Genomic DNA, 72,089 nt, shown 5'->3' on the forward strand with positions numbered 1-72,089 from the left:
TGCATGATTTAAGAGACGGGGGTGATTTACAGGGGGTAGGGGATAGGGAAATGCTGCCATGTGGATGGTGAGACAGACCTGCACTGGCTAAGTGCCCTGCATGGCAGCTCCTCACAGGATCCTGAAGAGGCTGCTCAGGGCCTTTGCCACAGAAGTGTGGCAGGATCTGCACATGGGGTGCGCCATAGGCTCTGGGAGGGGCTGGTGAACCATTCATGAGCAGCCCAAGAAATAAAGGGCTGTCCAGATGTGTGAGTCCTGCTGGGACACTGATGTGCCCGAGTAGGAAAGCAGGGAAGTATCACAGTGGAAGGGGTGGAAGAGATAGAGGGGCAGTGCAGCTGGTGTGAGCTGGGAAGCTGGGCCAGGTGATGTGGCAGGCAGTATCCCAGCCCTTCATTCCGCTCTTCTCTGGCTACGACTTTGTAAGTGGTTCTGCATGAAACCCAGATAAAATTACATAGAGTGACAGCGGTGTTTTCCATTGGAAATGCTTCTGTGTTTTCATTCTAACTGGGGTCCTTGCTCTGTAATTGCTTGTAAACACTATCAGTTATAAGAGCCAGTAGATGGCTTTTACTGACTCCTGATAAATAGAGAAGACTCTGACTAGACACCATTTACAATTATTTTTTTCTGTTTGGAGCACATAGATTACAGCCTACTTTAAACAGAGGGTCCAGATGAAGCCTCATAACAGAGGCTTGTGAACCTCTCACACTGAGCTTGGCACTGGCAGTGTGCAATTGATGAAGGTGCAGTGCCCACCCAAAATGTATGTGCTATAAAGGTGCACAAGAGCACAAGGCGCGGGCTCCTGCCAGTCAGTGTCCATCCACTTCACGGTGCACAGGGCTGCTGGGGGACCTCTGTCTTCCTCTGTACAGGTGCCAGCGTGGCTTTGCAGAGCATTGCCTGTGCTAGATGTACTCTGGTTTCGACAGGACCTGCATCTCCTGCCCCCCATCGCTCCTTTCCCGGAAGGTTCCCCCCAGCCTCTGAGTTCTTCTTTCCCTACAAAAAATGAAGAATGGTCAGAATTAAAGGAGTCAAAACCAGTTAAGGAGTTTAGGGACTGTGTTTATGTGTTCCCTCCCTTCTTAGGGGTAATCAGAGTGACAGTAAAGGAGCAATACTCAGAAGGGGGGCAGAGGCTGTTGCTGAAGAAGCAGTAGATGAGGGGGTTGACAGCGCTGTTCAAGGCTGGCAGGTTCTGAATAATCACAGACGCGTAGAAGCGCTCTTTGGTCTCAGGGAGTATGTTGAAGTTGTCCAGGATATCAAAAAGAAAGTAAGGGCTCCAACAGAGAATAAATGCTGCAGAAGAGACAGAGAAAGGAACAGCTTGACATTGGATAGTTTGGCAATTTAGGGAAGTAATTACACACTCATGGAGTGACTGTCATAACACATAAATATTTGTTTATGCAAAAAAAAAAACCCCAAAAAACCAAAAACCAACCTTTCCCCATTCAGGATCTTATTTAAGAGAATAGTTATTAGATTGTGCTTTTATTTGTCTTTATTTTTATTTTAATGCCTATAAAATATATTACTTGTGTTTCTCTAAGTGTTTAGAGTGCTCCCTCTAGACATATTGAGACACTTCTGAGCACTACACAACACATAAAGGGTAAATAGGTAGCCAGTTAAAGCATCATCAGTTATAGTGAAGTGCTCTTTTAATGGTCCCCGGAGTGAGCAGCCAATCTAAATGAACACACAGCCAAAGTACTGCCCCGTGACAGTGCTGCCTGTCACAGCCACCTATTAAAAAAGGGTTCTCAGACACCCAGGAGCAAGGAACGACACTCTTTCACTTCACATCATGGCAAACCATCATGTCATTTGGCATGCTGTCTGGAGGTGGTGTGTGCATAGAATGTGCAGGAAGATTCTCCTAATTTCCTGTACTGTCATTTGAGAGATGAATTTGAGGAAGGGAAGAGAGGAGTGTACTGCTCCTAGCCTCTGCTTTTGTTCAGAGGTGGTAGGGGAAAAAATGGTTAGCCACAGATCTAGCTTTATTTGCAGGCATAGGGAATTAATCTGTACCTCCAAATTTCTATGCCATCTCTTCTCACACAGGCTTTTAATTCAGGATTTGCACAGAAATGCTGGGACAGGCAGTTCACTCAACTCAGCTAAAAGTACCTGGGTTGCAAACATACAGGTGATTGTGAAATCAGACACATGATCACATCCTGACCCAGATGACATAGCAGAGTAACCCCATGCCTGTTTTCTTGTCACATCAGAATTTCATTGCTAGCAGTTAACTGAGTGCTCAATAAAAGTGCAAGGAAGAGATAAGCTCCCCTCCTGTTTCCTAGACTAACCAAACAATTATATGCAAAATAGCAATACACAGTATCAGAGTGTGCATCATAGCACTCACTGTGCAGAACTTTAGGTGGCTTTAAAGAAATCTATGGATGTTAGATGTCAATCTGTTTGCACATCAAGAGATGCTGGGTGCCTAATATTATCATGGCCTGCTGAACTACTTGAACATCCATGTGAGCTCTCAGCATGATGGCCTTGCAATAGTAGCTATGTCTGAGAAAAGCTTTCTCTGATTGCCACACACAAAGGTTCAGACAAGGAGAAGATGTTCTCAGGTTTATGAAAAGTATGAATCACACTGGCCTCTCTCATGACTGTAGATGCTGCCACTAGACAGTGAGCTAAGCTACTCAAGTGGCTGCTACCACAATATTCTCCAATCTGAATTCTGCACAGTGTTGAAAAGAGAAGCAGTCTCTTCTTGAGTGTCAAGGGATGACTGTCAGCCCTTGGGAGTAAAGAGCTTTGGTGCCTTTCCTGCATGTCTCTGGCAGCTAATCACAAGCTCTGTGTGATGCTGTTTTTATTTATTGAGATAGAATATCAGCCTCCTAATTGCATCAGAATAATGTCATTTCCCTGGGGGACGGAGAACACCTGCACTAAGTCATCTGCTGCCCACTTGGGAAAGGAGAGCTCATTCTTTCCACCTTGGCAGGCAACACATCTGTGACATCAAATACAATTGCTGCATATCTCACCTCTTCTCTCCCTAGCAGCTCACATGCCATTCAGTGTCTCTAAGCCTAAAAGCTCGGTTGCCAAATCTTTTGGCAGTCTGGATAGGAAAGAAATTACCTCTCCCTTTGTTCCTTTTAGACATTATCTCCTTACTTTCTTCATGCACATGAGGGACTGTGCATCTAATTTAATTTCAGGCTTATGTCAGATACCTAAAATAGAAATGTATCAGCCAGGAGAGACGGGAAGGACAGGATCAGAAGGCAAGTCAGGTGTCTGAGTCAAGCTCCTTCTCCAAGCCATCTACTTCGTCTTCTGATGACAGAGGTTGCAGAGGAAAAACAGCTTCCTAATGTCAGCATCCTCACTAGCTACCTGCTGAGGGGCTTTTCACTTACCAAGGATAATCACAATGCTGTACTTGATCGCTTTCACCTTCGCCCTGGATATGAACCCACGACTGGTGTAGCCACTGGAGGCTTTGCCACCTGGGGAAAGAACAGTTCAGGTAGTGAAAAGAATAGGACTGGTGTGTGGATGTGTCAGTGTACACCTTGACAGTCAGGACAGGAATATACAATCCCATCTTTCCCTGGTGTCAGTAAGAACGTCGGTAGCTCCTGAAATTTGGACACTTGCAAGTATGCTCATGTTGGTCAATCAAAACCTGAGCCAACCAAAATAAAAATGGAAAGAGTAAGTAGAGTAGGTCTTCCCAAAGCATTGAGGCATGTGTAGTCTTGGGATGAAATACTCAGATCATTTTATAGCTTTCTGTGGCCAGGAATTTCTGATCTTGAGCAAAATTGAGACTTGCGAGGACATGTGAAGACGCAGAAAAAAGTGCTCCAGAGTATATGCTAGAAAAAACTATTATGGAAATGGACAAAGTTATAGGAATAGAAATTCTAACTTCTAGAATAAGTAGTTTTTACTTTTTATTCATTTTCTCACAGATGTTTCCTATTATGTCTCTAAAGAGAATTTAGTGTCAAAAGAAAGAGGGTAAATAATGTAGAAATGGGTTATGAATGAAAAAAACATTGAAAACCCATTCCCAGTGCAACAATGGGGGCCCAATGTGACAGTGCATGTCCAAGCACTCCCAGATTTGTGAGGATCAGCTGGAATTGGACCACAAAGCTGGAGTCACAGGTATGTTGAGACTCACCAGGACAGCTGGATATGATGACAGCTTGAGCTTTGCTCTTCATCCAGATGGTTCGAATCACAATTGAGTATATGACACTGCAGAAGGGGAAGAGTTGCTGGTATTAGGCACAATAAATTTAAAAGACATCCTGGTCATTTGTGCTCTAGGAATACACTTTTCTATGTGTAAGGAGTTCAAAGAGATGGTGGGACTGCATAGGAATAATGATAGCAAATGACGACAACAACAACAACGATGACAACAACAACAACAACAACAACAACAACAACAATAATAATAATAATAATAATAATAATTAGGATATAATTCTCCCACAGTATTTTTCAGAAGGAGATCTGAAGGCTTTTCACCATGCAAATCCTTGTGGTTGTCCTGGCTTTGTAGATGCCAAATCTGAAGCACAGACGAATGCAGTGATTAGGCCAAAAATCTTTCAGACAAGAGCTCATTGGAGATTTTGAGCCAGCCAATGCCAAATCCATCTGAGTATCAGCCCTAGAACACTAGCTCTGATGAGAGAAGCAAGGGAGGAACCTGGTTTTGCTGTATGTACACTTTGATTTTGCTGTTACTTTTTGGGCATGAAGCTGGTGAATAAAATTTCTCCCTGGGGAATTTAATAAGGGCAAGATCCATGACAAATGGAAATAAATACAGTGGTGGTCAATGTTGGGTCTCAGGGTTCTGTGGTGGAAATCAAGGATAGAAGAGTCAGATAAATGGGAGAAGTTAGATGATTCAAAAGCAGATCCACCACAATTTTCATATTTAGAGAGATTTATATACTTTCAACATGAAAGATGAACAGTGCTCTGGTACATAATGACCTTGGATAGTTATGGACTTTCCCTATGCAATATCCAGTCTGGACTTGTGTTGGTTCATTATAGAATAGATAAAAATACTTCCTTCAAGATGAATAGCTGTTTAAACCCACATCCCTGAAGACGTTAATTGTCATAAACCGTAGTGGTCCTTGTGTGAAAAAGGTGCAAAGAAGGACAAAATTTCAGGGTGTTTATAGAGGCAAAAATGTGTCTTACTGTTATGTGACTTCTTTTTGTTATCGGAAGAGGCATTATTAGTCCTTTCAGACTGATATGCAAGTCTTCGCTACAGCACTTTCGATTGCTAAGTGTGCTTGCAAAGGCAGAATTTGTGTTCTAAAAACTATGAAGGTTTGGAGGAAGTTTTTGGAAGTTTTTGGAAGTCTCTTTTTGTGGAATTTTGAGCCACCTGGTTTCCAGGCTCAGTAGGTGAGAGCTGTAAATTCAAAGTGCAGTCTGGGCTGTGCAGTGGAGCAGTAGCGTCCTTGCCCACTGAGAGGTTTGCTCACTTCTGCTGTGGACTACAACTTGCTCTCCTTAATCCCTTCAAAAGTCCAGCTGATTTGAACATTTTCCTTTTATCTCCTAGCTTTTCAAAAGCCTGTTTATTTAACAGCTCATACACTTGAGGATTTCTTTGTACTTTTTACAGACAATGGTGGAAAATTCATGAACCATTTCTCCTTTGATTGTTCCAATGAATCAGAATGTATTATAATGATAATTGTTATAATCTCAAAAATTTTACCAGCTCGCTCTTAAAAGTCCTGTTTCTATTTTCTTCCTAGCCTGCTGTCTCTAGTCTGACCTCTTTATTTGCAGTTGAGACAATGTCCTCTCTGATGCAGATTTTCCTTTGTCCAGCAGGACACATTCAGAGTTTCTTAAGCATCAGGACAAAGGAGTCTAACTCTGTAGTCAAAATATTCAGACTCCCTACTTTCAGCCAAATGCCATAAGGGTTGAGTTATGAAGCCAGTCTTCTCACTTGCTTTCCTTTTGATCCCAGAACTCCTGCCCTCTTGGCTGCAGAGTCTGGTCGGGGCATGTCTTTTGCCAGATACAGCTACAGCATCTGTCTTCTCTGGCATTTCACACGTGAGGTTACACGTTGATTCATTTGAATCCATAGGTTTTAGAACTCCAGAGGAAAGCTGAATCCTTGTTTTCATGCAGTAACTTATAAAATGCTGCCAACACAGTCGATCTGAGTGGGTGTTTTTGCCTCTGTTCATCTTTCTTTTCTCTGTAGCTGAAGCCACTGGAGCCCTTCTTATCAGGAGTGGACCAGAGGTGGTGCAAAGCTGCCCAGGGTGGGTGTCAGGAAAGACAAGTTACTTGTCATGCTAGGTAAACTTCTAAGCAACTCTTGTGCCAGCCACAGTTATTCATTTACAGTTTGATCTCTCTGGGACTCTAGGTCATAGTACTGCCTAACCCTTTTTTATTTTATTTTTTTTTTCACCCCCAGCAATGCTAGCATGGAGCTGAGAAAATGGACTTTCCAGAAATGTGTTACTTAAAGCATAGGATCATAACAGAACTGTATGTGTGTTTCAAAGCCACAGAAGTAAAAAGAGGGCTCTTATGGAAGAGAAGTATTGTTCTTATGAGGGAAAAGCAGCTGTTTTTCAGAATACATTTGTACCTCCTTTCTTTCTTGTAAAAGGTAGATGGATGACGATGCAGAGGTTGGTCAAATCTCAAAGAAATTCTCACTTGAAAAAGTAAAGATGACCAAAGAGTAGCAGGGAACAGAGGACAAACTGGTATTCAGAGGAGTGTTTGGAAATGGTCTGCAGCATTCCAACCATATCCTAATCTCTGTTCCCTTCCTCTGGATGTTGAACTGCTCAGCCTTCACTGGCAAGATGTAAATGCACAAGGTACACCTTGTCACAAATCTCTTTTTCCAACCCATGTAACACGCCTGCATACTGCTTGCCCTTATCTCTACTTGAAGAGCACATGGAGATGGGATGTGCAGCTGTTGAGCTCCAGGTGTTGTCAGGTTTCTCTGTGTCTGTAAGTGCACAGTGCACTGGTCTTCCAGCCTAGGTTGTAGGTGAGACATTAATGAAAGAGTACTGAGATGGAAAAGTCAAACCTGGATGGAACATTCATCCAAGCCATTCTGAAAAGTAGCTGCTCAGGCTTTGAAGACCACAGGACAGAAAGGACATGCTGTTGATCTGAAAATGTGACGACTTTTCTAACCCTGATAAAATGTGTATCTCTTGATGTGGCAGGAAAATACAAAAATATGCTTCACAATATGGATGCATCTCAGAAATTAAATTCTTCACATCTCCAAAAACAATTTAGCTTGATCCAAATTATAAAGGTTTAAGAGGCATGTTCATCATAGCCTGCTGTTAGTTAATGGTGTTGTTTAGTATGCTCCATTGTTAATTACAACATTTTTTAACCATGTAAATGTGTAACTTATGGTTAGTCATACAGATGCAACTGTGAATAATCACACTCCATCTGTATTTTTAATTCCTAGATCACTTTTTTTTTTTTTTTTTTTTTTTAATCTTCTGGTAAAGCTATGTACTGATATAATAATCATAAGCATTATTGATCTGCCCACTCTTTAAATACAGATTTTTTTGGTTTTTTTCTTAAGTAAATAATTGCACTATGACAATGTCCTACACAGCCTTGGTATTTTCTAGTAAAATGAGCCTTTATCATGGCCAAAGAGCACTTAAGCTCCCTGTTATAATTACTTCTATTTATCATCCAGTATTGCCTATTGTTCCTTATACATTATTTGTGCACAGTGATGCAGTCGCTTTGTTTTATGGCAGCTAATTTGCAGCACTATTTGTCTAAAGAGAAAAGCAACCTCATCGAACAAACCATTGCAGGCACATGTAATGGGTGAATGAAGAGTTGGGCAGATATTGGAACGCATGGGCAAGATCTAGGGTTGTTATTTAAAAATGGAAATTGCAGGCAAAGAAATGGCCTCACCGAATCAAGTTCAAAAAATGACCTTTGGTATTTTTAATAATGACATTTCCAGTCCCTTTATTTGATTTAATTCAGAGAAATACCTTTTATTTAATCTATTTTTTATTTCATAGCAATACCTTGGATTTAATTCCATATTTTTCCTTTTAGCTGAAATTGGTGGTTTTTTTCCCCCTTTCTAATTATTTTTCAGCTGCTCCAAAGCAAATGTTCTCTTTGGAGTTTAGATTTTAAACAGCAGATGGATATCTTTTTTCTCTGTTCTTCAAGAGGAGCTTTAACATTTATATTTTTTTTTTAACAATACTTCGCAATTATATTAGGTAAATCTCTATGTATTGTATTTATAATATTAAAATATAAAAACACATATTAGTAATCATGAATAACAGCTGAAAAACCTCTGAACATCTGTATACTCAATTGCCAGGACATAATTACCCTGTGGCACAGAGAAGCAATGCAGAATAGAAATACAGTAGCTCTTCTGTCTCCCCATCACAGATTCTGAGGGGGCCAGGTGCAAATATTTGCAGGAGAGCAGCGTGTAATCTTGATTTGACCCATACTTAACCTCTGCTTAACAGTGCCCCAGAGGCTTTCAACAATCACAGCAGACACCATTTGAGCCTAGCTCGGTGTATTTTGGAATAGGAGAAAAGGTTTTGCTTATAGCTGATGACACTTGTCCCAGAAGAGAAGAGAACTAATTACTGCAGGTTCCATAATTAGGGGGTTTTATGGTTTTTTGTTTGTTTGTTTGTTTTTGTTTGTTTGGGATTTTTTTGTTTGTTTTGGGGGTTTTTTGGTTTTTTTTTTTTTGGGGGGGGTGGGTTTGGGGTTTTTTTGGAGTTTCATAGGTGTAGTGGATTATGTAACCTAGAAATGTGTATTCTATTTCATCTATTGAAGGCTCGTTTTTTGGGAGATGTTTTTTCTTTCTCTTGTTCCTCCAAGGGGGAAGGAGAAGGATGCCTCCTGATTATGGCCCAGCCATTAAAACCAGGTGGAGCAGTGTTTCTTATCTCTTTCACCACCCCTCCATCCTCCAGGGGACATCTTCTGATAATGGGCCATTAGGGCCCACCAATGACATGACACATTCCATCATCCCATTGTGAGATGCTCCACGCAGTGGGGGAGGAGACAACTGTTCCCAGCTAGATAAAAACTGGGACTGAAGGAAACAAGGGATCCTGTTTTTCCACTGGATGCCCAGAGGAAGACTGGACTCATCTCGCCGCCACTGACATTCTACAGGACCATCTCTACTCCACAGAACCACATCTGTTACTTCAGCAGCTCTTGTTTGGATTGCTTCCAACACCCTGACCACCAGGGTGCCAGGTCATATCCCCAGCTCTGTCAGGGCTTTTTCCAGGATCTTTGTTTGCTTCCTTGTTTGTATTTTTTGTACTACTACATTTGTATTTTCCTTTTTATTTTTAATATTCCTAGTAAAGAACTGTTGCTCCTATTTCACATATCTTTGCCTGAAAGCCCCTAATTGCAAAATTATAATAATTCCAAAGGAGGACAATAGGTTAATAACATCAACTGCAGAAGAAATAGTAGAACAATGTAAATAAGAGGGAACAGGCCAATTTTTTAAGCACTGTATAGAAATACCTGAGTCTTCCTGTACGACACTGAGACAGTGGGGATGAGAGAAGTTTTATTATGGAAAGAAAAATATTCTCTACTTTTTTTTAGCTCTCAAATATATCCACACATGTGAGTTAAAAATACCAATCATAGCTTTTCATTTTCTTTTCATTATTCAGGTCTTGTTCACTGGTATTATAATCAGATGAAAAAAAAAAAAAAACTTGCTGAAAAACCACAAGCTCTTTGATAACTGATTGCTGATTCTCTAGTTGTGAAGAAGTGGTAGGAATAGACCTCAGAAGTATTAAAATCTTTCAGGCTGTTGCAGTTTTCTTCATAAATGATCTTTCTACATATACATTTTTTAAAAATGCAGGGGCTGAGGGGGAGAGAGTGCTGTGTTTTTCTGGTTCATGTTTTGCCTTGGAATCTGTAGGGTTTTCACTGCCCATCTGGGGCTTTAGCTTGTCAGTGGAAGGGTTTTCCATGGTGAGCACAAGGTTATCAGCTAAATAATTAATTCCATGGGCTGCAGTGTTATGAATAACACAACTCCTGTGAGTTAGTTGAAGGTTGTCAGGAACACGTGAAATCAGCTCCACTGAGAGAGCTGAGGGCTGGATGAGAGAAGCTTAAAAGATGATGGTGTCTGGACTGTAACAAATGAAAACAGCTCAGTCAAAGCAGCATATCTAGTGTGGAATTAAGTCCTGCACCTGAAAAGTAAGATTTTATCCTTTGTATGCATTTCAGATGAACAGCACCTGAAAAAGTGCTGTCATCAGTGAACTGCTTTGCTCTAGAGGTTAGGTTTTCAGCAGATTCAGGCAGCAGAACTAATTAAGAATTAACTCCGCCAGCCAGTGTCCCACATTGCATCAGACACCTGCCATGCAGCTAAATCAGAGTGCTTCAGCAGAGAAAATAAAGTAGCTGTGCAAACAATATGAATTATTGCAGAAAATGTTTTATTTTTTTCCCTGTGTGCATCCTGCCTCACTTCCTCACTAAGTGTGGTGTATGCCTTTCCTTCTGGCTTATATGTATTCATGGTTTCTTCTACTGATCCTTGACTTTTCAGCTGCACATTTATGGATCTTCTCTCAACTTTTATGTTGTGGCCTTTTTTAAATAACATCTTCAGATAAAGGTCATTAAAAAAAATAAATCACAAAATGCCTTCCTACACTTATTAAATAACACCTTTCATTTTATAAATAATCTCTAGACAGGGGAACACACAACTGGAATGTACGTGATCTCTCTCACCCTTATGAAATAGCATCTCATTTATCATCAAACCTCCTGTGCATCTGAAAGTATTGGGTGGAACAAAACTTTTGGAGAGAAACCGAGTCCCTGGAGATATTAACAGCCATTCCTGCTGTTCTTGAGCCACAAACTGCTTATCAGAGTATTTGTATGCTGCAGCCACATCAGGTGGATTAGCTTTAAACTCCTACACTGCCAACGATTTTTAAAGAAATGGATGTCACACCTTCAGGCTCTGTTGCCAGATGTTTTACAGATACACCAGCTGGGAAGTTGCAACTTTCACTTTTATGCTTGAGATTTAAAGTGTTCTAAAAATAACCATTTCCTTCCAAATTGCATGGCATTTTTTCGTAATGTCTCTGCTGACCTTGCCCTGATGCTAATCCTCTTTTTCTGTGGTTTTAGACAATTCTCTCTGTTCTGAAGAAAATAGTATCACTGACAACTAGAAATGAATGAGCACAAAATAAATCCTTCCCTGCACCACTCCCCTTCCTTCTTTCCAGTGCCAGATACCACTTTGGACCTGTCAAAAATCTGACTTCTGCTGGCAAGGACACAGGAGCGTTTATGTTAATAAACACTGAAACCAGGAATGTTTCTGGGCAGGTGGTGGACACTGCACTGCCCCTGGCTCCAAAACCGGTGGTTTTAGTTCCTATCCTGCCATAAATTTCTTGTGTGAATGTTGCTTAAGGTCAAAGCCACAAAAAATTTTAGTATGTTTTATTCAGATGTCAGGGCAATCTCATGAAGTGCCAGTTTCACTGCCTTTCTCTTTCCCCTTGTGTCCTCATCACCTTCTTGCTCCTGGGGATTTACAGTAAAGCAAGTCACAGAGCTGATCTGGTTTGAATATCTTTCTTTGGTAGGGAGGAGGGGAGAATAATGTCAACAGCTCTGAAATATTTATTGCTCTGTAGCTTGCCTTTTCTTGCCAAACAAGAATAGATGGCGTGTAAAAGGAGTGGCTTGTCTGTAACAGAAACCATGCAAATCTGTGTGTTTGAGTGTGAAAGAGATGTTTCACACACCTATGGAATGACTGGTAATAGGGCAGGCTGTTGGGCTTTTTTCCTGAAACACTTAAGCTCCTGGCTAGAATTTCCCAAGTGCTACCTATTTGAGAAAGTTCGTAAAACAATCCCTTTCTCTGTAAGAGCCAGCCTCAAAAATTTCTAGTGCCATTTCTTTGCACTGTTAAATTGTTTTTTCTCGGTGGGATGTATGTTTATTGTTTTTACTGCTACTGCTGGGCTGCAGATCTACCCACATTTTTATTTACATATTCCCAAAAATATTTTTTTGTATATTGAAAACTAAGCTGACTTTCAGAGACAGGAAAACATGCAGACAAATGATCCCACGTAGGAAGTATAACTTGGGAGCAGTTTTTCCTCTCATCACCTTGTCCTTTCTTTAAGAAGAATTTTCTTGATTTTTTTTTAGTTATATCTATGCAATCTGGCACAAAAAAATGAAAGGTTTAGCAAACTGACATGTTATGAGCAAAGTGTAAAAATCATCCCTTCTCTCTAAGGAGCAACACTGGTCCATTTTGAATCCATATCAAAAAGTCAGCTAGATGAGTTCAAGAGCCACATGGTTTTGATTCTATCAGGGATAATTTTGTTGCCAGTAAAAGCTACAGAACTTAATCTCTGTGATAAAACAGTAATCAAATTCAAGGCATTTATTTAGGTTATGTAATCAGTCCTGTCATCGTCTAGAAGAGATTGGCCTCTGCCCACCGCACTGCCACCCAGGGCACTAACGAGCAGGAAGGTAAGGGGGACTCATGGCTCACCACTTGTTGGAAAAGCAGATGGACCAAGAGATAAATCCAAAGGACACTGCAAAACTAGTTCTTCCCTCAGAGTCCAAGCAGCCTGTCACCAAATTAAGGGGGAGGAAAGGAGTCCCAGCAAGTCTTTCTTGCTGCTGACGAGAGGAGATGGACACCAAGAAATATGATTTTAACCCTACTGGTGAAAGAAAGAAAAATAAGGGCTCTGAGAACTGTCACTGCCACTGGCAGCATTTTGAGGCAGCTAGGAAGCCTCACTCCTGTTCCACTTGTGATTTTGGCTGCTCTTTTGCCTTGGTGGTTCCTCATGGCTAGTTAACTTCTGTTTAATGGCAGCCAATGGCAGTGCTCTAGAGGGAAGCTGATCACAAAGCTCAGTCTGCAATATTGATTGACCTCAGTTTAATACAGTTTCTGCAGCTTGTCTTTGTGATTTGAGGCAAATCTGTCTCAAATATCTGCAGCTCAGGTTTCCTATTACAAAGCCAGAAAAATTACATTTGTTCATATTTTAGGAGTAGTTGAAAACTTCAATGCTTGGAGATTTCTTTCCAGTCCTGGTGAAGGAATACTTGTGGAGTACTGTGAAGCTTAAGAGCACTTCAAGTTAATTTTAGTTTAATTAGTGTTAAGTGCAGTTTCCTGTCCTTCTATTAAAATTATCTTTTCTAATAACGGACAAATACTCATACTAGGTTTATAAAGATATCTTTCAAGCTTGAAGCTGTGGAGATAAGTGGACACACTTAGAGATTCATTTCTTTCCTCAGAGAAAATGTTTCTGGCTATTAATACCACGGAGAGAACACCCCGGGCAAGTACAACAACCCATGTATTATGTGCTAAAAACCAAAGCAGCTATGCAGCAGATATGGAAATGAAATCATAATGAATGGGTAGAAATTAAAGTATTAAGCTGATTGCACACTTGACAGCTTTCACCACACACCTGCTGACTGGGGTTTTCAGACTTACCTGATAATGATCAGAGGAATGAAATACACCAGGAAAGCCACAACTGTCATGTAGGGGATCCAGTAGGAGTCATCAGGCCAGAGAGCCCAGCACTGCACTTCCCCATTGGAGAGCTGTCGTTTCCCAAAAATAATCAGAGTTGGTATGGAAAACAGGAAAGAGAGGCTCCAGGCCACTCCAATAAGTACTTTCGCCTGCCTTTCTGTGTAACAGAGTCAAACAGACAGGGTCAGTGGGGTTGTTGGTGCGAGTGAACCCTTGCAGCGCTATTGACAGAAAGGCAGAGAGGAGGAGGAAATTCTGTGAATAAAGGGAATTTTAGGCTGCAGCGGGCTGATGCTGAAAAGACTTCAAAGGAGAAAAAGGATTTAATCTCTTTCTCATGATAAATTGTCATATCATTATGGGCTTGTATTTTGTAAGTTTTATTTAAGGATGCCTAGGGCCTTTTGGATCTGAAACACTATGAGAAAGGGACTGGTCAGGGTCAGCAAGTCAGAAGCATGAAATGCAAATGGTACCTCTATGCCACCGAGAGAACACCATTAATGCGTGTAAAGGACCTCAGGCTTCCCCTACTGCATATTTAGTGATGCACCTTGAAGTGAGAAAGATTGCAAAAGACTTCCTATGAGGAAAAAGAAAATGCCTCAGTTCAGGATCAGAACAAGACTGCACAACGAGCTGCCTTTAACTCCATCTGCAACTTTACTGTCCTGAAGAAACACAGGCCTGAAGAGCCTGGGCATCTCCTGCGCTTCTCTGTATAATGGTGGGGATCAAATTTAGCTGCTGTTGATTAACCCAAGCCATGCCAGGAGTAGACTGCTAACCATGAGACAGAAAATGGCACTCAAGTGCCCAGCCCTGTTTTATCTGATACAAAATACAGGAACAGAGAGATCCTGCTGGACTTCATGGCGGAGAACAGGAGCTAAAGGACCCCAAAACCTCCATCAGATTTGTATTACTGCAGCCTCTTGATTTCTGGCCACTGCCTAGTGAGGAAAAACAACAGAGAAATTAGATGATGTCTGGTGGCATCCACAAGATTTTGTAAATATCAATGGGTTGGAGCAAAAAAGACCCAAAGCTTCAATTTTCAAAAGCCTGCATCTTCTGGCTAAACTCCAGTTAGCTCTAGCTGAAAAGTGTTGGGGGAAAGGATTGATCTGTGGAGTACCCATGATTATCAGTGACACTTATTCCTCCTCAGCCAGATTGCAAGAGGGACAGATGGGGACAGATTTTTTTTTTTTTTTTTTTTTAAATCTGGGGAGCTTTAGTGCTCAAATACTTTATTGTCCTAAAAAATATCCGAGGTTGTGCGTGAAATAGAAAATCACTTTAAATTATGCATATCAAGAAGAATGTCTTTCCTCCTTGAAGCTCAAAGAGCAATACTAAAGCATGTGGGCGAAACATTCAAAAAGTAATTTTATGCTTTATAAAACATCAGTTGCAAATACTCAGTTATCCTGCTCATTTTTAAATGCTACCCACGTTCAGGAAAGTATGGTCTTGCTAATCTAGGGCTTAAGGGAACTCTGATGACATCTGCATAAGTGAGAGGGTTAGATTAAGGCTATAAATATTGTACAGGCAAAAGAGAACTGTGAAGTTTCCCAAAGCATAACAGAATAAACTTAGCAAAAGAAATATTGAGAATAAATTTTGCAAAATATTTCCTGCCAGAAAGGACGTTTCAAATATAAGCTAACTACTTAAACTACAATCCCACAAGCCTCAGTGGGGCCCATCTGTGATTTTCTAACTAAAAAAGATTAGAACTGGAAAATAAACCTTTTTTTTTTTTTTTTTGCTCTGTATATTGAACAGAACTGAGCAATTTCGGTTGGGCAAGAGCAGTATTTCTTCGTGTTTCATAATACTTTTCCTGCAATGTTAATTTATTTTTATTTTTAAATGCCCCTTGCATTTGGTAGAATATGGCCTTGCTAGTCTCAAGGGCTTTCCAGGGCACTGATAGGTAAGCAGATTTTTGTTTTATTAGAATAATGTTAATTTTCTGCCTTACCAGGAGGGGGGTTTATGCTATGTTTTTAATAGTTGCTCTAGTATGCTCTAAATGCCAGCAAATCACATAACTAGAGCTGTATCAGGTATAAATGAAATCAAACAAATAACTTTTCAAATACAATATTCTGTGACAATGGGTTTGAGTACATCTCTCTGCTTCCCACCTCTTGGAAGGTACTTCCTGCCATCAAGAATGTCAACGCTGTGCAATCCTTTGATAAGTTGAATGCCACCTTAAAATTAGGTTTTAAAATCAGAGAGAGCAGAGCTGTTCCAGAATTTCAGTGGTAGCACTGTTTTCAGCCCAAAGCCACCCAAGGATCAGCTGACACCTTTTTGTTTTGTCATCTACTTAAGCAGTTCGTTTTTCTCCTGTTGTTTAGTTTGCATGTTTCTTGCATATACCTTTCCAACATGATGGAGTATTCACAAAACGTTTTCTGCTATAACTTCTCCGTTTCTTTTCTTTTTGATCCTTATTTTACGTTTTTTTCTTAATGCCCTTTTTGTTGTAGAAATAGATGTCTCACAATAAAATCTTTAGGGCTAAAAGGCATATTTCTTTCCCATACTGCACTTTCTCTGGTCATTTATGTATTTGCAAAGTATAAAATATTCATCTGTTGAAGTTTGTTTTCTTAAAAACCACACGAAGAACAGGCTAGTAGCTAAACCAAAATTTAAAAAAATAGTTTGACATTTTTGAACTGGAATGTTTGATTTTTTTTTTTTTTTTTTTCCCAAAATGATGTTTCAAGGTTACATGGAAACACAATTTTTCAAATCAGTAAGAAAGGACTCCTTTGTTTCTTGATTGAAGGATTTTGGGGGGATGAGTGTTTCATTTTGCAAAGAAATTTGCCACAGGTTGACTCAGCACTGTTCATGAAGTTCCTCCGTGTCATCACCAATGACAAAGATTTGTAAATCTCTTTGCTCTCTATTTGTAGAATAGCTAAGAGGGCATTTCAAAAGCGTCCCACACAGCACCTCTGCAAGGAATAGCTGGGTACAAAAGGTGATTATTTTATGTATATTCCAGAAAGTTTTTATGATAAATATACCTCTCTAGAGCCTTCTTTTGTATTTACAGCTGCCTTCTTTTTTCCTTTAAACATGATCTTTGCTTGTGCATCAGTGTGTAGCCAGACCTTGCAAGAGGTGGATGGGCTTTGTCAGTGTTCTCTCTGCTTGTGACTTTTTCCCCTGACCAGAACTGCACCCAGTTGATGATTTTGCTACCCTCGACTGGGGCCAACATCCTCTCTTCTCCAGTTAAAAAAACACCAAAAAACCCCAAAAACTTTATGGCATAGGTATAGGAAATGGGATTTAAAAAAGGCTTTTATGAAGATTCTAAGTGATTTTTCGTGGGTTCTTTTTCAACTTCAAAGTGCTTTTCAAAGTTTATCTATCAAATTCTTTACTATACCCAGGTGGTTATTTAACAAGCACTGCTTTTCCTCTGCCATGCATGAAGAAGAAATGCCAGCAGGTCTGTCCCACAGCTCATCCTGCTCAGCCAGCAGGTTTATGATCCCCCGCCCTGCCTGGTTTAGGAGCCCTCCTGAAGGAGCTGTAGAGCAATGCCACCCCTCCCAAAGCCTGCTGGGAATACCTTGATATCCATCTCCCTGCTCTGAAAGAGTTGATCTGCACGCTGGGGAATATAAAGCTAAATTTCACACAAGTATTTGAAGCATTCAGACCTTAACATCTGCCAAAGCTGCACCACTGTCTCAGCTGTGATTGACTCACAGGTTTTTAAGGCCAGGAAGGACCATTAATCTGAGCCCCTGAATAGAGCTGTCTGGCAAAAGCCATCATTACTCCAAAACAAGAATGATATTTGCATCTGATTAAAGCATATCCTCCAGACCTCATGGTTCTTGTAACTGTTCTTCTTCCTCAACACCTGCTATCTCTGTTCCTTCACTCAGTGCAACACTTTTAATGCCCCACTTTGGCTCTGTGGGAAAGAAATAATTTTGTTTAAACTGTACCGCTAAGAGGCCAGGATATATCTGAGTGCTGTAAAAAAACCTGAAACCAAACAAACAGAGGAAATTATAAGAAACAATAGATATCCAAACTTATATGCTGTCTCTTTTGAAGACACATCAAACTATTGTATGAATTCTCAGTACCACACCCTCCATCCAAGTTATATTTTAATGTGAATAAATAGATGTAAAGACATTGCAGCTCCTACAGTCAGTATAGTGGAAAATGGGATAGCTTTTGTCCATTAAAAACTTCTGAAAATGCTGGAATATAATGAAAACCACTATACTTTTTAAAATGTCATTTCATTCTTTGCTAACACAATACTTATAAAAATTGCTGAGGGCTAAATGGAGTTTAATACATCTTGAAACCACAGCTACTTCGTCATTTGGAAATTGTTACAGAGTTCACATGTAGCTAGAGCAGGAATGAATAATTCATAGCAACAAGGTTAAGAATTTTGAAAACTAAAAAATTATCCAATAATGTCTGTAGCAATAACAAGGTGCTGAAGTTCTCCTACCTCCTTGCAAGAACTTCATGGGGTAAACTATGGCATGATACCGGTCTATGCTTAGTGACACAAGGACGTAAGTTGAGGCATAGAGAAGCACCACCTAGGGCAGAAAGTATAATGAGACAACAGTTGAGACACTTCTATTGCAGAAGGTGATGTCAATGAGAACTCTGAACTAGGAATACTTTAAAATGTATTAATTTTTAAAATAAATAAATAAATAAATAAATATTAAAAAATAACATCCCTCCCCCACCTTGTATATTCACCCAGGTATTTTTCCTTTATTCCTGTCCACAAAATTTAAAATATTTAATATGCTTTAACTAACATGTTTCGCCTTCAAATGATTATTTTCAACACTTAACACTTTTGCTGATAGAAAAGATTCCACACAGTGCTTTTGCCAGAGATTATGGCTATGGGGCAAAAAGGACGAGGGTTTTTATACCTGGAAGTAGCGAACAACCCTGCAAACGATATCAGGGGCCATAAAATCTCCAGTGTAGCGCCAAATGATGTCAGTCATTATGTTGATGAGTCCTGTGAATGAATCTGCAAAGAGAATAAGTGAAGAAGCATTGAAAGAAGCAAATACATGACTTCGGGTGAACCCCAGAGGCAGGTAGGACCTTTGGGATCTATCAGCTCCCCAGTCCTAGGGGCAGTCAAGCCATGACCACTTAGCCCAGTATGCTAGAGGAGCTGAGGAAGCCTCAGAAAACACCTCATAATTAGTGTTTAAGTGTGTCAGCTTGATTACAGCTGTGACAAATACTGAACCACTTAACGTCTTTTATTCTTTATCTGTTACTTCGCTCTAAAAACTCTCCTGCAAAATCACCTGGAGTGGCAACGAAATGCTGCTAAAGTTGGTGGAAATTTTGTCAGGAGTTAATTTGCAAACTTAATTAATTAATGACTAACCATGCTTTGTCAGCTTAACATTAACCTACTTATGTCTGTACTTTTATATTTGCCAAATTAAATACACTTCAGGCTATCTTTTCTTTTTTCTTCCTTTTTTTTCTCCTGCAAGAAAACCTAAAGAGTTATTCCAGACTTCGTTCTGTTTCTTATTGAACAAGTGAGTGCTCACAGAGATGCACATTTTACAAACCAATCACAAGAGCTGGTATTCCTGCATTACATACGGGTGACAATAAGGTTTGTCTTTAAAACCAACTTCTCTCACTTGGGCAAGATAAATATTTTCAGTGCAAACGATGGAAGAAAATGTGTACCAGTCCAATGTGCTGCCACTTCAAGTACTGTGTCATGTTGCTCTTCTTGCACAAATTACCACAAAGGGAGAAAATAGGTTAGGAAAACTTTTCGTCCAATTTTTCAGGAGAAAACCACTCAACATGAAGAAAAAAACTTAAATCTATATTTAAAAAAAAAAAAAAAAAAAAAAAGTGCTGAGGTAAAATGTTTCATTTTGCTACCACCATTTTCTGTTACCCTGGTTTTTCTGAGCCTTTTGATTTTCTTAAATGGAGTCAGATCTTTTTAGTTATTTTACAATATTAAGAGCAGTTTTCTACCTTTTCCCACAGATGTAACATAAACAAATCCTTTGTTTTTCATTCTCTGTCCTTTGTTTGCATATTTCTAACCTGAAAACCATTGTAACTGACAATTGGTCTGGCCACTGAGGTTGAGGGGTGGAAACCCCAAAAAGCCAATCTTCTGCTAGACCCACAAATGTATAAAAAGTAAGAAATAAACAAAGGGGCTCTCTTCTCTCCGCTCTCTCAGCTGGGAGCTGGTTCGGAAGGACCTCTGCCTTGCGAAAATCTCTTGTCTGTGTGTGACTGCTTTGTGTGTCTCGGTGACAATTTTCCACATTCAAAAAACATCTTTAAATTTTAGTGTGATAGAGATCTTTTAACCCCCATATCAGAAGACTTTGATTTGAAATTTATGCCTTTGGAAACAAGGTATTTCAATGATTTCAAATATTTTTTTTGAGAAATGAACTGTTTGGGACAGTATTTCCAAGCAAATAGGCATATGTCTTGCAAAACAGGGTTATTCTAACCCCTTTGAAATTACAGAAATTCCAGATATTTCTAGCTGGAAATTGAGATTTCAGCTTAGTGCTTCAGAAAAAGCAACTTGTTTGGTTTCACTAGAAAATCTGGGTTATTTTTTCTGTATCACTAATCCTTTATCTCCTCATTTTCTTCTTTCATTTATCTTCTTCTTCAAGGCTCTGTTCAAAATTAAAGTAGTGTAACTACATTGCCTCCCTCCTTATGACTACTGTTCAATTAATACTGGTTCACTCTTTATTCTCTCAGCATTTCCCAGCCCCATTTTCTCTCTCTTCTCTCTTCCCCTGCCTCCAGAGAGAGGCTGGATCAGAGACAATCTCCAGAAGGAAGTCTGTGGTTTGAAACATCATGTTAAATGTTGTTCATTGATTAGGCTGATGAGGTAAGGAATGATTGTTCCTCTGATGAGTATAGTGGCTTTAAGACTTCACTGAAAAGACTGTAGGTATATAATAAAGGTGGCTTTTGAAAAAAACACAGAGTATAAGTGTTTCAAAACGTGAAATGCATCCTCCAGCAGCGGTTCCAACCTATCCCTTTCTCTTTCCTTTCTCCTGCATTATTGATTCATATTCTCTCTCTTTCTACAGTAATGAAATATATATTGGCTCAAAGTATTACACATCAATAGAGCTTCACCTCAGCGTATCCCCTGGCTTTTGATGGTCTGAGCATCTGCCAAGCAGGTGCTAAATCAGAGCTCAGCTTTCCTCGGAGGGGCAGGGCACCGAGGCTCTGATGAGGAAAGGGAGAGAGAAGGGACAACACCTCACCTATCTCCTCATTTCCCTCTTCTCACGGCCATCTTCCTATCCCTTTTCAATGCACCAGGAGAGCGCTTTATAGGTGCAGCCTGCAGCTGTGGGGGGAGATGGGGCAGCATCCAGGAGTTTTCCTTCAGGTAAGCAATTTGGCAGTCCCAGACAACACACTTTCCGCTTACGCTCACTCCAGATTTTTAGTTTGCATCAGGTGTGTGGTTTTAATCTGTGTATGGGCCCCACTTCACTGGCTCATGTGATGGAGTTCCACAGGGGAATGAGCCTTTGTTCAGCTGATGCTCAGCCCAAAAGTACTCTCCAGTTGCTCTCCTTGCATCCCACACCACGCATCTACCAGCCAGAGCTCAGGTTGAGGGACCATGGCAAAGTTTATGCAGCAGCAGCAGATCCCTCTCCAGAAACACAGAATGTGGATATCAGCTCTGTCTTTTTCATGTTACAAGTCTCTACCCACTGTATGTCATTACCTACAAATTTATCTATAGCCTTAAGTACTTCAGGAGCTTTAAAGACAACTCAGGATTGTCTTTCCCTAGAGAGCAGTTGAGTGAGGTTTTTCAGGTGACTGCAGAGGCTTTTAAATGAGGCTTAAACTTCACAGCTTTTTTTGCACTGGCAGCCTCAGCTCATCTCTCCCAGCAGTATGTTTTAAGAGCTCCCTGTGCTGAATTTCAGAATTGCTGTGGAGGGCTCAGATTCAGCCTCCAAGCACGTGCCCCTGAATATAACACACACATGCACACCAAAGCCAATGATCCCAGCTGCACATGGGGCCAAATATAGCCAGATTTCTCGATGCCCTTCAGTTATAGAAACATTTTCCCACTCAATGCCCTCATGCCCTCCTCAGGTTTCGTCTCTTGTCTTTTCAGTCCTAAAAGTACCAGACTAGTTCTTCTCAGAGGATCCTTCAGTCTTCTGCTGCCTGCTCCAGAAGGTGTTTCTTATCCCATCTCTGCTAAGGACCAGGCTCTCTCAGTATGACCACACAAAGTCTGCAAGGATTAGTCCTGTGGACTTTACACAGGCTCACCAAGTTAATAATGTGCTTTGTGCCAGTGATAGCATGAAGGGAAAATGCAGCAAACCTACAAATTATGACAAAGGATTGCTATACACTCTCCAGAGACACAAGTACCTAGTGCAAGCCTTTATTAGTGATTTAGATACTAAATGTGCTGCTCATTAATCTGTTATCTTATGCTCATCACACCTTCAATAACTAGACTTTATATTTTTCACACCTTCACATTTTTGCTTATAAGCCTCTTTTTACACAGAGCCTCTATGTGCCAGCACTATAAACCTGGTAGAGAGATAATGAATTGCCAGCAGACCTTTTGCCACTGGTAGGTGAATCCTCCTCACCCTTGTATCATATCAGATGCAATTATATCCATGACCACAGCATCTTGAAATCCTCATTTGCCATGTAATTTGAATTGCTGTAGTAGAGGTCAGTGAGTGGAAGTCAGCTGGTTTCAGCAGTGGGATGTCAGCAGATCACACATTCCCTGGCTGCTTTTGGCAAGCTTACACCTCAAACCGTGTCACCGTCATCCTAAGTGACGGATGTCAGGTACAGAAAGCTGGCATAGCCAATACATTGCTCTGAACCTCAGTGTCCTCATTACTTTGAGTATCCTCACCACTCCTTACAAAGAGTGGCTCATGTTAGATACTTGTGTTCTTTCACTGACAAGGGTTCCTGGGCCAAACCAAGATAATTTCTGAAAACTGTCCTAAACAACCTTCACTCACAGCTGTGTGCAAGCTTGTCAATTGCCACTGCCTTCTTCATAGTCTTCGAAATTTTTTTATTAAGCAGTGGTGTGTTTAGTGTTCTAGGCAACAGTCAGGTTATAGGCCCATTTAATTACTCAGAAAAATAGGCAGAAATTCAATTAATGAAATATATTCTCTTTTGATACAAAGTAAAGATGCCAGCAAGTGATAATTTGTGACTTTTAAGCCAAAGGTATATTTAAAGAAGTATACAGATGAAACAATTCCTTGTTGAAGAGAGGATCTGGCACTAGTGCAATAGGAATGGAAGAAGTTTGCTCTTGAGGGGGAGTGGATTTTCTATAAACAAATGTAAAAGAAAAATCCTATGAAATTTCAAGAATAAGAAAAAGTAGAGGGAGGTAGGGAGTAAAGATGGCTTTGCCTGGGCGGAGGGAGAGAAGAATATCTTTGTGGGGTTTGTGCAACTGGACAAGTCTGCAAACCTTTATCTGCCTCCTCCCTGCCGCCAGTGCGGCCACAGCCAGTCCTCGAAGGCAGAACAAGTGTCTGCCTTTTACAAACCTGTCAGCATTTCAAAATGCAGCATTTTTAAACAGCAGTTATCCAAAAGGCCAAGAAAATGCCTGAGAAGGAGGAGCACCCTGTTCCCAGAGGAGACTGAAACATGCTGAATATAGAGCTATGGCATCTGTTGTTGGGAAATATGTCAGGTACTGAAATAACCTGTGAAAATCCTGGGCCCTAAAGGCCAACATAACCCAGGTTTCCATCACATTCAGCAAAATGCCTTTGGATTATTTTACAGGCATGACTGAGTGCAGGCATTGCCTCTGCACTTTTGAGCCCAGGAATCACTTGGTTCAGGAGGTGGTTGCAGTAGCTTGGGTGATTGGTGCTGCATCATGTGACTGATCTCAGAAATGTAAAAAGAAATCACTGCCCTTGGAGGAACAAATCTGAATGTCAGCTTGCTGTTGGTGTAAGTGAAAGAAATTTTTGTCGAAAAGTCCTCCACAGAGAAAGAAGTACATTATAGAAAGAAAATGGAGGTAATTAGCAATCTGACATGGGAATAGATAGGTTGCAACTGTCTCAGATAGTAAGTTCACAGAAATTCATTGACTTGACGGTGTTGCCAAAGGGATGTACCTGTGCAAACTTCAGGATATTTCTTTCATTACAACTAAGGAGGTTCAGATAAAAATCTGCACTAGCAAGTCTACAAAAAAATATCTCTATCATTTTATTATTAGTACTGACACCACTCTTCCCTCAAGACCCTCTACCCTGAACATGAAAGTCTTTTCTGTCAGAAGTAGAAAGCAGAGTGCTGGTAAACTGTGATGGGTTAAAAAGCTCCCCAAGTCATCTCAGCTACAGCATCATTTTCCCCTGATGAGAGTAGTTCTATTAAGTTGGATGCGGTGATCCATGACTTCTTGGTGAAGCTGTGCCTCTTACCGAAATACCCTCTCTCTTTTCATGTCACTTACAGAGTGATTCCATTTTAATGAGGTATATTTTGTTCTGCTCTGTAGACAGCGCCAAAGCTGCACAAGGCAACACAACATTTTGTGAGGCAAGACAAAGGGTGCAAGTTCCTGTTCAGGGCTGAGCACTTCATATGGCTCATTTTTTTTGGACCTCATGATGTACATTCCCATCACCTACCACTCCCTAAGGAGTGCATCCTCTGGAAGCATCAGAAGCAGCAGTTCACTAACACCTGCCTGCAATGGAGTGATAGACCCTTAAAAACAAAAGTGGCATCACTGCCCCATGACAAAAATAAGGTCCTGTCCATGATTTTTGAACTGATGAGGCAGCCACTGCTCTCTGACCTTGCTGCTCTGTATTATGCTTGATGTGCTGTCAGCTAATCAGAATCAGTGCTGTGAACTTGCCTTGCAAGTCAGCAAAACCCATATCTGATATGTCTACAGGCTGGTGGGTGCAAGCAATTTATTAGGTGTTCTTAGGGTTGCTAAAGGTTGGTTTTAGTACAGGCAGAGGGCAGAGAGAGCAGGAGAAGCTGCCCTACCTCCTGCAGACAAGCCTGCAGGCTATTTTCTCCCACTCTTCCCACAGTCTGTGCTTTCCACTGGAAACTCACGGGTGGCTTTGCATGTATTCACTGCATTGGAAATAATTTTGTAACCACATTTCCTAAAAAATATACCCAGCCCTCTGCTCTCATTCAGAAGCTGATAGTGAAATAGGTTGTGTCCCTGCTCTGGGTACCTGTAGGACAAGATATTTATACTTAGAAGATGCCCTTTCAAATTATGACATTTTATCTCTATAAATGCTGAGCCATGAGAGCCTGGTGTGTGGCCTCTCCATGCAGTCATGGTGCAGCGTGGGGTTGCGTGTGGAGCAGGGTGGGTGCAGGGGGCCTCACTACAAGAGTTGCCCTCATGTTTTGACAACTTATTCCTCCTCTTCACAACTCCTCCAGGCGCATTTACCTGAGTTTATTGTTGTTTGCAGCCCCTTGTTCCAGCACTGCAGAGCATCTGGATACCCTGCTGGAGACGGGGCCAGTAGGGAGGATGGTTATGAGCTGCCATGAAGCTGCCAATCCTGGTTTTAACTATTTCAGAAGTGCTGATATGAAGCAGATATGATTGTGCTTATGCAGTGTAAGGATCCCAGCTCTCCCAGCAAAGGGACAGAAAGTGTCCCTTTGGGATGCACTAAGATTTGTGGGGAATCAGCAAGGACACCCAGAAGCTCTTTGTTCCGTTGTGGTGCCTGCATTGGAGCACACATTTTGCATTGCAGCAGGAGCAGTTTTGCCACAGGTACCAACAATGTGTACTGTGCTGCTCTTGGGCATTTTCTCCTTCAAGCCTGGCAGCCTGGAACAGAACACCAAATGTACTGTATGAAGCAAAACCCACTTGAAAATTGTTGAGAGAAAACCTGCTGAATTGACCTGTTACAGCTATGTGGATTTTCTTGTGGCAGAAGCGGTGCTTTCTTTCTATTTCTGGATCATACAAAGTGACAGAAAATTTTGTTGAATTGTGTGAGCATCTAATTTATTTGTTGCATTTCTTATATTTGTGCTCTGAGATCCACTTCCTCATGAGATGAGGCAGGCCCTGTTAGGCTAGATGTTGTAAAGGATGGATGCAGTGAAGCTCCAGCCTCACTCCATAGCTCATCCAGGTTAAAAGATAAAAGGCTGACAATATCATATACTGCACAACACCAACCCCTTCTGAAAGAGCACTTAAAAGAGAGCTGGAGATCAGGTGTCTAGGAATTAAAATTCAACATGCCCTGCCATTGTGAAAGGTACTGAGGTTTTGTGTAATTTGCCTTTATTACTATATCTCTTCCTTATTTCCTACTGCACCGTTGCTGTGGGAATACAGCTGGAAGGGGCTGGACTGATCCAGCAGTTCTGCTAAGAAGGAGCATGGCGCCCACCAAAACAAGGCAGGATAATGGGAACAGCAGCAGCACAATAAATACAGTGGAGGGGTGGGCGAAAAGGAGATCTTGGTCACCACATGAGCAATGGTCTCGTTATTCAGAAAAACTGGTACCTCCCACAAAGTTGAAGAAATGACTGGAGAATTGTTTTTTTGTAAAACCAGGATGTATTGTGAACCAATCAGGACAGAAAAGGCAAGTAATTTTCAGATGTCCCCTTCTTCAGACCTCTGCAGATACTATGGTTTGGGATTGGTAGTTGCCCTTAGGGGGAATTATGCAGGGGCAGATGAAGTCAATGATAATTCTGAACCCTAGGACAAAGTTTCCTTATCCCATCTTATGTTACCTGCACATAGATGCCACTGTCTACTAGATGAAATATTATTTTGCTGCATACAGTTGTTCAGTGGTTCATTCATTGTAAAGAGAATGAGTCTCAGACAAATGCAGAAGACACACTTCCGTGGACCAATTTGTCTTACTTAAACACAGAAAAACAAGGATATGCCTCCTCAAAAGACAAAGGAATCACACTGCTTGTAATTCATTGCTGCTGTATATATTTCAAGTTGTGCCTGTACTTGAAGGGTTTTCCAAAAAAAAAAATTCTTAGATAACCAGTATCAAAAATGTCACATTTAATTATTTCCTTCCCCAAAACCTTGTATACAGGTGCTTCTGCTATTTCTTCTGAATACTCTATACTGATCCTTTTGCCAACTCCTTGCCTCAAGTATTTGAAGGACTGCAGGTTCATATCTTGGTCACAACAGAAACTGCATGGTTATTCTCATCTAAAAATGTGGACTATCCTAGGAGTATTTTCTGTTGGTGTAGTTCAGGTACCCAGGTCACTGTAGCCATGGATTACCCATATTTCTTCCAACATAGCCTTAGTTGGCTCAGATATTGTTGATGCAGATACTTTAGTCTAAGTAGGAGTGGTAAGGGTAAAGCCCTCTTTCTTCCCTCACAGTAAACTGTAAATCAGACTCCCATGGTGCTCAAGCAGTGACATTGCATGCTGCAGCTCAATTTTTGTTGGAGCTTAGGCTTTCCATTAATTCCTTAAGTTTTAGCTTTCTTGTTTTTCAGATTCTGTGCTGCCTGGGTGTGTAGTTCTGAGCCTCATATTAAGTGTTAGTCAGCTCTCTTCACAGACTAGGTGGACAAAACAAATCCTTTTCCTGCTGAAGACCAAGGACGAGTACAACTTTCAGGCCCAAAAGCATAAACAATGGTGGACTGAAGGGAGAAGCAAGAAAGATGAGCCCTCACAACCTGGAGCTGCAATTGGACAATTAAACCCCAATGTGCAAATAGACCAAAACTTATAAATGTGTAAGACCTCGTGACTGGTTGTCCATTTTTGTGACCATTTTAAGTCCACCTCGGGTGTAGCCCTGGTCAGGCTCTTGTCCTGCCCAAGGTGTCCTGCCTTTAAAGGCTTTTCAATAAATATCTACTTTATTCTCTAGCTCTGTTCAGTCTCTGTTTCAGGTCAGCCTTCCCAAGGCATCAGCATTACAGAACAGTAGAATAATGTTCATTCTCATTTTTGTATCTTTGTCCCCCCGGTGTTTGCTCATAGCATGAACAAAAGCACACTGGTAAGTTTTTTTTCCCACGTAAAATCATCATGTAGAAAAGGTAGATCAGGCAAACACACACTGAGCTGTTTTCCATTAAATATGCTACAGTGCCAAAACAGGCTGCAAATTCATTACATGTGATCTGGATCTCAGTCCTGTAATTGAGCTGAACATGGCCAAAATGGACTTCCCAGTATTTGGTCTTAACAGAGCAACTAAGTGTCTGTAGTGCCACATGATCTCTTTGACCTGAATTCCATAAATCCTGTTAATCATTTGTAAACATTTGGTCACCAGCTAGGCAATAGAGTTAAATTGACTCTCCAGAGAAAACCTGTAAAACACATGAATGCGGGTTGAACATATTGGCAGGTGATGAAAAATGACGTGAAAATGTTAGATGTGTTGTCCGACAGCCCTTTGCAAAGATGGGTAAAGGGAAATGTGCCAGTGTTATTGTTAGCGACACAAAGACAATCTCAGTAAATAATTATCACTGCTTTAATATGCAAAAGTGGAATAGAAAACCCCTGATCTTCTTAATCTAACTTTAGTGCATGCAAAGGCTATTTCCAGAATAATTTCTGTTTGATTGCAACTAGATGTGCTGCAGTACAGATGACAGACTAAAAGGTGCTAATGATGTATATGTACTTTTCATGTCAAGAGTTTAAAGTCATGTCTTTTAATGGGAGCTAATGCGATCCCGAGCGATGGATCCAAGTAAAGCGTAGTCTTTACAGCTGTGCTGATGGCAGCACCACATTTGTGCATTCCTGTTTCTCAGCATTTACTATGGGTACGTGAAGAAGACAGGTAGCAAACTCCACACACCTACCTATATTTAGCAACAGAAGTCAAGCTCTCATGTAGAGTAACTGTAAAATAAATGTCCTCTGTCAAGTGACAATCCTGCCTGGATACCCATCAGGGAATCAAACAGGAATCCATACAATTTAGAGGCAATGTTTTCCAAGTAATTCAAAAAGAAATCCATTTCCCCCCTTAATGCTGAAATGTTGGACTCAAAGGATTATACAATTTAACTGCCAAGCACCTTTTATTAAAAACAAAACCGAAAACAAACATAATACAACTGTCATTAGGATTTGAATGTCTGAAACAGGCTGAAGATAGGAAAACCATAATCAGTCCTTCAGGACCACATAACAATTCTGTAGCTGTCAAAACAAGAATTAAGTCTTCCTATAAATTGACACAAATTGGCACAGCGAAAGCTGACTGCTGCTGATGTAGAAAATGCATGGTTCATTTCATTGACTGTCAAGTGTATCTACAAAACAGATTCAGGGCCACCACTGGGCCAAAGGAAAGGCAATCAAAATAACCTTCCTAAGGTTATCAAAATAGCCTTCCTAAACCATCCTCAAGTCTGGTTTTGCTCTGGAGCTCCATAGAAAACCCTGAGTTCACCTCCTGCCCTTCATGTTTCCTTGTGCCTCACTACATGCAACAAGAATAAAACCCCACCTGTTCTTGCACGCTGCCTTGTTCGAAAAATGTGGCATTTTGAGGAAAGTAATTTATGAAAAGATGCATTAAAACAGACCATTGTTTTTCCAGCCAGACTTAGAGATGCTGCTGCTCTGTTTTCCCAAACTATGTTACTGTTCTGCATAAAGGCTGTGCCTATGCCTGCCACGTACCACATCAGGACTGCGGCACTGCATGGAGCTGGTGCATCAGATGCTGTCAGTGTGGCCAAGTCAGACCTCTCTGACAATGCTGGATGCAGACACTCCTTCCCTGGGCTTCCAAAGGGTTCAACCTGAGACCGATATGAGGGCGCAGAAAAGCTCTGAGACCTACACACAGCTTTGCTATAATGGAGTCAAAGATCCCCACCAATGTAAAAAAGTATTTGGATTGTATCTAAATTTTAGTTTAAGGGCTAAGCCAGCCAGCCAGAAGCTGTGTCTTGAAACTTCAGCATGTTAAAATCATAAAAGACATTAGCTTTTTTCAAAATGTCTGTCTTCTTCTCCTGACCAAAAATGCATGAGCATCTTTGAGATTAATAACCAGATATTGGGATTTTCCCTGCAAGAAATTCACTGAGATTGATTCACTATAAAGAGTGTAAACAACTACTCTAATTTGAAAGCTAAAATCAATTGACTTGTGCCTTTTCCACATCCTGTCAGTCAACATTCTAGCAAAATAATTTTGAAATTGGAATGTCTTCCCAAATGATAAATGAATATGAACTTTTGTGTTTATTTACAATTCGCACCAAAAATGTAAATGTGGGAAAAAATATAAAGATCCAAGAATGTTTATCTACATCTGAAGCAATGAATGGTCAAGAAAGGGATGTGAGTATTTTTACAAACATCTTAGAATCATAGCATTATTTAGGTTTGCAACGATCTTTGTGAGGAATAAATAGCATAATCAACAGACTTCATAAATTCAGCAATATGAAGAATTTATAACCACTATCATTTCAAGAACATTTTCTGCAAGGCACAGAAAATGTATTGTGGAAATATTGTTAGCTGAAAGCAATGCTAACCCACCAAAGCACTCATAGTGGGAATATATTTGGTATACTAATGAGTGAGTGTTTAAGGATGTGGAAATAGAGTTGAAAATGCAAAACTCTATCTTGCAGGAGTCCATTCATTTGTGACATTTCAGAATGATCAAATTAGTCTTGTGTGAGAGCAAAATATTTTGTTTGTGATAGCATCTGCACACAAAGAGGTCCAATAGAATATCTCAAAACCATTCCCTTTCACAGATCCTTTCAAATTCACATTGACATTATAAACTGTGTAAGCAGGACACAGAGGTATTTAAAAGCATACCTCCAAGGGGCATGGTTTTGGAAGCATGGCTTTGTTTTTCCAACTATTTTGTTGAATCGATTTTTTCCAGTCTATTTGTATTAGCTGGGTAGAGGATTCACAGAAATGCAATTGTGTATTGTAATTTGACTTTGATCACAGTAATTTTCTTTCTTGTGTCTTCCAAGCAGTCTTCTAGAAACTACAGCAGTAATGGTATGCAGCAGTGGATATTGAACTGCTTGCAAGCCACTCAGGCAGCTCATAAAAACATTATTAAAAGGCAAATGCCCTTTGTGCTCATAACTTCTAAACTACACAAGCTGAAGTGCCTTAATATTTCTAATGGATTGTAATAAATTGAGATGTGCTCTCTTGGAGTTGGTGTGGTGGCTTTCCAGCTGACAGCTTGTGCTCCCCTGCCACTCACCCTGGTTTGGTTTGACTCTGACCCTCCCTCTAGTGCAAGAAGTCAGGGGTCTGAGCGTGGTTTGCTAAGAAGCTCAGTGACTGACAGGTGGAACACACATTCTTCCTGGAGTAATCTCATCTCCTGTGGAAGGAACCTTGTCAGAGCATCCTGAACCATTTGTCTTCTACTAATGGGTGTTCTCCGAAACCATGGAGGCTCTGGAAATGCCCAGTCCTGCAAAGGTGCTTTGGCTCACCTACTAATGTGAATCTGCCCCCAAGGTGAGAGTTCTAGGCGACCTGTGAAGGCCACAGAGGGCAAGAGTGATTTCTGTCTCCACGTGCTTTGTGTGTTTTAACGGGTAGAATAAAGAAACCATTTTAAAGATAATCTTGATGCTCACTGAGAAAGTGGCATAGTGCTTTATTTTCTGGTTGCATTAAACAGCAATCTTCCCATCTCCTAAGATCGTCCCTTGGCCAGCAACATCCATGAATGTTATGTTCAGACATATGAGTTTTCTCCTTTACCTGAAAAATAGGGAGCACATCTGAGGGTGTGCTTTCTCTCAAAATCAGAACCTGTGCCGGTCACCTGGAGCTTTCCCCAGAAAGAGAAGAGCAACAAGACTTGCTGTAGAGTTCAACAGCTGAATAAGTACTGCTAATCCTTATAGTGTGCTGGGGAATTCTTCTACCATTTTTTATTTTCTGTAAGTGTTGGTGTTATTATCGTCATCTTTTTTTCCTATCTTGTCTAGTTCTTTTGTAAACTAAGCATCAACTTTATGCTGTCTACAGGGTTCAGGTTTTGTGGCCTCAAGAAATATTTCTGCAAATTGCAGTTTAAAAGGATGCAGGATCTGTTGGAATATCTAAGACTTTCACACAGACAATAAGGCACCATTCTAGTCAGTATCAAATTGTCAACATATTTTTTCAGTTGGCCTCAAGATCTTTATCCCAAATAACAATTTCTGTATTGACTCACAATTTCCACTAAAACGGAAATTACTGTCCCTTCTGGTGTATTTTGGTGTATTAGAGACTCCCCTTTAATAGTGAATAAACTGTACTGCCTTAATTTCCACTGCTCCCCTCCCCATCCTCCAGTTCCATCTCTGAATGTAGATATTTGATTTGGATAACTTTGGTCTAGATAGGAGTGTGAATGCTCTTCCCAAAAATAGCACTTGAAAGTTACTTTTAGAGGTAGAGTTTATGCCTCTACCATAACCAAAAGAAGTTAGTAGGCAGAGGGCTGAAATTCAATTTTAAGTATACAAGTTATTTCATGCTCCATGCCTTTGGACATGGTATGCACTTACAGTAAGGTAACTTCAGAGTGCAAAACATGATTTTAATGCCATTACTGACAAAAACCCCATAGCTGAGGCAATATATACATGCTTTTCCCTGCCCCAGACACAGTGCAAAACAATTCCGTGCTGATTTCCATCAACCATTTATTTTCTCATCTATTCTTTCTAATGCCTCAGCGGATGGCCAATACTGAACCTTGTCTCACTTGTTCTACAATCAGGACCCAGTAAGCTGAGGTTCTACATGCTTATGTACTCAAAAACTTCTGGTGTAACAAGCATTTGGCAGACATGTAACTCCCTTTGAGAAATACCTGTGGGGTGCAAAAAGTGCCCTATTTTGAACAAAGCCAGTTGGTTTATTTACTGCATAGAAGGCAAACTGGGAATTCCGGAGGCATTGGATGAGTCCCATGTTGTGGTGTCCCATGGAACCTGGCAAACTCTAATTATCAGCATACCTGTGCAGGGAGACTTAGGTCTTCACTTACAGCCGGATTGCAAAGGCACAGGATACATTACTGATTTGTTTGTCTAAGAAGCTTCAGTGTTTGAGAGAGAAGATTTTATAGCATATTATGAGAAGACACTCCAGAGAAACTAGGTTGATATGCAACTGATGTGGTTGTCACTTATTAATATTAGACTAGACACCTTAGCAAAGCAAGGATTTCAGGTGGGTAGTTTTGTGACTGTGCTGTCTTTTGTGCATTAAAATTTCATTAGAGTTTCTGTCTTAGAGCAATCAGATTTGCCACTAATAACTCTTTGACACAAAGAAACTTATTTGATATTTGAGTATCACAACACTGTAAAACCTTATCTGAGCACATCATCAGAGATTGCAAATGCATGGATTCCACGAGTGGATTGGTGTTATAGCAGAGTCTTCATGGGTTCTGTACACTGTGAGGATACTTCAAAGGGATCTAGCAAGATCACTACTTAGAACGTGTCAAACTTGCTGTGTGCCTGCATGTATTTCTGACAGTGATGAGCAGGAATCAAAATTTACATTGATTCTCTGAATGAAAGATGGAAGAAATGTTCATGGAAGAAATGTTCATGGTATACTCCTTTCAAAAAGATGAACAAAACACTGAAAGACCCTTACTTTACCAGGGTTATGTACAAAGCTGTCCTCAGGAGTGGTGACACTGAATTCCATGCTAAGGATGAGGGAAAAAGCCACTCTGCTTTTCAGCCCTTTTAGAGGGAATCTGCTACCGACTTCCATGAGCAAACAGCTGTGACCTTGCAGTTCTTAAGAAAAGGATTTAAGTAAGAGAGAATGTCCCCTTGATTACCAAAAGTTTTGAATGTTTCATTAAAACAAAGATGATTAAACAGCAAATGGCATTTCTTGTGTTTCAGTTGGCTTATCAGATATTGCTGGAGAGACAGTTTCATAATGAGTATTGAAATTACCGTATTTAATATACCTTAAATCTTTTATCTTACTAGTACTTACTAGTAATACAGCAGTAACTCCAGCATTCCCATAACACACTAGAAAGCCAGTCCCTATCTCTGCAGCATGGAAAAGCCATTTTCTAAGAGGGGTCTCCATCCTTTCCATGCATGGCATCAGCTCCTGATTTTGTCCCTGCCTATGGGAGCTGAAAATGAAAATGTGTAGAAATATTTTTTCCATTCAAGACTAGAAAATGTCCATCAAAAAAACCAACACCAACTCAAAATGTATGTGGGTTTTTGGCTATGGTTTTGTTTTGTTTTTTAGGAAACAAATAAACATCTCTTTTTTGTCATGTATCTTCAAGTTCCCACAATTTCAAAGCAAACTGTTTCCTCATGCAAACAACCCCTTATTCTCCTCTTCTAGTGTGCAGGCTTCTGGTATATTTGAATAATGTTTTGTCTATTGTTCTCTTTTGCTAGTTTACAATGAAAGTAAAAATATCTTGCAAGAAAAAAATCCTTCTGTTTGTTATCAGTAACCCTAAGAAACTAGCATAATCAATCAACAACTTCTGCTTTGCAGCGCTGTTATCCCTCTTCCTTAAGAACTAACAAAAAGTTTCACTCATAAATGAAGTATTTGGAGATTTTTCCAGATGTAATTTTCACCCTATTTTGACTGATCACGTTCTTGTTAAGTGGGTCTTCACTCTCCTTTCTTCTTGCTACTGCATTTTAACAGAATAGGAGCGGAGAAACATGTGACTTACCTGCAAGTCACTTTTGGATTTCAAGGCTACAGTGTGGGCTGGTGGGTGGGTGTGGATGTGTGTGTATTACATGTGTGCAGAAACAGAATCAGATCCACACTGCATCCTTCAGTAATTTCAAGTGGTTCTTTCCACCAATGCAGTGGGGCACAGCACTTTTATGCACTGAACTAAAAAATCCTGAAGTTCTTTCCTAACCTAATCAATTTTATGATTCTAAAGATTCTGCTTTAAGGCTAATCATGCAGCTGTAGTCAAATGCACAGGTTTGGAGTAATATTTGTCTCTTAAACTACACTTTTGTTCCATATCCCATTAGATCTCTGCAACTACCTAAAAGGACACTGTAGAAAGTTGGGGGGCAGTCTATTCTCCCTAGTATCAAGCAACAGAAGGAGAGAAAATGGCCTCAGGTTGTGCCAGGGGAGTTTAGTTTAGAAATTAGGAAGGATTTCTTCACAAAAAAGGTGGTCAAGCATTGGAACAGACTGCCTAGGGAGGGGGAGTTAATCACCATGCCTAGAAGTATTTAAAAGACATGTAGATGTGATATTCAGGGACATGATTTAGTGATGGAGTTGGCAGTGTTAGTTTGGACCTGATCTTTTCCAATGTAAAAGACTTTGTGATTCAATGAACGAATTGTCTTTTGGGCAGTGCCTAGAAAATCTTGGGCAAGTTCCAGATGACAACTGAGAAACAAATCTGAGCACAAAAGAAATAATCCTGCAGTTTCCATCAGGTGACATTTCTATGCCTTACTGTGCTAAAAATAAAGAATCTGAAAGGTTCTGAGAAACATCTTCTCTGTAAAACTTTGTGTTTGGGGATGGAATTTGAGTCAGAGCCTTCTAAGGTCTGATTAAAATGGAGGAAGATTAGGTTCTTAGTTGTCAAAAATGAATAGTAATCCTGACATATTTGGTGATGTATGAACACTAGAAGGATTTATGTAGTCAACTTTAGAGATCTAAATTAGGAATTGAGTCCTTCTGTGCAAGTCAGTGAAACTTAAGCCCAAGTATAGAGCTGCTTGAAGTGTTTTGCTCTGTTGGCTATAAATTGAGCATGGAGAGGGTGACTTTGTATCTCACATACCTACAGTGAGGTGCCTAAAATAGACGGCATGAATAATCCCTAAAATGAATACCAGTGTGCTAGAATGCAGTCCTGAGATTTAATCCAATTAACTCTGACAATTATGTCCCATTTTTCTTCCCAGGACTGATGTTAAGATGTGGGCTTTCTTCAGAACTACATCTGTACACATGGCAAGAGGCTAACAGGGCATCTGCCCTTCACCCTCCCTGCTATTACACAGAATCACAGAATATTCTAAATTGGAAGGGACTCTCAAGGATCATCAAGTCCAACTCTTACGTGAATGGCATGTAAGGAGATCAATCCCACAACCTTGGCATTATTAGCAACAAACTCTCACCAGCTGAGCTAATCATTTATACAACAATGATGTTGTATAAAGCAAAAGTAGTAATGTTCTGAATAACCGTAACTTCCTCAGGTAGAAAAGGTCACAGATTAAAATTGCTTTGGTCAAAGACCTGCAGATGTAAATTGCCACCTACTAGTCAAACACCCAGCTGTGAGACAACAAAGGTGTCTGAAGATACTTGCCTAATCTGCATTTCACGTGGCTGACTAGAAAAGATACCAAGATTGGAATTTTGTTGTTCTTTTTGCTGTTTCTTTCAAATGCCACGTGGCTGCTCTAGAATACAAGTCCAGATCATACTGCATTTTTTTTTTTTTCTTACAGCCCTCAAAGTGCTGCAGTTGCCCATACAAATCTTTATAATCACCACACTGACTAACTGGTATCAGCAGAGCTGTGACAGTGCAGTAATTTAGCTACACAGTTCAAGTCTAAGCACAGGGTTAGAGAAATTATATTGCAGGTGAAACTAGGGGGTAAAAAGCTACTGGAAAAAAAACCCAAAACAGCTGAAAGGAAATGCTTTCGTTTTAGTCACACAGACATCTAGTCATGAAAAACATTTGTATGCAAAGATCTGAAGGAAGGACAGCTTCCTTCAAAATAATAGAAATGGTAAATATGGACCTCCTAAACGGAAATCTGTCGGTGGGTAAGTGGAATCGAGTTTAGGCTGTGTGTGTCTATTGAAATGAGAAAACTGTGCCTTTGATAAAGATAGGGTATCTAAGGTCCATTCATTACTTTTAATCCTTTCAGAAATGACTTATCAGCCAGGAAGAGCAAACGGAACTGATTCCATCTTAGTTTAAAATGGCATTAGCTGGGGTGAACTTGGGGAGATAGGATTATCACTAAGATGTTACATTAATATTCCTTATTTCCTTTCTGGGGATGTCCAGGGGCCCAAACCTTAGGCATAGCATTCAGAAACACTCCCAGATGACTTGAGAACAGAAGTCTGGTGCCTGATTGTGATTTTAAACCTACACATACACTGCAAAGGAGTAACTGTTGCACACTGTATTGCATACTTATAGACACGTTGTAGTTAGTTTTTCCCCTGCTCTAGAAGCAAGAGGATTTATGAAACTAAAGCCTATTAAGTCTCTAAAGTCTATATAAGGAAATACTCAAAATCTTTGTACAAAAATCAACACAAATGCTGAAAATACTTTATAGCTCAAAAAAATTACAAATTAAAAAAGGATATAGCTGGCTTCAGAGTGTTAAAGTGATTGAGATGCAGATGAAATGAGGGCATATCATCTTTGTTGCTGATCCCAGGTGGTCCATATTCTGCATTAAAAGTGGTGCTGGAACTACTGACAAGCAGAGAGAGTATGTCTGCTGGTTTGCATTTGCAGAGGAAGATACAGTTTATAACCCTAGGTGCTCTGAAAATTCCACTCTGAGTCCTGATATATGACAAACACGCAAACTGTCCCCTTCCAGAACAGTTTAGTACAGGATTTAGGAACTGTACTTTGAGAAAAGCAAAGACTTTTTTCATGAGTTCTCCTTGCCTGTGTGAACCTCAGCCCTGTGCTTGGGTTTAAGCTGCAGAGTGATTTTTGCTACCCGAAAGGGATCTGAAGAGCACTGTTCACAGAAAACAGAAAGAAAAACACTGGTTTAAGGATGTCTGCCTAGTGATTGCATTAATTACAAATCATGAATCATGGACATCTTGTTCCTGCATTTGTAAGATTAAAGCAGGCTATATAAATAAAAGTCATTACAGGGGTTTTAAGGGGATGATCATGCTTGCTTCCACTAGCAAATCTGGAGAGCTCATTACCTTTATATTGCCACTAATGGGAGGGACACTGCATTCTACCCTTATAGTTACTGAACATCAGCTTTTGTTGTTGTTGTTGTTTGGTTTGGTTTCATGTGTTTTTTTTTGTTTGTTTGTTTGTTTTGGTTTTGGGGTTTTTTTGTGTGTGTGTGTGGTTTTTTGTTTTGGTTTGGTTTTTTTGAGGGGGGTGGGTTTTTTTGTTTTTTGTTTGGTTTTGGTTTTTGTTTTTGTTTTGTTTTCTTTTTGTTTTTTGTTGGTGCTTTTTTGTTGTTGGGTTTTTTTGTTTGGGTTTTGTTTTGTTTTGTTTTGTTTTGTTTTGTTTTGTTTTGTTTTTGTTTTTGTACTAGTGTTGCTGCTTTTTACTGCAGTGAGCTCCAGTGGATAGAGTCTTAGCAAACACAAATACTGTGTCCAGCCCTGGACTTTTCAGTGAGCACCTGAGAAAGTATTTAATTATAAAGAACTACACGAGCATTTAAAAAAATATAGCATAACAGGCTTCCATCTGTGGCACTTATGATTTGGTTTGGAATTGGATTCTAAAGCAGAAGTTGTTGTCTGCAAACCTACAGCTCATTTCTGCATTCTCCAAATGTCCTATCTCTAGAATAGCTCCCAGCCAGCTTTCTGGGTACCTCATTCTGGCCTAAAACTGTCTGGTTACTGCATTAAGATTTGATCCATTGTTGTTTCTTTGTCTTTCCTCATATACTTGCCTGACTCCAATCCTTTTGTGCACACACAGTAAAGTCAAAGGTGATCCAAATGCCTTAGACCCCAGGATTACTGCCAAGTTTCCTCTACCTTTTTTTCTTATAGTCCCAGTCTTGTGATATCATAACTTTACCTCTTCAAGGAGGTAAATATTGCACAAAAAGAAGTTTCTTTTGCTTTACACTTCACAGGGAAGTAGTGTAACTCCATGGATTGTTTGAGCACTAGTCCCAAATTCAATGTTCCTACATTGCTAGACCGGACCAGAACAAAGTATTTTCAGGATACCAAACGTTCTATGTCAAACCTCTTCTTTCATGACTTCACCTCTAAAACATGACATCGACTGTATTTTCTGTGAGCATTTTCCTTACCCTGGCTGACCAAACACTGTGAAATAAAGACCTTGATACCCCCTAAAGAGAACCTCACTCCTTCAAATAAAGCTTCTTTCTGTCTCTCAGTTTTGATGCTGAAGTTGACTTCTGATTTCCTTTCCTACCTTCTGAGGATATTCCACTTTTTACCCCATCCACTTCAGGACTGGTTTGGGAGAAAATGCATTTTAAGAGGGATGCAGGTATTGGATATTTTCCTCAGGAAAACATCTATGTTTTGACTAACCGTTTATGCAGAGAAAAAAGAAGAGATACAGAAATTCAGAAATACTCGTGGCTCTTTATATAATAAATCTTAGAGTGTAGTAAAAGATGGTTCATAATATCAGGCTGGAACTGTACAGCACTAATGTCCGAGCTGAATATTACATATTTACTTACCTAAATTAAATAATACATACCTAAATTAAAGTAAGTCCCATGTTGCTTTCCTCTTACTGAATTAGTCTTCTTGGCAGAATCAGGATGGAAAAATGATTGCTTTTTTTCCAGCCAACTAATGCAGCCATGCAACAAATTTTCTTATTCACATAGTTTCACGGGATGCATTGAATAAGCAATACTAATATTGCTGTGTTTACTCCCAGAGACCACTTTTGCCCTTGGTAAATCGAATCACATTTATTCTGTGAATGCAAGGTGAAAGTTGTACTAAATGCTATAGTTTCCGTAGCCTACAGAGGAAAAGTGCACGTAATCAATTTCTTTCCCTGTTTATCAAGCCATGTGTACAGTCAGGTGATTTGCAGAGTTCTTAGACTTCCAGCTAGGTGTTTGGGAATCAAGCTGCTTGCAAAAGTGGGGAAATTGGATGCCATTGGGTACTCTATAAAATTTCTGTGTCTGTGCCTGAGGGAATATTAACAAATTACACTCTTTCTTCCCAATCTTGACAAGCTTTTTTCAGCAGCGATGGGAGCATGCAGTCCAGAACACAGATGATCCATTAGCAGAGACCGTTTCCTTAGATTAATTAGACTTTCAAGAGGTTTTAGGACATAATGAATATAAGAAATGCACATGTCCTTCTTTCAATTTTAGCAATGAATTCTGCAGTACAATTGTAACTTCCTTTAAGTTTTCTGCCTGTGATGAAACCTCTCCCCTTTTTTCAGACTTTATATTTTTCCTAAAAATTAGCAGACAATCACTGTGGAAAGAGGAGGAAGACAGATTTCTGGGAATTAGTTCAGTTCTGTGCATTAAGTTTCTGTGTCTTAGGTGGACAATCATGTAAATCATATTGGCAGGTTCTGGCCAAGACCCATCTGGCAAGATAGGCAAGTTTTCCAGTATAACTGGGAACTCTACAGACTTTTTGGCTGCCAACAGTCCACCTCCATTAAGGTGACTTGCTGATTTAGCTCCTAATTGGCTCTGTGCAATAAACTTCCAATGCTCATAATCACTGTGATATCTAAGGTACTTGTAAAACTGATGAATTTGTAAGTATGATTTCTCTAAAGTGCAGAAATATTCCAAGTATCATTTTCCAGATGAAAAGTTGGAAGAGAGAGCATTATCTGTTAATCATGTTCTACATGTTAATTTTGGTAATGGTGTTATTATATTAAGCTTTTCTACAGATCATGGAGTAACAAGTCATCTTCATTCATTCAAGTCACACAGAACAATGAAGAAAATTATTGAAGGACGGGCACAGTCCATTAAAGCAGTCAGTGCCAATATTGGTTGGCGGGCGGGGGGGAGGTGTGGAAGGAGAAGATAAAATTTGTTCTTGTACTGCACAGTTAGATGCACTCATTTAGTGCATTTAGCTGGAAAATTAGTTGGTAGTCTCTGCCTTCAGTCATCTAATCCAAAGTCTCCCTAGAAGTCTGTGACTGAGCCCAGTTGGTTTTAGTCTCACAGTCATGCTCTCTCCAGGCAGGGCAGCACAGAAACAAAGCAGCACTCTTTGCTTTAGCAGGGCCCATTTCTACCTGTATGCTTGTATTGCCCGGTGGTAGCGGGTTCTCAGCGTGTTGGCTTCTTGCAAAACTCTAAACAAAATGAGTGCAGCCGATAAGAACCAAGGCCTTCAACTTTCTGGGAGTAACTGAAGAAGGTGGCAATGATACACTTTTTAAATTACCTCCTTGTCTTTTTAATTCCATTCTCAAGTCATAGCTTAGGATTTGGTATTTATACCATAATATGGACTGTAGTGCTACATATGTTAACAGAATATCCTTTGTTTTCCTGTTCATATGTAAGCTACCATGGAAGTTAGGTGACGTTCTTTTCTATTTTCTCTCTTCATTACAGCCACAGCAATACCTATATGAGCACATATTTCCAAACAAGACTGCCAGACCATAGCTTAACATTTGGCATGCAGTGAAGTGCCTACATGTATTTCTACCCATAACAATGGACAAAATGCAACTGGTCCTAAAGTATTGATCTCTGCTAAATGGTGGGATAGAAACACACTGAGCTAAAGGTCATGACATTTCAAGTTCCAAATTTCCAGATGTTAATGTTGGAGAAAAAGATCTAAATAGACTACCTATTTCTGGTCAATAAAATGAACTTAAATACATTCCTCTGTCAGAAGTAGTTAAAGCTGAATGGAAAATAATGAGAAGCAAATTTTTTTCTTTTCATTCATTCTTATCAATTCATTTCTCTTAATTCATATTCAGACTTGTTTAATCTATTGCTTGATTGGTTTTGGTATTGGTCAAATAACAGTTCTTACTGAATTAACTCTTTGGCCCATGAATTACCTTTCTTATCCGCTACTACTCAAACAATTTGGTTTGATATATGCCTTATGTCCTGCTTTTACATTTTGAGAGTAAATTTAAGAAGGCTTTCATTTGGTAGAGCTGGGTAAACTGACCTATACAGATATAAATGACCTATACAAATATAACCATCTTTTCTGAAAACAACAGTATTTCACTTCAATATTTCCAGTTTTTACAACACCTGTGAGCTCATCCCATTCTTTGATCTTGAACCACTTGGTGATTTCAGTCAGAGGCAAACATCTTAAATACCCTAAGACTCTGAAGTTATGTAAAATGGCATCAGGTAGGGGAAGATGTGAGAGACTTCCTGCCAGGAGAGATATCTATGCCATGAGCATAACTTGTGCTAAACTCAGAAGAAATCTGTTTGGGGAAAAGTGTTTAGAAATACCCTCCTCACAGGGTAATCTCCAGAGCTTGCTCTTTCTGAGAAACTAAATTACCTTGAAGATAGAAATCTGTAGGAAACCTAGTTTCAGTTTCAATCTGCACAGATGAATTTGTTTCCAAGAACAACATTTTTACCGAAGAGGAACATGCCCAAAGGCAAACTGAAAACTGAACACAAGGCAAATATGCAATATTCCTCTTTGTTAAATTAGCTGATGCTGAGTGATTAGTGCTATTGTTCAGCTCAGCTGTTAACTCTTAGCTGATTTCCTAGTGCTTAATTCCCAGATAATTTCAAAGAATTGTGCACAAACTGAGAGACATAGACTTAAACGTGGTACTGACACAAGCATTGTCTAAGTGTATATTTAATGTGAAATACTGTGAATCGAGTCTTCAGGAATGTCCTTAAGCATTCTGAAGTTGAAGGGATTACTCACATTCCTACAGATCCCAGCAACCCTGAGCACCACATTGAATTATGATGTAGTAAAGGACCAGTAAGAGTCTTCTCTAGATTTGCAGAGTGGGTTGAACCATTGAATTCTGTTGGTGTTGAAAGAAGCCTCAATCAGTTAGTTACTTCTCATCTGCATCTGGCTTGGCAACCAGTCAAGAAGAAGAGCACTCACTTCCTATTCATGTATTATGCACGATTTTGCTTTGAATACCTTGTTTATTCTAACACGAAGGCTGTATTTTAACTTCATTTTGGTACTACATTAGTGGGAAAATGTGTGAATTGAGAGCACCACTCAACTATTGAGCCACAGATCAATAGAGAAAAAGTTTTTAAATGGCTTTGAAATGCCTGCATTGATAAAGCTATATCCATTATTCTTCTTTCTGCTACTGGGCAGAAATAATAAATATTTTAAGAACATCAAAATAGATGGAAGTAGTAATATTGACTAAGCAGAAACTGTTTGCCAGGAGATTAGGCTTCAGTTGGTAGGATTTAAATATGCTTGGCATGTCAAAGCAATGTGACAAGTCAGTGTTTTCATAATGTTATGCGTCTACCTCATAACTTGTTGTGAAAGGATGATGGCTGTTGCCAGCTTGCTTTGTTCTTAATAATGTTTTTAAAGATAAGAAAGTGAAATGGCTCCATTTCAGGAATTAAGTAATTTCCTTGTGCCAAAATACTGACAAGCAGTCTTGCTACAGGAAGATAAATTAGAGTTCTGACTCCTGCATCACAAAAAAGAAATCGACATTGCTTGAAAGGAGCCTTGCTGTTCAAGCTGGAGTTACTTCTTTTAACACTGCAGATGTGAATGTCAAATGAGTTTTCTTAGTGAATTTTTGTAATATGAAATGGAACAGACTGTTGAACTCAGGCAATTTTAAAAGTCAAGGATAATTTTAGGGAAGGGGAAGTCAGAAGAATCAGCAAGTGGAACACACGGATCTCAGTCAAATTATAACATCAGCTGTACAGCACTATTTGCTGCCCACATCTAATGGTATATTTGCCTTGTTGTCTTTGCCACTGTCACTAATTCTTTCAGCTCCCTCAAAACTGTACTTGCAATGCCTCCCTCTCCTTTCATGCTGACAGTATTTAAACCCCTAGTGAATAGTTCTCCATGTACCTCCATTCAAATACAAAAAGTCCTCCTTCCTACAGGTACAAAATGGAAAAATTCCACTTATCCAGCATAGCAACAGCAGTTGACTCCTCCCAGTACACCTGACAGTAGGTAGAAAAAGGTTTATGTCCATCTGAGGCTTCCCTCTGCTCTTCTGTTCATTGTCTTTACTTCCACTTGGCTGCCTGAGTACATTCCATGCACCTGGGATCGGGAACTCTTTGAGCAGAGACTATTTACTTTGAAACTCCTGTGAACACTGAAATGTTTGATCTGTGATTGATGCTTCCAAGCTGTGGGGTGAAGCTTTATTGACCTTCCTTACCTGATGGAAAATACCGCTGGCACATGAAGGAAGTGGCAAAAAGGTCGTGACTGAGATAAGAACTCAAACCATTTATAACAGATGATTCAGGCAAACAGGAAAACCAGCTGTCAGCACTTCAGAAGAGGGGTCACTGCAAACCTTCATCTCCTCACCTTGCAAGGATTCTTGCATCACCTGTTACAGGCCTGCCTCTTTACATTCATTTGCACACCCTGGTCTATCTGTTTCAGCCGAGAGTAGTTCTTCAAACTGAACATGCTCCTGAGCAGATATGGTTGAGACCATGAAGTCCATTGATTCACAAAAACGCATGTTGAAAATTGGGCAGAGTAGTGCTTTGTTTTTCCAGTTTATACACAGGTACAACAGACACCAAAGGAGGATCTGATATTGTTGGAAAATCATATATTAAATGGCTCTTTAATGAAAAAGTGCTGTAATTCCTACCATAGCTTAGGAGGGGGGAAAAAAGCAATAGAAGACATATAAATATATCCTAAATACACAAAGAGTACAACACAGATGTCTTGTAAGCAGGGATTAGTAGCAGGACACTGTTATAGAAACAGCACATATTTTCCCTTGGGAAACTTAAACCCCCACAAATGTAGTCCCTTCAAGATCACAGAGAAACAAGGTGCTGCTTATACCCATTTCCTTTCCTTCTTGCTGAGACTGACATTTTACAAAGCAGACTTCTGTATATTTCACATTCTGTTTAAAAACTAAAAAGTCCTTGGATCAACATCCTTTTGTCCATTAAAAAAAAAAAAAAAATCTAAATGCATTCCTCTCCACCTTTATATTATTTTCCTTACTTTGTTAAACTGGACAACATTAAGTTATTTTCACTCTTCACTGCCAGAGTATAATTGATGGAGTAGTTTTAGAAGAAAAACACAAGAGATCAAGAGATTCATCTTAAACTAGTCTAATTTAAACAGTTCCATGACAACAGCTGGAGACATACCTTCTGGGAAATGCAGATGCAAACTCAGACTGGAAGATAAGATTTAGTGACTTCAGTGAGTTGCAGCTGCTGCATACTACTACATCTAGCAACATCTTTTTTAGATCAGAGTCACACTGAGCCCTAAGATAAGCAGCCACCCATTTGCTCTATGGCAAACTGCAACTGGACATTAGGTGGCAACTGAATTCTTCACCATTCAACTCACATTCTCTTATTTGTCATTTAATAGTGATTCCTGTGCAGGTCAGGTGCCCTTTCCCCTCCCATGCACTACCTGTGATTGCCAGCTGAGTAACAAAGTAGGTCATTCGAGATTTCCGCTTCCTCCTCCAGGTAGAGAAGAGCACAATGGCATTTCCAGCAATCGTGACAATAAAGAGAATCCAAAGAGTCACCAGCTGCTCTGTCTGCAATGGAAAGAAGGGAAAAGAGCATATTGATGGAGACAGTCATTTATCCTCAGACAAATGAGGTGAGAATGGAAAACAGGAGTGAAATTTGAGTTTTGGAATTGATTTCAACTATTTAGTCTAAAACACATTCTTGGGTGTTTTCTTGTTGGTTTTTTTATTGTTGTTGTTGTTTTTGGTTTGTGTGGTTTGTGGTGGGTTTTTTTGTTTTTGTTTTTGTTTTTTTCCCCCAGAAAATACTTAACATGCATCACTGCTTGTGATGTTCACTCCAGTTTGGTTTGCAGGGGCTGTATATTACCTCTCTCTTCACAAAACCACTAGCAGTGTCTGTATTCTGCACCTAGTGCGAAAACAAGAGTCAGCTCTCAGCTTTCTTTGTGCTGCTCCAGCAAGCTGTGAAATAACCAGCTGCCTCACTTCATAAGGGATGTTGATAGATGAGCTCCTTTGGAGAAATGGGGGAAATAAATACTTCTCTCTTCCCCAACTTCAGTAAGTCTGGGTCATTCACGAACCCTATGAAATTCAGGCATCCTCTCCATGATCTAGATGTACACCAAGACAGAAAAGGAAGCATGACCCGCTGAAGAAAAGTGTAATTGTGTAGCGACTGAAACGTGATGACAAAACGTCCCCTAGTGGTGTGTGTACAAAGAAAACAAAGTAAGAAAGCTGCTCGTGCTCTCAAAGCATCAATATGATCTGTCTGCAAGATCATCAGGGTATGTGTCCACGTTTATTTGTTTGGTGAGTACACACCCAGCCTTTACATCCTAGCTACTGGGATGAGTTTTAGGTAACGTCCGTGCAGTCGTTCGGGATCTTTCCATCCCAGACAGCAAAGCCACAAGGTGGGAGTTAGAGGAAGATGGAGGAGGCAGGTAAGGGTTGCAGCTGAGCAGTGGTCCCAGGTGCCAGCCCTACAGACGTGGCCCCAAGGACCTTTTCCGAGCAGGTCGGGGGAAAAATGCTGTCAGCAAGACCCCACCTACCTGACTGGTCTGATGGTAGAGCAGAAGCTAGGGAGAACGCTCATTCAAAGCATTTCCATACCACTATGGGTGAGCAGGAACCAGAGCTCCTTCTGCTTGCAAAAATAACAGCTCACTTCACGTGAGCGTGGGGAGGGAAGGTGAAATGAAAGGAATAGAACAGGGACATGGAGCTTCTTGCTTTATAATTAACCCTAGTGTCCGATCAGCACTTAGCCCCATTCCTGGCCAGCAGTCATTGTCCGTCCTCGTCCCTCCCATGGCTCTCCCTGGGCAGCCTCTCCTGGGAGCCAGCCCCAGCTTTGCTCCAGGCAGGAAGCCACACTGCCTTGTGGATCATGCGGTCATGCAGGGAAAGCAAGACCTGACCAGGAGTGATTTGATGTTGCGCTCTGTGCCTGAGCCCAGAGATTAGTTTAGGCAAACAATGAAGGCCGTGTAGAGAGGATTTCATTTCCCAGCGTGATGATTTTCACCAGCATAATCTACCTACTCGTGTCATCTCACCTAACTTTAAATATCCAAAGAGACGCAACTATTCTAAATTGTCTTAGTATTGTCTGGGTAATGACAGTGTCTCAGAGATGAGTCACTACTCATCTCACCTACCTTGGGACAGTTGTCTCCACTGAATATAGAGTGACCTAGATGAGATAACCTGTGTGGGCTAGATACTCAGCTTTTAGATTAAAAAAAAAAAAAAAAAAAAAAAAAAAAAAAAAAAAAAAAAAAAAAAAGAGCCATATTTTTGGGGTATCTGTAAATCTCTTGAATTTCTTGGAAACAAATTTCATTAAAAATGTGCGGCAGAGGTATGGTGAAACTATTTTTATGGGGATGCTTTTCTTAGTACAGGAATTGGAAGGAAATGTCTTTTTGGAAGACAATAAAATCATAAAAGATAATATTTCACATCACTTTTGTCCTTGAAATCAATTATTTCCCCTCAAGTTTTGTTTTGGCTTTTCCATTTCAGAAAACATCTCTCACATAACGAAAACTAAGGGACTAGGCCTATTCCTGTTTTCTTTGTATAAAATCAGAAGAGCATTTTCTTGAAAGAAATTATATCCCTATATTTTACTGATATAGATAGGAACAGAACAAGGGTCTGACACTCAAACCTCATGATTCCCACAGAAGAAATAGTTATGGAGCAACAGAGGCAGTGGTAGAAGGATGTTTCCCCCACCACAGAAGCACAACACAAATGGTCAGATTAAATCCCTTCTGCCAATTTAAAAGCAATGCCTAACAGTTAAGCAACGTTAGACTCCAGAAATTAAACCAGACTGCAAAGATAACTTTAAAATGCAAACACTGAAAATAGAGGTAATTCTGGAAGACAAAGAAATAAAGCCAAAATTTCTATTAATCTATTTGTGGGGGCTGCCATTTAGACAAAAAGGAAAAAGATCACATTCCTGGGGATTAAGGAGACATAACAATAGGCAACTTAAATCACCGCAGCCTCTCTCAGTCTGTGTTAACTTGCAGAATGAAAACTTCCATGGTTATTAATGGGATACCCACTGTGATAAAGGCTTTTGCAGAAGCTAGGACTGGAATTCAAAATTATCTTCATGAATTGGAAACCTGTACCAGGAAAAAAGCAACACGCTGTCCAACAAGGAGAACTTCAGGACTGCAGCGTAGTGAGTGTAATCACGCTTGGTTGGACCAGAAACAGCCTTCAAAACATCAACCCTCACTCACAGCACACGTGCAAAGTGCCCCAGAACATCATGGCATCACCCTACCATGAGAGCAACAGCCACCACCACTTAGGGATCAACACCAAGCTCATATCCACTCTAATCTTTCTACTGGGCCATGCCCACTCCTGGACACAGTACCTCAAGAGAGACACACAAATGAGTTGACATAAAGGATATAGATGGGTGAAACAACTGAATAAAACAAGTTGCTAAATCCAGGAAAGGCTGACTGCGGGAAAAGATGAACATAGCCTTGAGGACACAAAAAGACTAATGTAAAAATGTAAAGGACTAATCTCTTTTTTAGATCCACTGAGGACTGGACAAAAATCAAAACTATGGTACAGAATTCAGGATGAAAATTTAAAAAGAAAAAGAAGGCTTTAAACTATATCAGAGAAACTGATTGAGCCAGTAACACTTTAATCTGTGAAGCCCTAAAAAATAGTTATTAGATTAGAGAGATAGCTGATGGCTCTTTGAATTTCACTCCAGCTGAATTATCTCTAGTTTTATTATAAATCATCTTCAGGTGGTTTAGACATAGAAGTGTTTAATTTCATGTCTTGTTAATTCATCAAACAAAAATCCTTTCTTAATTACAATCCTGGATGAAATAATTTACAAAAAACATTCCTCAATAATATGTTGTGCAAACATCAGAAGCATTCTGATAAAAAGAAGGACAGTGATATCTCCCAAACCTCTGTTGACAAGGGCTTCTTTTGAAATGGGCACTAATAATTACACTAGATGAGAATGGCATGAGAAACTAGTGTCATACAGCAGTTATTTCAGGTTAGAAAAGCTAAAGATGCTGTTGACAATATTAAGCTTGCCAACAAATGAAAGTCTGCCTGGACTCCAACAAAAGTCAAGAGGATTTCCTTGGCTTGACACATGCTGCTGTTCCACAAAGCTGCTGTGTTTGCAGCATGGAAGCGCTTGACATTCAGAGAGCATATACGTGTTTTGCTATGTTGCTCCAAGATTAAAACCAGGTTTAGTCAATGAAGAAAATGCCTGTTCATGGGTGAAATGTAAGCCAGAAAACCTGCCTGAAGATTGTGTGCATTTTTCTTTGGCTATAGAAAAAGGCTTGTAATTTTCTTTCTCAAATAAAATTTCTGAATCCAGAGGCTGGAGTAAGTCTAACCAGAGGTGTATTCGGCTTTATATTTGAGGCAAAGATCATCCAGGCAGCCCCTTTAATCAAGACCGTAGTTAAATCCTCTTGGAGATGTAGGGTGGCATTTTGGTACCACAAAGCCATCCCTCCTTCCAGTTCCCCCCAGCCAACTTCCTTGCTTTGTCTTCTCTCAGGATTTGTATCCCTTTTGCTGGGAGCACCAGCTGTGACTGTGGAATGGGGATATACCTGATAGCCCGTTCCAGTGGAGGTGCTGTTCCACATGTCTTGAGGTGCAAAAAAGCCTTTGATATTAGAGAAGTTGTCTAACAGAAAGAGAGGTTCAACTATCAATGGACAAGGCTTATTTGTACTTGATCAGGGACCCAATCTAAAGCAGTTTAGCTCTAGCTGCTGAGGCTGCTTGGGAAACAACCTGGAAAAAATTAGGTTTCCAGGTATGAAATGAGCCAATAGAAAAAGAGAAGGAGACATACTCCATTCCTGGAGTGGCTGACTGTCCTCTTAATATGAGGACTGCAGGGCTGTGGTGAATTCTTGGTCCTGCTGACCTGGTGTCTTTCTGCACCATGTTCTTGGTCTCTTGGATGAAGAAGAGGCATGATCCCCCATATCACAAACCAGTAGCAGTTTAAGTCTCTGAACAGCTTTTTCTTGACAGTTGATAAACTCTGAGAATACACAAATGATCTTGCCTTTGGTATATTTTAAAAATTACGGGGTTAGCATTGCCACAATTGAGATTGTAAGAGACCTGCAATCATGGAGCAAGAAAAATAATTTTGTGAGAGTGTTCTTAACACATAAGAAGAATATATAAATCCCCTTGTTAAATTGGGTAACTGTCATGCTCATGCTCAGGTTCACCACTAGTAGATTGTATTGCACTTTCTTGATGGAGGAATAAAAAGAGAAAAATCTTTTCTCATTCTCTAAAATAATCACATTAATTGCAGACCATGTCGAAAAATGAAGCAGTCTAGATTAGCAATTTTTTTTTTTTTTATGCTACTGTAGAAGATCTTGGATCATGAACATTGAAAACTGAAAATGTCCAGGATGGATTTGCTATTTTAACATCCCCCATTTAGGATGGAAACTTAAAACCCTTAAAAAAAACCCACCCAAACAAAAACCAACAACCCCCCCCCAAAAAAAAAAAAACCAAAAAACCCCAGGAGAATTAATTTTCCAGAGGCAGACAGGTGCCATGCAGTTTGACTCATTTCTGTCAGGGATTTATAATCAGCTTATCTCTTAGGCAAATTGCACTTTGGACTGCAACACTGAAGGGAATCGAGGAAATACACGCATTAACCCAATTAGGGAGTTTTAAAAGTACTGTCTAAACCTCTGATATAGTTTATTGAATTTTAAATAAAGAAACAAAGCAAAAATAATAAACCCCCCCTTTTTCTCTGCCAGATTCCTCCACAGCAGAAACCCTAGAGGTGCCTTCTGGGGTCTAAGTGCTGCCTACAATTATCTGGCAGAAGGGTGCAGAGAAGGTAGAGCCAGATTCTTCTCAGATGTGCACCATGAAAGGGCAAGAGTCCACAAACAATGGCTGAGACATGGGACATCTTGGTAGGAAATCAGGAGAAAATGTTCTTCATGCAGGTGGTCGGGCACTAAGCTGGGAACCCAGAGGGGCTGTGGGATTTCCATCCCTGGAGATATTCAGCAGACACTGCCCTGAGAAATCTGGCATTGTTTGGATTTGCTTTCAAGTGGTTGGTTCAGGTGATCTCCAGAAGTCCTTCCCCACTTGTATTATTATGCACACACACAAGTATGCATAAGACCTATTTTCTTAGAGATTATTCTTAAAACGAAAAGGTACTTAGATATAATCAGGCGAGTGCTTTGAGCACGTTGCGTATGATATATTATATCACAGAAACATGAACAGCTCAGATCTTTCTGGGAATCTTTATGTAAATTAAATTTTTCGCTGCCAGTGAAGAGTATGGGTATAAAGGCTACTGTCATGGAAATGGAAGAAACATATTAGTCTTAGGAGAAAGAACTTTAAAAGCATAAGATGGTGTTTTTCTTGTATTTATTTGAAGTCCTGAGATGAAGAATTTCTGCCAGGTGTGACCAGCTTAAACTATGGGCTTTCAGAAATGAAGTATGATGCCACTGAAGAAGCCATGACCGTGGTTATGCTACAAAATAAAGGTTCTTTATTACACAAAAAGAACAAACTTGTTTAAACTTCCTGTGTTGAAACTTTCTGCACAAGTTGGACTGTGAAAAAACCCCACAACCTAACAGAAATCTGCTTGAAGAAAAGCTGTAGGCGCATTGCGTATACTTTAATAGTAGACAACAGTGCTGACTGTCAAGAAGGAAAAAAAACAAGGGGCACCAAATATCTTACAAGAAGAAACACAACAAACTGTGTGAAGCAAGCTTCACAAAGCAAATGCTGATGACCTGAATGTGAAGATTCAGATGATTAATTCATCTCCTAATGCTCAAGAAAAGAGAAGCTGAAAAAAATGGCTGAAAAGCTCTTGATTTATTTGCTGATAGGCCTTGTTTCAATAAGAAAGAAACATGCTCAAACAGCTGGAAAGGTCACAGAAATCTTCAGCCTTAGCTGTCACAAGCAGCAGGAAGTTGTACTGTCCACCCCTGTAAAACAAATATGTTTCAAAACAAGGTTCTCCATCTGGCAAGGCAAAACTGAGAAGATGTTTCTACACAGAGTTCATAAAAGATATTCCTGAAAATTTTGGGAAAACAATTTGACTGACACCTAAAAACCCATGGAAAACTCATGTAAAGGTAAGAAAGACTGGGAGAAAAGAAAGTTCAAAACTTAGTTTTATATTTTGTCATTGAAAGTACTTTCATCATGATTGAATTTGAGAGAAACACATTTGGGGTGGCAACCAACCCTATAGGAGTTTTTTTGTTGTTGTGTGTGGGGTTTTTTGGGTTTTTTTTTGTTTTTGTTTTTTGAGGGGGGGTTGGTGGGTGTTTTTTTTTTTTTGGGGGGGGGGGGGGGCGGCGGGGTGTATTTGTTTTTGGTTTTTTTAATTAGTGTGGCCTGGAATGGAGCCTGATTCAAAGTGCATAAACACCAGCCCAGCCCCAGGACTGACTCTGGGACTGCCGCTTTCCCAATTAAATGCTACTGGTTGTGCTTGACAGCCCTCCTATCCCCTCTGCAGAGGCTGCCTCACTGAGATTCTTTCTGACCAACTGCCGGGGTTATTCTCCCCGCTCAAGGTTATGGAACATTCTGGCAAAGCTGGGATGCATTGCCACATGAAACCTTCACAACATATCGAGCGTGCTGGCAACAGACACTTCCCAAGGAGTCCTTATCATTGGAAAAAGGCACACAGCTGGAAGGAACACGAGTTGATTTTTTTCTGTTTTGTTGAACTTGAGAAGCAGTTTTGTAAGAGTTTGTGTCAATATGGTATTCCTCTCATAGTCTGTTATATTTTTGTGTTACAAAGAGAAGAGATCTATAATATTTTCTTCGTTTTAGACTTAGGGAAACAGACAAGCTGAGAAAGTCTATTCACTAAACCAGGACACTTTTTCATGGAAAGGGGCAATTTGTTATTAAGATTACTTTCTCATTTTTAAAAAAATTAGCACAGCTGTTTTTGGGGTTTTTTTGGTGAACCTCTGTTTTTTTAAAAAACTATTTCTTACCTCTGCCTTCATCAGGGTCTCTTTGGTACACACAGTCTAATGCATGCTTGTTGTGGTGATCTTTCCAGCCTCAACAGCTGAACAAGCCCCCACCCTGCCCCAAAATTCTCCATAGGTGTGATGGTGACTGTCACAGTAACAAACATGACAAATTCAATTCTATCACCAAGTAGTTCTTATATGTCATTCTGTTAGGATTTTGTACAAGACAGTTAATAAATCTGGGCAGTACTGCTCAGTTATTGCAGGATGTTTCACCCTTTGCGCTCTAGGAAAATTCCACAGAATTAGACAGATATCCCTGATTTAAATGTCATCAGGAAACACAAATACCTTTTTCTTTTTTTTTAAGACTAATTTCAATGTGGAAAGATAATAGTAAGTGATTCACAGGTCCATCCATAATTTTATGATTATTGGCAGTCCTATTTAAAACTCTGAAGTGTTGTTTTTGTCAATCACTTAAAATTATTAAAAATGCCTAATCATTAAAACTAAATATCTCAAAAAATGTAAAAAATTATAATTTCGGGGCATATTTATCTAGGAGAGGCAGACAGGTGCAAATCATGTGCCTGTGTGGAGCACAGGGTCAGCAGTATGAGGGTTGCTAGTGTAGAGCAGCCCAAATCAGCTGGCTCAGAGCTGCTCCCTGTTGGGCTGTCGTGTCACCAGATCACTTTTGTGTTGTGTTTAAGCTGCTGGATGAGGCCAGCCTGGCCAACAGCACGGCAGCAGCAGTTTCCCAAGATCATTTTCAGTGCAGCATCTCAGGAACAGCAACAGTCATTACAGCGTAATGCAGAGGCTGTGTTCAGGAGACCCTGACACCTTATTTGTGTAAACTTAATCCTCCTCCTCTCCCCCTGCTGAAAGATTGCAAAGTTACCTCTGAATTATTTGATAATGTCTATTTTCTAAAGTGTGTGATTGCATTTGCAGAGATTACTCCAGAAATATGACAGCACCCATTATTATTTTCTTTTTATGTATTCAATGACGGGATGCTCGGTGATATTTGCTTGAAAATCAGAATGAGCAATAGCATAAGCAAATGATTTTCAGGAGATAAAGCGACTCCTACATTTGGATGAAAGGATAGGGACATCAGAATGCAACTTCAGCAGTCTCTGAGAACACCTGGAGCCAAATCCATGTAACTGGATAGTCCTACAAAGTTCTCGGCATGTTGGTCTCCTCAGCTCTCTGCTGGTGATGGTAAACCCCGACCTTTGTAAAGAGCATTATCTGCATTGATAAGCAGCCAATGTCCTTAGAGCTGTGCTTACTTGAGCTAGGTAAGGTAGGTGCTGTCCTGTTTAATATCTGAGCTACATGGGCTAAAACAGGCAGGTACACAGAATGCTATAATGTGGGGGGAGAACAGTCAAAGACATATGTTTAAAATAATTTGTGATGGTTTTGATAGGCACACAGTTCCTCCTGAGAGCTGTAACTCTTCAGTATCACTGCTGTGCTAATGCAGCACGGCACTGGGATCAGGGCTCATGGGGTCAGAGGAAGGGGCATGTCAACATTTGGACCAGTGATTTGGGTTCCTACTTGGCAGGGGGTGCTCTGGAGTTCCCAACAACCTTGGATGTAAACAACAAAACCTTTGTGTCCTGCTGCACAGGTGAGGATTCTACACAGCAGGAAACAAAAAGTACTACTTAATGGATTCCCAGCTCTGCTGGGAGGTAGGAAATGATGGCAGGAACACACTCCCACGGAGAAAACTCACCGTTGCTGTTCCATTCTCTTTTTGAGCACTCCAACCTCTACTTTCCTGCATAAAAGCAGGGCATCTCCTTTCTCAGCAGAGCTCTTGAAAGAGAGATGATGCCTAGCCAATCTTTCTGAGGACAGGCATATGCTCCTACCATTGTGAAAGCTTCCACACTGTTTGGGTTAGCATCTGGCAGGAGGAGATGCTTCCTCCAGCCCTGACAAAGGCTCCCAGACCTTGTGCAGAATTGGGTCAAACCTAATCTGAGATTCCAGCTTTTGTCCAGGCAGGTTTCTGGTTTGTAACTTGTAAGGTTTGCAGAGTTAAGAAGGTCCTAAAGTAGAGGAAAGCTACAGGTATTTAAATGATTTCTGCTCTTTCTGGACTACTGTATTTGGCAGGTGCAGCTGATGCTTACTTAGACATGGAATAATCACATATGGAAGAGATTGTAAAGGGATGTAATGAACTCTCCTTTGGCTTGGGACATTGGAGCTGTAATTAATACCAATTTGCACATCTGTTCTGAATTAGGTGCTGAAACAGCTAGCAGAATTCTTTGTAGTTTAAGTCAATAACCTACCTGTATACCCCATTGAAAGACACCCAGGAAAAGAGTTGATCTGGCTTTTCAGGGACAATTTGCTATAACACAGCAGCAAGACCTAAGTGGCAGTGGGAATGAGGCAGTGCCTTTGCCATGGGAAGCAGCAGCTCATCTTGTTTGTTGAGTGGTGCGTGGATACACCCAGTCCTGCCCCAAAAGCTGCCACTCTGTATGCCAAGAATCAGTCTAGTTAGCTCACATGGCCCCAAATCGGACTTCATTAGCAAAGCTTTGGTGGGCAGCTAGCCCTTCTGTAGTAATGACTACCAGAAGAAAATTTGCATTCCTCTAAGTGGAGGAAATGCTCCATTTTTGAGCTAAAATAAATCGCAAAATTCCCCCCAGCCTCCCCACCAAATAGATAACAAACACCTGAACTGGCAAAACACTCTCTAATCTGAAACTGTGCAGGGTTTAGTTGTTAAGCAGAGGAATAGACAGAGGCTCAAATTTTTCTGAAAAAGAAGCATTCACAGCTCAGCCTTTAATAGACCTTAGAGCACTGAAATGCCCTAATGGACATTATTTTACTTTTGTCACATTGCTACCACGGTACAACACAGACACTACCTGGGGTGGGCACTGGCTGTCCTTCTGCAGCTTGGGAGGAAAAGAAGACACCGGCACATGTACATGTCATTTGAGGAGCATGTGAGATACCCTGGCAGCTGTCATTGGGTAAAATCATTAAAAAGTCATTAACACAGGTACGAGGTGTCACTCCCTAGCCTCCGTTTGTCTGTTTAGATCATGTTTTCCTATGACTGCTTTGATAAGGTAGGTTACACCTGCATTTTCCAAGCAGAAATAGCTTGTGTGCTCTGTCTGCACCCTGGCACACAGGGGTCAACCTGTGCAGTGACCACTCACCCACCCTGCCTTCACAGTCAGCCACAGGTGACAGTGTGTTTGAAAATCCAAACCCTATTTGTAAGCCACATTTTGAACACTGCACTCTGTTTTTCAAATTCATCCAGCCTGTTCCAAAGTGAAACCTAAGTTGTTTAACTACAGCATTGTAAAGAGGAAGATGATGCTTCTTGGCTTGCTGAAGTGAGCAAGGAAGCAGCCACAACATGGGCAGAGCTGGTGGAGAATGGCCAGCTGAGTCAACAGGTATCAGCAGCACCTTCCACACGTGAGTTTTACAGAGTGCTGAAATTGCTAGCAGGAAGCCCTGTCTTCCCTGTACTGTAGTCATCAGAGCAGGTGCTTTCCCCTTCCTTTCCTACAGCTGCGCCAGCTGTCATTCGTCTCTGGAGTCAAAATATTTCCAGGCTTATCAAGAGCTAGTAATTGATGTGAAATCAGTGAGTCTTCTTGCAAAGTTCGCGCTACATGTGCCAGAGCCAGGCATCCGGCAGAGCCTCAAGTGCAAGTCTAATGAGAAGCCCTCAGCTACAGAATCATTTCTTTTAGCAATGGATGAACATGCATGACTATCCTTGGTTTCTCAATTATTGTAATTTACTCAATCTCTCCTATTAACGAGCATTTTTCTGCCTGGGGACTTTCTAATCATGGAATTAATTGTCACTTTTACCATTATAAAATACTGCTCCCATGACATTTTTCAGATTTACAGCCCTAACTGTGAAGACAGGAGATAAAGAAAAAGTTGTTAAAATATTTTTCTTGTCTCTTGTAAATGTGGGGTTTTTTTGGTTTTTTGGTTTTTTCAAGAGCACTTTAGGAGTCTAACATGGAGAGGGAAAAAAAAGGAATAAAAAATAATTTTCATCCATGAAATCCTAGGTAGAAGTACTACTTTGGCTATTATAAGCAGCATGTTAAAAGGGACCCTCATTAATTAAGACTAGCACTGTGGCTCATCTCTTCCTTTATCAGGGCTGGGAACCTGCTGTAATTCCACTGATTCCACTAGGATTGTGTAGAGAACTAGCAAACTCACAGATACAAATACTGCTTCTGAGTATATTCCCTTTTACCTCACGTGTGGTCAAATGATATAAATGCCTGTATCTTTCCAGCTGAAATTGATCTCTTTGGTGCCAAGCTCCAGAAGGAATGGCAGGGTACTCCTAGCCACACTTTTTAACGACTTGAACTTGTACAACATACCATAACAGTAGAGAGACACGTGGCATTCAGAACAAAATTAAGCAGTAGCAACAGGCACAGACATCTGAAGGAAATATGAATTTCAGAACTTCTCTCATTTTTTTTCCTATATTCATATATTGCTAAGGTGGTGTTTAGTTTTGGAGATGACTGAATACACTTCCCATTCAATCTAACAGCATTCACTACTGAATGACTCATCCGATGCATCCTTAACAACAGATTTCAAGAGACACTGTGATCCCTGCTCAATTTACCAACAAGGAAACAAACAAACAAGCAAATGAATTAGAAACTGTTCCTCATGAGTCAAAAAAACCCCAAACAACAGAACCCCCCTCTCGCTTGTGTACAATGTTTGTTACACCTGGAAAATTGAAAATAAATCCCTTGTGTCAAGATGATGCCTCTAAGAAATTACATTTAAAAATTGTGTTAAGAACAATACAAGCTTTTGCCTAAAGATGCATGTATAATTACAATACCTCTACCAAAAAAAAAAAAAAAAAACCACAACAACAACAACAACAAAAAAACCAGTACTGTCCTCTTGTGGAAGGAGATAGAGTTAGCTAAGACATGTTAACCTGAAGTCCAGTTTCTATAAGGATTTTGCTTTTCAGTAGATGTCTCACATATGCTGTCGGCTATCTTTGCAGGGGGAAAAAAAAACCCAGCAATATCCGGGAAAAGTTCAACAATCTTAGTTGCCTCCCCACATATGTGCTGAAAATGCTCTAAAGCTGCAAGCATTTGAGAAAAGTAATTTTAAGCCTTAAAGTAATACCTTAAAGGAAGAATAAAAGGATCCCCACTCCTCTTCTGCCTCCACTTCTGTGAAAGTCACTGTTTCTGTGTGGGTGACAAGGGTCAGATCCAGACAGCCGGTACTTCCCTGGGAGCTGCTGCTGGCTTCTGTGGAGTTGACTTCCATCACTGGATTTTGCTTAAGTTGTCTAGGCGCTTGTTTTACTAAGAGTTAATGCAGCCAGGCTTCTCCCGTAAAAGCGCAGCACAAAACCAGCTTCTCACTGGCTACCAGAGGTGTCGGGCTTCAGTGCAGCTGAGTGATAGGAAAAAAAAATCAAAAAACAACAAAGCCAAGCTGGCATTCCTTTGAGCTTTCTTTTGTTACAACTCTGATAACAGCCATCCACACGATCTTTCCAACAGCAACAGCAACAAAGTCAGCACATATGGACACAGCCATGGGATTTGTCAGCTCTGGATTATCTTGCACCCCAGTCTGTTAGCTCTGGAGTCAGGCACACCTGTAAAAGCATGGAGCTCCCCCCTGCACTAAACCCAGGAGCCTGGGTATTCTACTCAGCAGCACTGCTTACCTTAGCCAAGCTCACTACGATTTTGATTACCTTTGGTCTTATGGTATATCCATAAACGAGCACCAACATGCACTCCCATATTAGCAAAACCCAATTAAGTTTGTAGGCTTAAGGGATCACAATTTCCCTGTCAACATCTACCTGACTTCATAAATAGACCTCTCCCCCACCTTTGCAAAGAGCTGGAGTGTGCTGCACACCCAGGAAGCAGCGCTTTCTTCACCGTATGGAAAACCTGTCTGGAAAGGCACAGATCCTATATGCTTAGAAGCTCAAGACTTCAGAAAAAGGTAATCAATTATCTCTCTATTCACAGATTTTCTGGGCACCAATCCCACATACCCTCTGTTTATTCAGATGTTTTTACCCATCTCCAGTGGCATCACCCCAGCTTTACATCAAGGTGACAGATGAGAGTGCACTCACCTTCCCTGACCAGAGCTCAAAGTCACTTGTAAATACAGCTCTTGTTCAGCTTTGTGAAGATGCTCTGCCTCAATGACAGTGCAATCCTAAGCAGCACTTGATGTGTTTCACACTCACACTCCACCAATTCAATCTCTCCTTTGTCTCCTGCTCATGACAAAACCCAGTCCTGTGTTTATGTAGGCACAGATGGCCACGGGTGAGCTCAGGAGTCTTTAAAATCCTCTGTCGTGTTAGCACCACACAACTTCTCCCCAGGTGCTGGAGCAGGGGTCTCCATAACATGCCCACATCATCCATGTCCCTGATCTTCTTGGGACTGTGCCCATCCCTGCCTACATGAGCAGCAAGAGAGTCACTAAAGGGCCCTCCAGTTCCCAGTGCCTGTATTACCAGGGGAAATCCAGGGAAATTCAGGTCCAGATTCTGACTCTGAACCCTCCCATGTTAGGACATGCCTGAATCTAGGATTTTGGACCAGGCTGTTCTAGAGACTGCAGAAACCTTTGAGTGTCTGAGCAATATTCAGACTCTCCAGAAGATGCTGGAGTCATCAGAGTCATTCAGCAGAGTCATTTATAGGAGGGAATCAGTCTAGACCACTACATATAATCAGTACTAGTCATGACGCAATCAGCTCTGACTAACAGGCACCAGTGATCAATATTTAAAAATGACAAATGATTCATGGGTTGGAATATGAAATAGATAAAAAAGAAATATTATAAAGAAAAAAGGTAAAAAAGAAATATTATAGAACCACAATATTTTGCTGAAAACCACTGGGGAAATGTTCATTTATATACTATATAAAAGAGAGGGGAAATATTCTTGCATTTTTTTCTGATTGATTGTACAGGTTGACTTTGAAACTCTGCTAAGAAGTATTTAGGTAGCATACAAGCTTCTTGAAAACATTTTACCATTTTCTTACCTCTTCTTCCTTCTTCTTATCTTTCTTTCTTATATTTACAGAATTCTCTTAGCTAGAGTTAAAATTTATTACACTGAACTTTTGGGTTTTTTGCACTTTCATTCCTACAGAGCTGCTAAGCTCGAGCATATTACAGGCACTAAGAGGCTTTTCAGTATCTACACCACACACCTACTTTCTCTAAGTAGTGCTTATGGTGCTGCAAAAGGTTATACCGTGCCCTGCTCCAGCACTCTCCAGTCTACACAGGGCTAATTTTGGTTTTCCATCACTATTAGCTTTTCTGCTGGTGAGTACTTCTCAGAAACTGTCACTGCCATGTTTCATTGAGGGCCAATGGCTGGCTGTGACACCATATCTAGAATTAAGATAATTCTCTAGAATAAAACACTTTGTTTTTAAACCACCACAAGTCATTACAACTCTTTGAAATTTGATGTTCAGAATTTTTTCCCCACCCTACTCTCCATGGTAAGATTAAGCAAATTCTGAAGTGAATGGCAAAATAAAATACTTTTATGATTTAATCTCAAAAGCTTACAAAAGGCAAGATCAAATCCTAGAAACTCCTCTGTGCTGAAGGAATAGCTGATGGATCCTGGTAATTCACTTTGTTTTTTTCCTCACTTGGGACCTTGAAAAGTCTCTCAGAACTTTCAGTGTTTTAAGAGATTGAGACAGTTTTAGAGGGAGAGAAATTCCATCTTCTCTCTGCTTTAATATAAATGCTGTCCAATTATTATTGTAAGACTTTTTTTTAGCTAATGTATGATAAAATATGCTTCTTCTTTCTTAACCTTTTGTACAAAAGAGTGGCTTTTTTTTTTTTTTTTTTTTTTTTTTTTTTTAAGTCACTGTACTGTAGCCCTTCACCACAGCATGCTTCATAAGTTGGAAAGCTATTGAAAAAATCCATAAGCAATAAGAATGGATTATTTGAAAGAAGAATAGAGAGAACTTGCTTTAGAGGCCTCTTCATTTGTCATTCCCTTTATCACAGTCTCAGAAGCTACAAGCATTTCCTTTTCTTCAATAAAACCTTGAACCAAAGGACCAGAAAACCTGAGAGGATAAATGGTTCCGCTGAAAGGTAAAGAGAGTAGTCTGTGGTTGCTGTGTGCAACAAAACTGATATCCTCCAGAAAAAACAGAAACATGGGGGCAGATGTGCAATCTCTATCTTTCACCTCCCCACAGTGGCGTGAGACTCCTGACTGGAAAGAAGAGAAAACCCTGTGCAACTGTAGAAAGTGAAACCAGGAGATTCATGTGATGATTGATGTGATGTGATGTGATGTGATGTGATGTGATGTGATGTGATGTGATGTGATGATGTGATGTGGTGTGATGTGGCAGATGCAGGCAGGTAACTCTGGAAAGAAAAGGTTAAAAAAAAGGAAAAACAAGAAGCAATGAATTGAAGTTTTTAAAGATCAGGTACAAATTAGTGGTTTTGACTATTTAAGCCTGAAATTTCTCATGCAAAGACTCTGGTCTTTCCTGCACAACAGCTGTGGAATGCAATAGGTGAAGATGAGTCATTTTGTACACCACACTGTGGATGCTCCATGGCAGACAAAGGTGCCATCACAGGGGATGTTACTCTCCAAAACTCAGCAGCAGTAGGAGGAGGGACTATAGGAGGGAATACCTAGTACCTCCTTTGCTATCCATTTCTGTATCTTGACTTCCCTGGCAAAAACTCTTGTGTGGCAGTATTTTTGTGCACGATGTTGGTCATCTGCCAAAAGTCAGCCAATGTAAATATGCTAATGTGTCTAATTGTTGAAAAGATTAAGCACACCTGAAATGGGCAGAAAAAAGGTCTGCTCAAGTGTATATTATCTTTTACTGAGACTTTATGGTAGATTTCTCTTTGTTGTATTTAGGCATCATTCAGAGAAAAACTAAAAAAAATATTTGGTTTTTTGCTCTTTGGAGCTTTGGTACCCTGGAGTAGTTAGACGAAATCATTTTAAATGCAAAGAACAAATAATGGTATCAGATTATAGGAAGAAAGAGCATGAGATATTTCTTAGTTCTAAAAGAGCAGCAAGTTAATTGCTTTTCTGTAAAAAAACACGCTTATCCAAATCTTTATACGTCAGCTTTGGAAGAGAAAGTTTAGCTTGCTCTTCCCAATGCACAGCTCTTCTCCCCAAAAGCTGAACATTTGGGGCAATTCAGAGGGACTCAGCTGCTGGCTCTGGCAACAGCCACTTTGCAGCTGTGTGTCCCCATCCCTGCTGCACAGGAGAGCAGAACTGACACATTAGTGACACAATTCCTCTTGACTGTCAGAAACTCCTTCTGCTTTAACTTAACAAGCTGCTTAGCACGCACGTTGGTTTCCTTCCGTGCTGTGCCTCCAGAGGGATGCAGATCACGGGGCATGACGGGTAGGCAATGCCCAAACAGGCTGGATTGATTCCCTGAAATCTGGAACCAAAAGCATCTTCATGTGGTCCCGGTGCCGGGGATGTGGCTGGGAAGGGATGCCCGTGTTTCTGGACTCTTGTAGGTCACCGCGGTGTGTGAAAGAGAGGGCTTCACGTATGTCCCTTACTTAGGATGCAAGTATTACCCCACACACTCGCACTCACATTTATACAATTCTTGAGCCACTCCAGCTGGAGATGACATCAAATTTCTAAATCTTCAACAATTGAAATAGCAATGATCTTTTATAGGCGAAATACACAGTTATTGGGTTTTTTTGACAGAAACCCCTGACATCCATTCGCCACCCTCCAGAATGAAGTGGCCGTAACTAGGATTTAAAAATTTGGGAATCAAAGTAAGATTTCAGGAGGGGGTTTTAATCTCCTCCCAAGCATTTAGTTTCAGGATCTGCATCCCAAAGCAGGACCTGGCAGCAGAATGTTGACACTGCCAAATTTAGCCATTCCCCAGATGCTCTTTGTGAGGTGTGAATTTCAGCTACACTCTGCAGAGACTCCAGGATTGTGACTCTGTCCCATCTGTGCTACATGGATCACCTTGAGCCACAGGGCCAACTAACACCACACTGCATTCACTGCATCCCCAAATTTATTGGTTCTGGTGTCACAGGATAGCAACTACAGCTGAAAAGCCCTTCTCTTTGATGGAAAAATTTGAGTTTGACTTTCATTCAGAATCTGAATAAACTTAATTTTGAAATATTAAAAGCATCAAAGAATGAGAGAACTGTTTTCTGCTGGGCTCCAGGCTGATTTCTCACTTGTCAAGTCCCTATCCAGTTTTGAATCAGATCCCCAAACTGACAGCAAGTTGAATTTTCCTCTTAATGTCAGTTTTGAATCAGAACTTTGGCAAATGCTTAGATTTTAGCCATAGTAAAACACTAGAGTTGTAAAAATCACAGAACATTTTCATAATAAATTACAAAATGCATGAGTTGAGAGTTGGTTGCTTCTCTTTCCTATATAATTTAAACAATTTTTTAAAGAGGAGATTTTTCCTCATCTTTATTACTGTTTGTAGTCTTATTCCAGATTGGTTCACTTTGCAAAAGGTTACACAGCCATTTCTCATTTCTTGTTAAGAAACTTTTGCAGAAGAATGAGGAATCCTTAAGGGACTGTCTTTGAAAAGAAGCAAGCAGATAAAGAAAACACAGAAAGGAATGCCATTAAATATGAATATTGTGTTAGTGGAACTGTCATACACCCTGAGATTTCAAATCCCTTCACTCTGTTCTCCTCAATATTGCCATCAAGGAAATCATATATTCTGCAAGGGCCTGATTCTCCATTCATTTAGCGTGTTGCAGAGCAGAATTTCTTCCTGTTCTGCGACTAGAATGGCAAGTAGCCTCCACAAAAAAGGAGCCAAGCCCCACGAACTGAAACAGATGCCTGATGAATGTGCACTCCTATAAAATATTGAGGCAGTCAACATAGCCACTTAAAGTGTTCTAACTTTTAAGGAGCTGAGCAGGCGGCCAAAATGTATGGCATCCATCAGGTGTTGGCATGCAGTTACGTGTACTGATGCCAGTAAGCAGGTAGAATAAATTCACAGCTCGCATCACCACCAGAAAGATTTTTCCTTCAAAATCTTCCACTTCCAATTGCCAGGGCACTGTCTGCCCTTCTCAAAGCGCTGCAGCTGGAAAGGGAAGCAAGCACAGAAATAAAGCCAGGCTGCCAAAAGGGAAAGGTGGCTTCAGGTGAGCCCTGGCCACATCCCAGCACAGCCAGCAGGAACGCAGCCAGCCTGCCCGACACACTGTATGCTCATTAACACGGCAGCCACGGGGAACAAAACACCAGCCATATGCTTGTCCTGCCCCGCTCCTCCCCCTGCTCAAGGTCCCATGTAACTACAATGAGCACCAATGTACCTTGAGAGGAGGGCCAGGAGGCTGTGCAGACGCAGGTACTAGATCCCATTTTGTCTACAGCTGGCATCAGAAGCTGGTTGCAAAATCTCCTGAGCCACAAGCCAGAGCCTCAGCAGCCCAGAGCTCTGTATTCCAGAGTTGAGGAAAGCCATTGGAGGAAAATTGGGTTCAGGATTTCCACAAACTGCAGCTCCACAAAAGTGGATAACTTCTTAGCCACTACTGACAATGCGTATATAAATAGGAATTCTTTTCAATTCTGTTCTCGCATTGTTGCTTAGAAGCAGTTTTCTTCCCTTTTCCTATGTTTAATTGAGCCAAAACCAATTTAACAGGCTGTTGGACAAGATGATCATTGTAGGACCTTTCCAACTGAAAATAGCCTAGTCTAGTCTCTTCTATACCAATGCTTAATTCACCTTAATCTACAGAGTATGGACAAGCCACATCGTATCTGCTTTGGGAGAGAAATACTCCTCTCCTCCCGTTCCTTACCTTTCTGTCTGCAACCCCTGGTGAGTGCACATGAGGTCATTTCCATTATTCCCATTCAAGCCTGCATTGATATAGTAATTAGATTAGATTTGAGATGTTGCCTGGATCTGATAAACATCTCTTTTCTTCTGCAGGGAGTGATCCAGTGGCTGAGACTCAGGTTTGTACTTCAGGGAAGACAGTAAGCACCTTGCTCTTCTGCACATTCCCATTCTGACCATGGCCAAGGGATCTTCTCTCCCATAAGGAAGAGCTTTGGGAAGTGAACATGTGACAGAAACTCAGGCCCTCCTGGACATCATTCCTCTTTCACCTGGGTGCTCCTGCCTTGATAGTTATCTCCAGCTCTGGGCACACAGAGCAGTTGCAGCATTCAGCTGGTGTTCAACTGTAATTTTTGACAGACTCTCCACACACAGGGACCCGATTCTCTGTTTAAAGAGACCACACCATTGGTCCTCAGCTGCCAAACTGGAGCTAGTGAAATCAGTAGTGAGCTAAAACTGTGCCGGGCAGGAGCAGGTTTTAAAAAAATGCAAGTCTAGGTGAAATTTTAAATAAAGTTCAAAACATAGCAAAAAGATAGAAATTAATACATAATAAGAACATGCTTTCAGACTACAGTGCTGTCTTTAATCTGTGATCAAACAGTACTACAGATACTACAAAGACAGAAGAGGACAACAAAGGAAATTAATCTAATCCATCAACACTAAAAGCTTGGGAAAAGACCAGCACGAACCACACAATGCAGGCCAAAAAAATGTGCCCATAGAGAGGTTGTGGGAAGAAAAGCAATTGTGAGAAGAAAAAATTTTAAATGCCTGCATCCCTGCTCTCCTTTCTATGGAAGAAGTTGTACCTGAAGTAATGAATATACTTTGTCTTGTGGCGATGAGCAGCAGAGTGGAATTACAGATTTACAATGGAGGTAGAAAGCCATTAGATGAATTGCAGGACCTTTTATTACCAATTGCAATTTCATGGCAGAGTTATTATTTATTAAATATAGAAGCAGCCAGTTGAATTCTAACTGCTCTTTGGTTTAATTCCTCCTATAAAAAGGCTGAAGAAATTACACAGAGCAGACTAAAAGTGCTCTGCAGTAGCAGGCTTCTTTCTCACTGCCTTCATATGGATACACATACACATACCCATCCAGACAGAGAAATAAAAAAGGTCATTGTATGGAAGGGAAACAAGTTACACCCAATTTCCCTTTTAAAAAGCCTAAGGTAGAGTAAAATAAATGTACTGTTTTGCTATCATTACTGCACCTGGAGAGCAGTTTGGACCATGTAACACCCTCAAGTACTGAAGCTGAGTTTTTTACCATCTCCAGAAAAAGATACACTTTACCCCTGCTCTCTCATACAAAACCAGTGTGCAGACAGAAAATAAACCCGTGAAATGACATGATCCAGATCAGAACTAGTATGTGACCGGGGGGAAGAAGACAATATTGGCAATAATATACAATTGCATCCCAGGTCTTCTCCATGAAGAGGGATTATGTATATTTTCAGGCAGCAAAAGGGTTGTGCTATTCAAACTCCAGCAGCTTTGTGCCAGCACTTACTTTGGATTCACTGAACTGCAGCGCAGTAGAGAGGAGGGGGAAGCAGAGAGAAGTGAAGAAATACCCACTGAAGAAGTTGTCTCAGCTTCACAGAGAGCTCTCATGGCTCAAATCTCTAAGGCTTTGTTCATGCTTATCTGTCAGTGCACACTAGCACAAGCAGGGTGTTTAATAACTTACATTGACCAGAAGACCAAACGCCATAAAAAATTTTCTTTTTTGAAAACCTTTCCTTTAGTGTTCGGCACATAATAATAATAAAGATTCAGCAGGAGCAAAAATGTATATAAAATTTCTATAACATATATTTTGTATATGAAAAAGTAGTCTTCTGCAAGCCAGCTATTTTTAGACTATAATGTAGATGTAGATTAGTTTGATGTGATAAAAACCTTAATTTCCAAAATAACATAGTCCTTTGCTAATATAGTTAGCATATAGTTAGCTTTGGATATTACATGATATTCTTTAGCAGTACATTGACGTTCCTGATCACACTATGAAATATATTTTCATTAAAAATGTGGAAATGAACAGCTGTAATTTCCATTTCTGCACAAATAAAATCATTCAATTACTGTTCCAGTCCAACAAAGAAGTGAAACAGGAATGCCTCACATGCTGAGTTGAACACAGAAAGTGCAGTTCAAAGAAACAAGACTGTCTAAAGAAAAACACAAAATTTAGCAACCAGTTTAAGGTTGTGGATACAGCTGATGTAAGTGTTCACACCCCAGTGACCAAACAGGCAGCCAAATCTATCCAGGCAAATAAACTCTGTTCAGTATTTTTATGTCCCCACATTTTGAGACTGTTATGTCTCTTAGATCATCCGCATTGCCATAAGGTGACGACGATGTGAATATTTCATGCTAATGATTCTTTGCTCATCATCGTAAATGTGAGTATTATGATACAAATGTTCAGAGAAATGTGAACTAGGGTGCTGTTTTTGCAGTGGGTATGATTACCCTTGCGATGGCATTGCACGCAGGCAGCTCTCACCAGCTAGCAGAGGACAGCTGCCCTATGTGCAGGAAGCTGAAAATCCAGCAGCACCAGATCTTCATGCAAATAAATGGGATCAGCCTTTTCCAGGTCACAGGTTGTGCCCAAGCATGTGAGCAGCTGATCTGACTTGCTCCATTTGGGAGGTAAGCTGTGGGTTTTTTTCACATTAGTAATGATATGCGTTTATGTATAAGCAGAGATGATTTACTGTCTATACAGATAAAACAATGTCTCCTTTAGCGGGTCGAGAAATTTCCAATGCTTGTCCAAACATACCTCTGAAACAGGTAATATTGTTCTTGTAATAAAGCAATAGAGGATAAAATAATAAGTACCATCTAGGAAGCAGGAGTGCGAGAAGTTTCGAGCTCATAACAGTGGTGTGGGCGGAATACATGAAATAGCAAATACAATACCTAATTTGCTAAAGTCATTAGAAGCAAACCAGAAATCAGTGTGGGAGACATTCGTTGCGCCTGCTGCTCAGAGCTAAGTTTTCAGAACTTTTTAAAAGGCCAAAATTGTTAAAGAGTTCCTGAGGTTTTATCTTTGGAACATAAAGAAAATTGGAAGGGAAAATAATTATTGTTATGCATCCACATGTATCAAGCTAGTAAGAGATTAAATGAAGGAAAAGGAAAATGTCTCTACACTCAAAGCGTTCAAAGCTTTGTAGCACAATTTGCTTCAGGAGAAAATAATGTTTCCTATGGTTATGAACATGCAAAAAGATTCCAGACTTTATATGAACTGCTTCTTGGGGATTAGATGAGGATTTAATATCTTTCTCAGAGAAAAGATTAATTAAAATCAGTCTTCTTTGGGAAGGTGATGAACAAAATAATTTCATATGCATACAGAGCTTTTGAATTTTTTCTCTACAGAAACGAAATTGATGACTTCACATTTCATATCTTTTTTTGCAAAAAAAGGAATAATTTTATATTTTTATTCATAGGACTTGCTGAAGGGATTTTAACGTGCTTTCAAAATGTCAAAAAAATTGAATCATGGGAGTCTCCTTTAGAAAACTGAAAATCTACTGTTAGGAGCTGAGGAAATGCTACTTAAACATCTCTAAGAATCTGTCCTTTTGCTACATATTTTGCCATGCTTAACAGTGAAAATGGTTAGAAAGTCTACTGGCTAGAGATAGACCTAACTGGATGTTTAATTGCATGATCATATTGTGGAAAGTTTTACTTCTCTTTCCACAAAAGGCCTCAATTGTCATCAAAAAGCTGAAGCATACACACATATAATTATTTTTGGTTTATTTGCAGACCTTAGCAGTTAGTGTTTTAAGGAACTTGGATGAAGATCCAAGTAATGTGGCCCTGCCACAGGGTCTTAGAGTTTGGAAGTGTCTTTCACCACCTTGTGAAAGGAATGACACAAATTGGAGCATCTCATAGGATACCTGCTGGTGCCTGGCCCCCTCCATTCTCTTTCTCTCTATAAAGTAGCAATCCATGACAGCTGCAATAAAAAAAAAAAATTAAAAATCTTCCATTATTTGTTGCATGATAGAAATGACAGTAGACATGTCTGAATTCCCTCCAGCACTGATATGAAAGAAACAGGTATTTTACTGAACAAATGTAATTTTAAAAAAATGCTAAAAATATTCACTGTGAACCATCAAGACTAAAAATGCTATGATTCCTAACTGTTTTTGAAAACTAACCTCTTTTACGAGGAGTTTGTCACCAGCAATCCTTTAACTGTACCATTTTTTTGAAGAAAATGTCTGGCAAGTTTACGTAAATTAATAGATACATATATATGTGTGTGTGAATATATATAAATATAAATATATAAATATATAAATATATAAATATATAAATATATAAATATATAAATATATAAATATATATATATAATTAGTAGGAATTTAAATAACTCAGGTTAAATTGGAGAGCTTCCTGTACTGAAAATCATTGATACACAATGAATGGATAATTAACAAACAAACAAACAAAAACAGCAACCAAAGAAACCCCCCACCACACTAAAATAAACCCAAATAAACCCAATAAAGCCAAGCAAGCAAACAACAACAAAAAAAAAAAACCAACACAAAACACTCAAACAAAAAACCCCAAAAACAATAACACAAAGCAAACAAACAAAAAAACCAACCCTAAACACACAAAAATCTATGTAATAGGTGCAAGACCCATACCAGAAGTGTAGGAAAGTAAGAAACAAAGAGTGACAAACTGAAAGTAACATCTAAAGAAGCCAACAAAACCAAAGGCTCTACTGGAGAACTTTACACACTTTCTTGTACAGCATATGTCCTTAAAAGCCTGGGACTTCAATTGGATTTTTTTTGTGTTTCATCTGTCTCATTTCTTCAGCCCCAATTGCACAAAGGCTAAGGCAAAGGCTTGTCAGCTTCTGCTGCCCTGTTTGATAAGCATCAGCGTCCCTTGCTTAGGCAGTCAAGGTCTCTGCCCTGCAGCACAGCACCAGTAAGGCCAAAAAAAAACAGGTGATACTCCTCCTGATGAGCACACTCGAGTAATTACCAAATAGTTAGTATAGCAGGGAGCAGCATCTCTTGGATGGAGTAGAGAATAGAATTGGATGATCTGGCTTACTGATTTAAACACGGCTCAACTCCGAGGAGTGTTTGCCTGAACTTGATAAGTCAATCTTAGCCCATATGTTTATCATAGATTCAAGGAGCTCAAGAAGGGATTGATAGCCTGCAATTTTATAGTCACTGCATGGTCCTGTAAGATGAATATGGATTAACTGTCCTAGCATTAAATATTTAATTTAATAAAATGCTTTCCTAGAAGTATGGAAGTGTGACTTGGTCCTGCATTTTAATTGTGTTTTAAAAAATTCCTGTCAACATCTAATTTGTTCTGTTCAAATCCCAACATACTCCAAAAATAAATCTCTTCTGTTGGAAGAAGGTCAAGAGAGTCAAAGGAAAAGATCCAACAATTAGGCATAGGTGAATTTAAAATCACTGTTCCAGGCTGTCAAATAGATTAGACTTCAAGGGCAGAATAGTAAATTATACATATGTATAATATATATGTACAATTTTCGTTCCATTTTTGTAATTGAAAAAAGAAAAAAAGATGTCTTATTAATTCATCCCAAACTCTCTATGTACTCGACACTACGTCAGCAATTATATTAAATTAAAGCTATAGTGAAATCTTTGTGGTACCTGCCCAAAATTAACCTGAGCCTGTACCACATCATAGCATATCCATAGTTCTGTCTACCTGAGACTGGGTATGCATTTCGCCTTCTGTACCTTTTCTCTTACAATACTTTTTGGAACTGCGCTAATAAACTATGAGGACAGGAGGTATGAACTCACTCGTAGTGAAATGAAAATAGAAAATTTCAGCTGTGTTGCTTTAGGTCATGTTACAGGGGTTTTTTTGTTTGTTTGTTTGTTTTTAATTACAAGTAGATGAAGCTATAATTTTTCAAAATTTATAAAATGAAGAAAATTAAGTATTCCAGTGGGAAAGTGCTGAAGTTGAAATTTCTCTGACCTTTTATTTTAGCTGAATAAAGTTTTTGCTAAGCTGAACGCTGCTTGTGAAAGCAAGAACACCATTAAGATTTTATCACATTGGCCTCTTACTGGTTCTTAGTGGTTTGCCTGAAGATGAACCCAGATCGTATCTGCATGTCATTACTTAAGAGCAACACCCTTCAGTTCAGGTCAGAGGCAGAATATTTTTCCTCCTCTCCTCTGTTCCTGGTATCAACCAAGCCGGTGGGTGAGAAGAGCTGGATAACAGAGAGGGGGCATCCTCCCACCTTTCTCCCCTGGGCTCAACCCCTTTGCCCACAGCTCACCTCCAGTCCTGGGTGTCCCCCAGTAGGCTCAAGTTTCCCAGCTTAGGGAACACAGCCATGCAAGGTTAGGGACATAGTTCCATTGGCAGGTAGGTTAGGGGTTTTGGCCACCACCTGCAGCATCAACGTAGTGACTGGGTTTTTAAATGCCTTTTTATAGCAGAGACCATTAAATCACAGAATGTCCCTCCTGAACATTATGAAGTGGATAATAATGTGAGAAGCTATCAGTGGTTTCTGCATCTTCACTGCTGCCTTTCAAATGAAAGAGTGAACCCAACAATTTGACACCAGCAATTAAAAGGAAAGAGGTGAGCAACAGTTAATTTTATAGCAAGGGGCACCCAAGCCAATACCCACTAGTGGAGCCAGATTATAAAGTGACCACACTGGCTTGAGTGGCCACATTCTGGTGATACACTTCAGTTCATAAAGATTCCTTGTTATTTAACACATTTTCTTTTGATTGATGATGGCAGGGTTTCAGCTGCAGCAGGGCAGACTCTCTGGGGACAGGGAACTTGCTTGTAGGAGCAAACAAACCAAATCCACTCATGGAGGTGAATTGTCAAGCTTGCCCTGGTGTATCTCCTACACCTGTGCAGTGGGAAAAAGGCTGCTTGTGACTAGCATGACTTTAAAATGAAGCTTCACACCTCTTGACACCTACCATTCTTCTGGAGACCAAAGTAAATGCAATTTTTTTTTTTCATTTCACAGTGAAAACTT

General features: G+C 40.1%; 1 protein-coding gene across 1 annotated transcript; it reads right to left on the bottom strand.

Moving 5' to 3' along the window:
- Nucleotides 1-895: 895 nt before the first annotated feature.
- Nucleotides 896-58,410, bottom strand: NPSR1 (neuropeptide S receptor 1). The gene is made up of 9 exons (XM_040072937.2): nucleotides 58,172-58,410; nucleotides 45,287-45,419; nucleotides 18,691-18,794; nucleotides 18,246-18,339; nucleotides 13,676-13,877; nucleotides 4,199-4,275; nucleotides 3,426-3,515; nucleotides 1,137-1,317; nucleotides 896-1,014 (listed from the first exon to the last, which is right to left on the bottom strand). Exons 1-9 carry the CDS (start codon nucleotides 58,316-58,318, stop codon nucleotides 921-923), a joined length of 1,122 nt encoding a protein of 373 aa, XP_039928871.1. The 5' UTR covers nucleotides 58,319-58,410; the 3' UTR covers nucleotides 896-920.
- Between the last annotated feature and the right edge of the window lie 13,679 nt (nucleotides 58,411-72,089).

This window comes from Hirundo rustica, chromosome 1 (genome assembly GCF_015227805.2).
Source record: "Hirundo rustica isolate bHirRus1 chromosome 1, bHirRus1.pri.v3, whole genome shotgun sequence".
Lineage (NCBI taxonomy): Eukaryota > Metazoa > Chordata > Aves > Passeriformes > Hirundinidae > Hirundo > Hirundo rustica.

Coding starts and splice junctions, on each gene's coding strand:
- NPSR1 (XM_040072937.2), bottom strand. CDS start 58,318: ATGGAAGTCAACTCCACAGAAGCCAGCAGCAGCTCCCAGGGAAGTACC. Junction 45,420..58,171: donor CCTTTTATTCTTCCTTTAAG/GTATTACTTTAA, acceptor TTTCCATTGCAG/ACAGAGCAGCTGGTGACTCT. Junction 18,340..18,690: donor GGGTTGTTCGCTACTTCCAG/GTATAAAAACCC, acceptor TTTCTGCCCTAG/GTGGTGCTTCTCTATGCCTC.